The sequence below is a fragment of the Lissotriton helveticus genome, chromosome 8 (assembly GCF_964261635.1).
Source record: "Lissotriton helveticus chromosome 8, aLisHel1.1, whole genome shotgun sequence".
NCBI classification, from domain to species: domain Eukaryota; kingdom Metazoa; phylum Chordata; class Amphibia; order Caudata; family Salamandridae; genus Lissotriton; species Lissotriton helveticus.
The window spans coordinates 1,518,287,924-1,518,360,012 of NC_136069.1; positions in this window are offsets into that span (position 1 = coordinate 1,518,287,924).

The window sequence follows — 72,089 nt, forward strand, 5'->3', positions numbered from 1 at the left end:
GTCCAGTGACACCTGTGCTGGATGGGTGTTTGGCTGTGTAAGCCACCCTCAGGGGATGGTTGGTGCTGGCAACTACCATAACAGTGAGCAGACAATCAGCAGTACCAGTATCAAATAGCAAGGGTCCATGACTTGAGCTGCACAGAGTTAGTCGCCCTGGATGCACTGGGGCCGGCACAGGCACACCGCCACGGGACGGTGTCTTGCACTGCACTGAGGTAGGGCCACACGAGCTGAGCGGGTCCTCATTGATGTCCAAGGTGAATGTCACGGAGGGTTGCGGGCGACAGTGGAAGGTGTCCTGCCAGGGCATGATGCAGAGGGCACGAGCAAGCAGAAACAGGCAAATGGCGTAGTTGAATGCTACAGACTCCTCTTTACCACCATGTCAGTATCAGCTACATGAGGATGAAGACAACCCCCAGCTCATGGACTCAGATGCCACCAGAGTTCAACCAGAGTGCCCATGAATTTCGGGCCACATACTTAGTGGCACCAGAGCTGAAATGGAATGCAGTCTGAGATGAGCCCTGTACAATGACATGTACTCTGCCATGAAGGGACCAATTGTGTGCACTACTCCACCGCAATGTAGGCCAGAGGCAGCAGTCAGCACGGGTCCACCGATGTCCAGCCATCTCCTCCTGAATCTCTAACACATGACATTGGAATTGCATCTGGAGGAGATTTGTGGCTGACGGAGGTAGTGGCACCAGAGCTGAGCGGGTGTGCAGCCTGCGACGATGCAGTGTCCTGCCTGATACGGACTGCATTGGATTGGTGTGAGGCCTGCCGGACCACAGGGTAGGCCGAAGGCCGAAGTCAGCAAGAACCCACAGACACGTGTGGTTGGACTGCTATGCACAGAGTTGGTGGTACCACATTGAAGGGAGTGTCTTGATATAAAATCTACCATATACTATGTACTCTGCCATTGTGTAATCAAGACTCAGTTCCAAATGTGTGACCTACTAGTCCGCTGTGGCAGCTTGTAGAGTACATCAATGAGAAATCAGCACTGTGGGCAGGTGTCGCGGAGACCATGTTGGTCGGAGGAGGCTGCCAAGGTCAGGGGCCTAGGGCTTGGACCTTGCAGCAGCACATGGTGGGCCCTCTGTGACACACGTCGGTGTTGGCAGGCGGCCAGTGATGCCTGGATGCGCCGGGGGCGCCAAGACGGCTTCGGGGATCAGCGGCCCAGGGTACAGCAGGTGCACAGGATCGCAGGCACCACCGCCCACGCCCTTGTGGCGGGGTGAGAGGTGCCGCCCTGGCAGGGATGTTGGCCATTCCTGAAGAGAACCAGGGCTACGTGCTTTTTATTCACACCCCTACGCTAGCCTGGCGTACGCAGGGTCAGCCCACTCCGCACACACTTACGGGGGGACGTAACAAGCTACATTTCTGCAATCTTACCCACTGTCTGGGGTGGCATGGTTGCGTCCACTGTGCACTACTTTACCACCACCAACAGTTTATGTCGACATGGATCTGTCTGTGGTCTGCATACTGCAGTCTGTCCAGCACATCCCCGTCACACCTGGCATTGTGTACATTCTCATTTGTCGGTCACTTGCCTCCTTTGCACATGCCTGGTTCCCACCTCTCCCCACATTCTGATAATGTGTGGCTGAGGTGCCATGCCATTGTTGGCTCATGTACATGGCTAGCCCAGATTACCACAGTGAGTTGTGCTGTCATGTCTGGTGGGTGGGCATGTTGTTTGGCAGGTTGTATGTGAGTTTGTGATGTGTGCATTTCCAGAGTTGTGCATTGCATGATTGTGGAGTTGAGGTGTGTAGTGTGTTCATTTGGTACCAACGAGCAGTGCATTTCCGTAGGTGCCATCCTGGAAGCGCTGGTTGATGTTGGACTGTCGGAAGATGTAGGTATCATGCACACTGCCTGGGTAGTTGTTGACGACATTGGTGAAGAGTCCCCGGTGGTCCACTGTTGCCTTGCACATTGATGGAATACGTGTGCTTTCTGTTGCGGTAATTGTGTGCTGTGTTGGCAGGTGGCACAAGTAGGACATGTGTGCAGTCACTTGCCCCAACACGTGCAGGGAGGTCAGCTATTATGTGGAAGCCTTGCTTGGCCTCCAGCTGTTCCTGCGGACTGTGGGGAAGTATAGGTACTGATGTACCAGGCTGATGATGGTATCCAGGACCGGTTTGAGGAACTTTGATAGGGCTGGCTGTGAGACTCCTCCAACTCTGGCAGTTGTTGATTGGAAGGTCCCAGAGGCCAACAGGTGCAGCACAGCCAGCAGTTTTGTCTGAGGTGGGATGTTGGTTTTGTGCTGTGTTGGGTCCGTCAACCTGTGGGCAATGATGGTTAGGATGCAGAGGATGGTTGTCCTTTTGAGCCTATAGTGTGCAATGACATTCTCTGGTGTTAAGTCTGTGAGGCTGGTGTGTTTTCTGAATGTCCGCTGTCTTTGTCTGCGCTGCCTCTGTGTGTGGTCTGGGGAGGATGCGTTGGGGTCCGGGGGGTGGCGTGCCTGGGTGTGGTGGCTGTGGGTGCTGTGGCCTTGTTGGGTCTCCGAGCTGCATGATCAGTAGCTCCATGGCATCTGTTGTTCTTCTGGTGTGGCTCTGGGCTGGGCTTCCTTTTATGGTGCAGGCTGTCATCCGACTTTACACCAGGTCAGAGCAGGTGATAATTCCCTGCTGCTAACGCACCTTATTGCCTGTTTTGTGATCTTATTGCTGCTCTGTCTGGTCGTTGAGAATGTTGCGGAGTGGTGTTGTTGCAGCTTTTTGCACTGGAATACTTACTCTACATCTCCTTAGCGATAGTTGCCAGTGTCGTCTGCGGCGCTGTTTTTTGCAGCTGATATTGCAGGTAAACTGGTGATGTGGGCTATTATCACCAGCTTGCAAATGGGGCAATAGTTTTATAGCCATTTTGGCGGTGATAAAGTGCAGATAACTCGGCAATAAGTCCTTGAGAATATGCCCCATAGAAAGAAAGAGGGAACCCTTCCTGCACATAAACAATCATCCCTGTGACGCAAGCATCCTTGCACCATGATGCAAGGGTGCATGCGTCAGCGCATGGTAACATTTTGTGCGCCACAGCAGGGGGAAGCACATCGATGCAACATATTGTTGTATATATGTTGCATCACTGTGCTTCCTAATGAACGCAGCATGGCACAGCATAATGTCTTGCTGTACCGCGCTGCGTTAGTCTATTGTAAATCTGCCCTTAAATGTCTTTAGATACCAATAGGCAGTTTGAAGGTGCAATGGAAATCAATAGACATGTTTATGTTAGCATACAGCCCATCTCTCACAAATCCAGATGCTGACAAGGGGATCCAGTTAAAACAATGTGCAACATCTTAACCAGAAATTGTTCACTATACTATATGGTTCGAAGACACTTTTTGTCATGGTTTGTTGCGTAGTATTACGTGGCTGTCGCAGAAGCAATAGACTCCCTCTATCTTGTGTTTTGAATTTATCTGTGCTTGTTCATGTCGAACATTTAAATATCCAATATATAATTGTTAAAAAAAAGAATGCAATTCTGGTCATTCTGTCACTATTGCAATTTTTACTAGAGTAACTATTTAAATTCCTTAGATGGCCGCCAACTTATTTAACAGCTTTAATGTATATTAGTGGCTCTCTAGGTAAAGAGCGAATGGAATTGTTGTAATACTTTATTCGATAGCAAGGTATCATAAAAGTAAGTACAATTTCATCATAAAAAAGTAGAATTAGATAAGAGCAAATTTCAAAATACCAAGGCGAAGGAACACGTTAAAAAACAATTTAAAATACACATCAGTAGTAAAAACAAGTCCACTCTGGTTTGTTCCAGGGCTAGAAGGTGCTAATTAATAAGGTGCTAGTTAATATAAGGACACAGTTATACAGCTTGGTATCCTACCCCATTATCAGTTGAGTAAGCTTTGTTCATATTTGCCATGCTTTCCCCAGGAATTTTGCAACTCCGCAAATTACCAACATGGATGTAGTATCTATTGTCAGGATGCGGAGAGCCACTGAATATTGCCTCGTTCCCAGTTCTCTACAAACTGGTCTTAACTATCTTCTCCTGGGCCCCCTGTACGCCCTACAGGCAAACAAGAAGTGAGTTAGGGTCTCAATGGGGTTTGCACACCCCGGGCAGGTAGCTTGATGGTAAGAGGGGTCTCTCCAGCTTCTAGTAAAGACATTCATGGGTAGGGTTCCATACCTCAGTTACAAAAACAGTGTTCTGCCTTTGGGGTTTCTAATGAAATCAAGAAAGGTTTCTAGCTTCCTCTCTGGCTTGTGGTCCAAGAACTGGTCGGTTAAAACACCCCCCTTTAGATTTCTCAAGTCTCTTGCTTGAATCCACTCCCAATAGAGTTTCTTGATGGTTTCTTTCGGGGTGGGGGGTGGTGACTGTGAGAGCCACTCTTCACTTAGCCCCACATTGATCACCAGATCCCTCAATTTTTTCAGACAGCCAATCTTCATTGGATAATTCAGGGTAATGAGATCATCAAGGACAGCAGCATAGTTGGCAAGCTCCGGTGTCCTTCTAAGGCGCACCCAATAAAGTAAAGGCCGAAGGCCAACTATGTCTTTAAGAGAGCGACGACCCATGTAATTGAGTAATGGTTTTAAGGGAGTGGAGATCGGGAGGCCCACTAGCTCTCTCAGAAACTTATTCTCTGCTTTAACTAGATCTGGGACTCTATCGAAACCCCACTGTTCTGACCCATAAGTTGCAGCAGCCAAGGCCTTGCCATCGTAGACTGCTAAAGCAGGGCTTATGGGTCTCCTAGAGGTCGCCCGATGATCTCTAGAGAGAGCTCCCGCCACTCTTTTGAGGCTTAAAAGCATTTTAGCTATGTGGGAGTCCCACTTCATTTTATGGTTTATCCTGACTCCCAGGTAGTCAAAGGCATCCACTTCTTCTAGCAAGATGCCATTGAGAGAAACATTGATCCTCCTAACTTTCTTGCTGCTAGACAGCACCATCAGTTTGGTTTTGGTGGTGTTGATTGTGAGCCCACGCTCCTCACAAAAGGCACTGAACCTATTTAGGAGTTTCTGGAGACCAGAGGGGGTTTTGGACATTAGGAGGGTGTCATCTGCGGAGAGGAGGGTCGGTATCTTTTCACCCGCCAGGGTGGGGGCATCCACTGGGTCCTCCCTCAAATGGTCTGCCACCCCATTTATAAAGAGGGAGAACAGGGTGGGAGCCATCACACATCCCTGGCGGACCCCCCTCTGCACTGGTATTCTCTCAGTCAATTGTCCTGCATTCCCCCATCTGATTCTCGCATAAGTGCCATCGTGCAATCTTTTAATTAACTCTAGGAGATATCGCGGTAGGCCCATGTCATGCAACACCTGCCACAATTTGGCACAGGGAACGAGGTCGAAGGCGGTTTTAAGGTCAATGAAGGCCAAATACAACGACCCCTTACCCATGGACACAGTCTTCCAATATGTAGCTGTAAATCTGAATACTTGGTCCATTGTGCCTATTTTCTGCCTGAATCCCGCTTGTAGGTGTGTTAATATATCTCCCTCCTCTAGCCAAGTCACCATTCTGGAGATAAGAACCCTGCCACCACCTTTTGGATTACATCAATTAAACTTATTGGTCTGTAGTTGGCAGAGTCCTCTCTCGTCCCCTTCTTATGTATTGCGACCACCTCCGCTCCTTTCCAGGAATCTGGGACTGAATGGCCCTGTAGCAGGAGATTCATCAAATGTAAAATAAGATTGGCCCAGGCAATGGGGTCATGGAGAATTAAATCGCCAAGCAAGCCATCCGGGCCAGCAGCCTTTCCAGGAGCTATGCTTTTGATGGCTGCCTGAACCTCAGGGAGTGTAATAGGGTCAACTGGTTCAGGATTCGTGCTCACTGGCTCGGGGTCTAGTTGGACAGGCGGTGTTTGCTCCGAACCATCCTCACAACTGTAAAGATTTGAAAAGTGGGAGAACCATTGTTGTTCGGTTACATTATTTGGGACGGAGTCTGTTCCCCTTCTAGTTAGTGTGTTTATTAAATCCCAGAAGAGAGCTGAATCTTTTAAAAAGGCCGCCTTCCTGAGTTCCTGCCAGTGATCCTTCTCCCATGCCCGTTTTGCAGATACTGAATGTCAAATTGTTATTTCCAAATCTCCCATTTTTTTTGTTCTCTACAATTTACGCAAAAAATGTGTCCATCCACTTGAAATATAAAGGTTCAGGTGCTGAGTACAGGATCATCGCTTCTGGTAAATTAGAAGAAAGTGGTTCAATCATTTTCAGACATAGAAAATAGCTAAATGTTATTTTCTTCATTTAAAGTAGAAAAGTTATTTTCAGTGAGCAAAACTAAATATAGCCGAACTAATCAGCATCGAATTGGCAAACACACATGGTGTGCATTTTGAGATCCCCAGGTTTTTCTGGATTTAAATAGAACGTTTCTTGATGTCTATGTTTAGACATACATTTATAAAGTCAGTTTAAGTGTTCTCGAAAAAAAATTTTTACTGCCATCTCAGCACATACTTGCAAAGAAGGATGCCTGCCAGCGCCCCTAGAATTGTGTTTATAATCCTCAAAATATTATCAATATGGGGATGAAGGTTTGGGTTTCTACTTCCTGTTATATACAGTAGTGTTGGTATTATCTGGCAAAGGTGGACCAAATTATGTAGCAAGGCAGACCACATTTTATGACAATACCAAATTATATAGCATGATGCATCACATTCTGTGGCAGTATAATGTAGCGTTTTTGTCATTTTAGCTTACAACCTTTCTGTATGAGCACTCGTTTCACCTCATTAGCATCAACCTAACAACTGAATACAGCAATCTGTAACTGAAAGTTGCCTACCTCTGCCCAGCGTCCTGCTGCGCATTTTTTTTGTAACATTCGATCCATTTGAGCTAGGACATTTTTGGTTGAAATGACCAAATTATGAAGCAGAAAGTGGATTACCTGACTTGTGTGTGGATCTAAAAATATGTGAAAAATTATGTGGTTGTAGAATCATATAATTTCAGTGGACCTGAATATGTTCTACGTGTTCAAAGTAAAAACCACTTAGATTGCCTATTCAAAAAGCTTCAATAACCTTAAAACAACATTAACATTCAATTGTATGCAGTATATTATTCTACTGGCTGTTAACCCCTATAAAGCTTAGCGGCTCACATAAACCAGCTAACCTTTCTCCAGTAGTGTGACTTAGGGCCACATGCATGACAATTTAATTTTGCTAGTCACAAATTGCGAGTCACAAAATGAAATGTGCCAATCTGTCTCAGACACACTGAGTGATTCCCAATGGGGTCACAAATGACCTACCTGATTAATATTCATGATGTAGGTTGTGGTTTGTGGCTAATTGGGAATGACCTATATTCACAGGGATGGTGGCCTGCTGGGGTCTGCACACCAACATGTCTGTGATTGCTTTTAAATAAAGCAATATTTTTAAAGTAAAATAGAATGTTTTCAAAAAAGAAAAATGAAAAGTTTTCTTTTCATTTCTTAAGTGTAGGCAGTTGTCCGTGGGACCACTGCTTGCTCTTAAAAACGTTTTTGCTACTATTCACAAAGGAGATGGGGTCCCAAGGGAACCCTTTCCTGCTTGCAACTGGATTACCACATACTTGAAGTAAGCAGTAAACTGCGATAGTTTTGCGACTACATAGCAGAAAACAATTGTATATCCCCCTGCAAATCGCTATTAGGAAGGGACGCCATTGGCACACCCCTTCCTATTAGCGACTCACAAACCCTATTACAAGTCGGTTGGTACCTGGTAAAACCATTTTAGCTGTCACAAACAACCCAAATCTCCATAAATCTCTTCAATGCGTCGGACGCGCAGGGGCGTCCGACGCATAAGTGGTCATGTGCGTCAGACGGCTCCTGCACGTCCGACACCATGGCACAGGGAATCCCTCTGGTGCGGGCACCACAGAAATTCCCTTTACCCCCCCAAAAGCCGTGGGAGCTGGGGAAGCTCCCGAGGCCACCCTCCCCTGCTTTCCCTGAAATGACAATCAGCTCACACGTTGCGTTGACGTCATTTCAGTGAAACCGAAACTGAAATGAGCCAAGAGGCTTAGGCAAGGGCCTTTGTTCCCCCCCCAAAAAATGGCCAAATTTAGTCTTTCTGCCCCCCCCCCCCACGGGGGCGGAAAGCGCACTAGACACCAGGAATGCAATTTTAGTTAGGGTGGGGGCTGCCTAATACGGGCATGCCAATGGCCCCACCCCCGCCAAAATTACAGCCTTTTTGCAACCCCGCCCCCGAGAGGCAAAAGGCCCATCAGAAGCCAGGGAGTTTTTGGGGGACATTTCGAATTAGGGTGGGGGATGCCCAAAATGGGCATGCCAATGCCCCCACCCCCGCATCAATTCCAGGGGGCAGAAAACCCACTAGAAACCAGTTTTTGTTTGGCAAGTACAGTTAGTGGTGGGGGCTGCCCAAAATGGGCATGTCAACGCCCACACCTCCCACAAAAATGTCAGTCTTTCTGCCCCCCCGGCAGAAAGCCCACTAGAAACCAGGGATTTTTCTTTCAATTCATGTAGGGGCTGCCAAAAATGGGCATGACAATACCCCCACCGCCAGAGAAATTCCAGTTGTTCTGGTCCCCCAGGGGGAATATGGGGGCAGTGGGCCCTAATCAGCCCCCCGGGGGGCAGAAAGCCCACTAGGCGCAAACGATTACGCTGGCTTTTATTATCCATGGGGGTGGGAGCTGCCCAGAATTGGAATACCAATGGCCCCACCCCCCACAAAATAGCCTCAGTCTTTCTGCCCCTCTTGGGGGCATATTGGGGCAAACCCCGCCCTTCCGAGTCCCCCCAGGGCAGCAGAAAGCCCACTAGGCACAGACTTTTTTTTAGCAATATGCCTACCTATGAATTTTGGGCACTAGCGCAGCTGGCACATAAGGAAACCCTGCAAACCTATACATTTTTTTATACTAGACACCAAGGGGAATACAGGATGGGGTGACTTGTCTGTCTCTCACCAGGTTATGTTACCCAGAATCCCTTGTAAACCTCAAACGTTGTAAAAAAACACACATTTTCCTCACATTTTTGTGATGGAAAGTTCTGGAATCTGCGTGGATCCACAAAATTCCACCCACCCCGCATTCCCCAAAGTCTTCTAAGACAAATGGTACCTCAATTGTGTGAGGACTAGTGCCCATGACAGGAAACGGCCCAAAACGGAACCTGAACACACCCTTTTTTTGCAGAGTGCCTAGCTGTAGATTCTGAACCCTTGCTCAGCCGGCGCCTAGGGAAAGCCAGCAAGCCTATACATTTTTTTAAACTAGACAGCCAGGAAAATCCAGGATGCGGTGACTTGTCTGGCTCTCACCAGGTTCTGTTACCCAGAATCCCTTGCAAGACTCAAACATTATTAAAAAAACATTTCCTCACATTTATGTGGTGGAAAGTTCTGGAATCTGCTTGGATACACAAAATTCCACCCACCCTGCATTCCCCAAAGTCTTCCGAGAAAAATTGCACCTCACTTGTATGGGTAGGCCTAGGGCCCGTGCCAGGAAATGGCCCAAAACGCAACGTGGGCACATCACATTTTCAAAGTGAAAACAGACCCTTTTTTTGTCAAGTGTCTAGCTGTAAATTTTGCACCCTAGCTCTGCCGGCACCTAGGGACAATTAGCAGACCTATATATTTCTGAAAACTAGACACCCAAGGGAATCGAGGATGGGGTGACTTGTCTGGCTTTCAACAGGTCCCGTTTCCCAGAAACCTCAAAAATTGTCAAAAAAACACATTTTCCTCACATTTCTGTGGTGGAAAGTTCTGGAATTGCGTGGATCCACGAACTTCCACACCACATTTTCACAGTGAAAACTGATCGTATTTTTTTGCAAAGTGCCTAGCTGTAGATTTTGAACCCTAGCTCTGCCGGCACATAGGGAAACCTAGCAAACCTTTACATTTTTGAGAACTAGACATATAGGGGAATCCAGGATGGCTTGACTTGTCTGGCTCTCACCGGGTTCTGTAACCCAGAATCTCTTGCAGACCTCAAAATTTGTAAAGAAAAAAAAAACATTTTCCTCACATTTTCAGTGGTGGAAAGTTCTGGAATCTGTGTGGATCCACAAAATACCACCACCCCGCATTTCCCAAAACCTTCCGAGAAAAATGGTACCTCACTTGTGTGGGTGGGTTAAGTACCCGCGACAGGCAATGCCCCAAAACCTATTGAGGTGACATCAAAATTACCTATCACAAAACAACCTGGTTTTGCAAGAGGGGGTCCTATGAGTTTTTGGACCCAGGCTCAGCGTCCATTTAGGGAAACCTACCAAACCTTCACATTTCTGAAAACTAGACACCCGGAGGAGTTCAGCAAGGTGTGGCTTGCGTGGGTTCCCCAACATTTCCCTACCTAGAATCCCCTGCAAACCTCAAATTCAGCTGAAAAAACTTTTTTCTTATATTTCTGTATGGGAAAGTTTTGGAATCTGCGTTGATCCACAAATTTCCTACCACCCAGTGTTTCCCCAGGTCTCCTGATAAAAATGTTACCTCACTTGCGTGGGTGGGTCAAGTACCCACGACAGGCAAGGGCCCAAAACCTTTTTAGGCGACATCAAAATTACCTATCACAAAACACCCTGGTTTTGTCAGGGGGTTTCCATGAGTTTTTGGCCCCGGGCAAGGCAGCCATCTAGGGAAACCTACCAAAGCCACACATTTCTGAAAACTAGATACCTGGGGGAGTCCAGCAAGGTGTGGCTTGCGTGAAACCCCCAACATTTCCCTACCCATAATCCCCTGAAAACTTTAAAGTTTGTCATCACGAGGCCCTACACTATTCAACCTAGATGTTGCCCCTCTGGCGAAATTGGTATGATCTTTTGGTTTGCAGGTGTCATACTATGCGGATGACACCCAGATCATCGTTCCCATCTCTGATGGCCAGGAAGAGGTAGCGGGCAGGCTTAGGTTGTGTATGCAGGAGACTAGAAGATGGATGAAGGACAATTGGCTAAAAATTAATGGGGAGGAAACCAAGATTGTGGGGTTTGGAGTGGATAGTTCTGTATGGAATGATCTCAGGTGGCCAGATACCATTGGTACCCTACCTATCTCAGTGGCAGCGACCAAAGACCTGGGTTTGCTGTGTGGTAATACATTGACCTTTGACTCCCAGGTTAATAGAATGGTGAATTCATGTTTTTGGATGAACAGGATCTTAATGAAGAGTCTGCCTTTGCTTCCCAAGGAGCTCATGACATCAGTGGTCCTTGCACTTATCATCTTGTGACTTGATTACCGTAATGCCCTGTAGTTAAACTTTAACCAACTTTCATTGAACAAGCTCCAATTCATTCAGAATGTGGTCACACACTTGGTCTTTGGAGTACACAAACACGCCTCAATCAGGGAAGGCTTGAGATCTCTTCATTGGCTGCCAATAAAGAAAACGGGTGTCTCTTGAAGCATTATGTTTAATGCACAGAGCCCTTTATTATAGGGGTTCAAGATATCTTAGGACAACCCTGAAGTATTATGTTCTCAGGAGATCTACAGAATGCCATATGGTAGAGGTTCCACGATGCAAGAAAGTCCTAAAATCATCAGGAGCCAGAGTTCGCTTTTCATATTCAGTAAGCATATCACAACCTGGCTGTCTGCAGACTTAGGGGCCTATTAGGATGGCGGACGGAAATGTGTTCTGTCCGCCATGGTCGCGGCAAAAACACTCCTGACCGCACCGCGATTAGGATATTTATGTCAATAAACTCCGACCGCGGCGGACGGATCACATCAAACACCGTCCGCCGCGGACGGAGCACACCAAAGACCGCCGTAAGCGGACGGTACCAAAGAAACACCCTCCGCCACAGACGAACATGACCGCGGGAACAGGCCCAACCGCCGCAATACCTGCGGAGGGTCTGGCCGCGCGATTAGGATAACGCCGCCATTCCAACGGAACTCACCACCTTCCTCGACCGCAGCGGAAACAATGCATCGCCAAACGGACCATGACTGCGGAAGGACCACACAAACACCATCCCTGCCGTCAAACCGATTACAAAATGGCAGACGGAAGTAAATAGAAGACACACTAAACAGGACACCCACCCACCAGAAACACCCACCCCCAGCAACTACACGCCCCAATGACCCCCCAAGCACCGAAAAATGCACCAAAGTCACCACACCCACAGAACACCTGATTGGCAACAACCATTGGGACACCACCACCACACAGGGTATAAAATGAATCCCTCCCACTACCACAGTCCTTTGCATCACAGCATAGCTGCAAGCAAGAGGCAGAATACCACTAACAGCAGACACACACAAACACACATACAACCTGCACACAAACACACCCACCACACAAACCCCCACAACACCATCCCTACACACCACACACCTGCACATCCCACCCCACCCCACCAACACCATGCACATCACACACCATGGCACCAAAGAAAAATCCCAAGTTCACAGACAGTGAGTTGAAGGTCATGGTGGATGAAATCATCATTGTCGAACCACATCTGTTCGGTACCCTAGTCCAGCAGACCACCTTGGCAACCAAAAACAACCTGTGGGACAGGATAGTGACCAGAGTCAATGCGTCAGGGACCGTGCCACGCACCAAACACGAGATCCAGAGGCAGTGGCACAACCTCAAGGCAAGGGTGAAAGGCATCAGGGCCAAGAACCACCTGCGGGCACACCACACTGGCGGTGGCACTCCCCCGGAGCCCATACCATTTGCAGAATGGGAGGAGAAGGTGCTGGGCATACTGCACCCTGAGAGCCTGGAAGGAATCGAAGAGGAACTAGAGGCTGGTAAGTAGAAACTAATGACCACTATCACACTGCCATGGTCTGCCTTGCACAACTGCCAAGACACATCTCCCTGGCTCCAATCCATGCATGTGGGCCACATATTCACCCAAATGTGAAGTCCTGGCCTCAAATGCACCCACCATGACTAAACACAAATGTTGCCTCCTACGTTCCCAGCCTTGCATGTTGTCAAAGCAGCCAGCACCACATCTCCCAAGAGGCCCCCATGTCTACAGGGAGGGTGGGGATGGGTGGGGTGTGTGAGAGACCAGCACTACAACACCCAACAGGCCCCCATGTCTACAGGGAGGGTCGTGGGGGGTGGGGGGTGTTACAGACCAGCACTACAACTCTCCACAGGCCCCCATGTCGACAGGGAGGGTGGGGGTGGTTGGGGTGTGTGAGAGACCAGCACTACAACTCCCCACAGGACCCCATGTCTACAGGGAGGGTGGGGGTGGGTGGGGTGTGTAAGAGACCAGCACTACAACACCCAACAAGCCCCCATGTCTACAGGGAGGGTGGTGGGGGGTGTTACAGACCAGCACTACAACACCCAACAGGCCCCCATGTCTACAGGGAGGGGGGTGGGGGTGTTACAGTCCAGCACTACAACTCCCCACAGGCCCCCATGTCGACAGGGAGGGTGGGGGTGGTTGTAGTGTGTGAGAGACCAGCACTACAACTCCCAACAGGCCCCCATGTCTACAGGGAGGGTGGTGGGGGTGTTAGAGACCACCACTACAACACCCAACAGGCCCCCATGTCTACAGGGTGGGCGGTGGGGGGTGTGAGAGGTGGGTGACCAGCACTACAACTCTCCACAGGCCCCCATGTCTACAGGGAGGGTGGGGGTGGGGTGTGTGTGAGAGGTGGGTGGGGTGTGTGAGAGACCAGCACCCTGTCTCACCCCAGAGCAAGATTGAGTCCGCCCACCATTTGCTGACCAGTGCATCTCCTCCTGCAAACTGACAGGTAGATAGACATCTTCTCAGGGGGAACATCCAATAGCAGGACAGGACCACACATATCCAAGTATTGCCTTCCCACCTCCACGCCACCATATTGCCCTGTACTGTCAACCACAACAACATGATGACAACAACAACCATGTCCTGATTCCATAGTGATTTGTAATGTTGGTACCAAAAACATGTCATGTCCACAGCATTAATTATGAAAATCTTGTCCCTCAGGTGATCGCAATTTGACCGGCGAAAGCAGCAACCGCCAGCACCAGTTGTCCCCCTCACAGCCCGGACTCTCTGGGGACGATCCCATTGACAGCTCGGGTGCAGAGGACGATGTTGGCCCAAGCAGACTCCCAGGGCCATCAAGCTCCCAGGACATCCCGGCCTCCACCACCTTGGCCTGTGCCACTACACCAACACCTGCCATTGTGAGCTGTGCAGCTACCACCACCACCACCACCACCACTCCTGCCTGTGCCACCCTGCCTGACCCATCGCCCGATGATGGGCCATCGACATCCCAGGCTAGCAGGGAGAGTGGGCGGGAGAGGACACAGGTGAGGCCACAGCTCACAACCAGGAGTGCAGTTGCTAGGCGAGGTCGGGAACGAGACCCACCCCATCCTGGGGCCGAGACCCTGGAGGCCATCACCAGAGTCCATGCCTCCTATGAGCGGTCGCAGGCACAGGCCGATCGGGCCCACCAAGACTCGCTAGAGAGCAGGCAGCTGTTGCGGTCCATCGACACTCGCATTGGCCAAATTGTGGACCTCATGGGCCAGCAAACTGCTCTGTGGAGGGAGTGGTTATCCCGCGCCACACCACCACCCCCTCTGGCCAGGACCGTCGGGCTGCGGTGGATGCTGCAATGTGACTGTAAGGGGGGGTATCAACTGCCTTTTCGAATTGCATATTCAAATGTATGTGTTAGCCTGCTCCGCCCCCGCGGAATTCGTGCACCGCCGGTAGCACGCACATGCGGTTGCCGGTGTGTGACCGTGACGGTCCGTGCACATGTAGCCAATGGAAACAGGTTACGCGGGGCGCGTAAGCGCATTCAAAAATAGCGGAAGCCGTGCACCGCCACACCAGGGTGAGTCATTGGCTCTTTTGGAATGAGGCATCCAGGGAAAACCAATTGCTGCAGACGTGTGCCACAGATATGAGCTCAGGGCCCTATATATGTGTGAATTTCTTCAGCACACATTCACTGCTTCCAGCCACTGCTGCCTGCGACCGTCACATCGACCTGCTGCTGCTGAGCTATCCAACAACTGCTGCCTGCGACCGTCACCTCGACCTGCTGCTGCTGAGCTATCCAACAACTGCTGCCTGCGACCGTCACATCGACCTGCTGCTGCTGAGCTATCCAACAACGGCTGCCTGCGACCGTCACATCGACCTGCTGCTGCTGAGCTATCCAACAACTGCTGCTGTAGTGCCACAGTCCTGGACCTTGCCATGCAGAGAGTGCGAGAGATCCAGTCTTGTCCCTTCACCGCAGCGGAGCTGGATGTCCTTGTGGACGGTGTGCTCAGCCACTATGAACGGCTCTACGGTGCCCCCGGACAGGTGGTAAGTGCAGTGGGTAACATGTTTTTTTTTTAACGTACTTCGCATGCTCAAAAAAATCTTCCGTTGGATCCCCAGCGAAACAAGAAAGACTGTCACCCACGCACTCGTCACTAGCCGACTGGACTATGGAAACACCCTCTACGCCGGAACCACAGCCAAATTGCAGAAAAAACTCCAACGCATCCAAAATGCATCAGCCAGACTCATATTGGACATCCCTCGCCAAGCTCACATTACCGGCCACCTGAAAGACCTCCACTGGCTTCCTGTCAACAAGAGAATAACGTTCCGTCTCCTCACCCACGCACACAAGGCCCTCTACAAACTAGGACCCGAATGCCTCAACACACGACTGTCCTTCTACACACCCACCCGCCAACTAAGATCCTCCAATCAAGCTCTCGCCGCAGTTCCGCGCATCCACAGATCCACCATGGGAGGGAGATCCTTCTCCTACCTGGCGGCCAAGAACTGGAATTCTCTCCCCACTCACCTCCGCCTCACACAGAACCACATTTCCTTCAGAAAGGAACTTAAAACCTGGCTATTCGATAAATAATGCACCCCCTCCCACAAGCGCCTTGAGACCCTCTGGGTGAGTAGTGCGCTATACAAATTACTGAACTTGAACTTGAACATGTTGGTGGGCATGAGGTGGTCACTGACTCCTGGCTTCTGCAAGCTTGTTGGTGTGCTGTGGGACCTCACATGTGTTGTACTGAGCATGGCTGCATAAAGATACGTGTTTCTACGATGTTTGTGAATGTCAAACTGTCCACTGACGTTCCCCTCTTGTCTCCCATCATGGTCGGTCAAGCTGTACCTTCGCAAGGCCGTGTGGAGGACCATAGCACGTGATGTATGGGCAGTAGGTGTGTGTGCAATAGACGACACACACACTGCCACAAGCGCTGGGACGACATATCCAGGCTCAGCAAGAATGTTGCGGAGATGTCACTGGGGATGATTCCAAGATCAACCCGGCTTGCCCGACGCACCATGACCCCTCTAATGCACCGTACAATTGCTGTGACGCATCCCCGACCTGTCCGCCCGGCTGAGAGGGGATCAACAGCAAACTAGCGGTAAGCAGACTGTATGTGTCTGTGACTTGTGAGTTCATGCATGTATTGGTGCTCAGACACAGTAGTGACATCTGTGGTGCGTATGTTTTGCAGCAATTGCATGTTGGTGCCATTAGCGGAGTGAGCGTTAGCATCCACGTCCGCCAGGTGGACATACCAGTTGATTTGTAGTTGAGGGTTCCAGGACATGCCGCTGAGGTCTGTGGTCCCATGGCATGACATGTGTGGTGGTCTGCATGCACTTGCCCTGTTTGTATGATGTACATGTTTCACAGGCACCCCCGGTTCTGAGGATGTCTGGTAGGGGTGGTTCGTGTGCAGGATGGGTGCTACATGTTATTCGACTGTAAGGAAGTTGTGAATTTGTAACCTTCAGTACGTGAGTGTGGCACTTTGGTTAACATCTCTTCCCTTTCTTTCAGCTTTGGCCGAGGGCACTGACCCACAGACGACGGAGATGTGTGGTGGCAATGCATCCGGATCCGAGATCACACACACACGCAGACTGACACTGAAGAGGGCAGCCCCGGAGAGGGGGACAGAACCATCCCTGAGGACTCACATGTGGAGACACCATCGTCCTCATCTTCAGACAGTGTTGGTGAGTCAGCACTGTTGTCACAGACAGGGAGTGGGCAGTCAACACCTTCAGTCGATACACAGAACACAGGGCCCACACTGCCACCAACTGCAACAAGTACTGCTCGTGCTTGCCAGAGTAGGGGGAGCAGAGTTGCCTTCGGTGCAGGCACCGCTGTCCCTGCCCCTGTGACACAAAGTGCACTTTGTGCTGAGGCTGTTGATCTGCTGCGACAGCTGTGTGTAGGGCAGACCAACATGATCAATGCATTCCAAGACCAGGATAGGAAGTTGGGGCAGGTGGTAGCATTCATTGAGGGGATGCATGGTGATGTTGCTGGTCTCCACAGAACAGTTCAGTCATTAGCAAACACTGTGTCTTCAGCCATTCTACAGTCACATGGCAGGGTACTACTTCTGTTCCCCCATCCACACCATTAGATGTCTCAGGGGAAAGTGAAATTTCAGACCAGGCATCATTTTTGGGGTATTGTACTAGAAGCAGCCACAGGCAGCAAGGCAGGGCACGGAGGGCACAGACACCATCCCCTAGGACAGGGAAATCTTTCACCGAACACGACATGAGCTACACTGGAGTTGACACACAGGATCCTCAGGGGGTGTTGGGGGGGAAAGGGATTCACATGTAACACAGGCATCCCCCTCAAAAGGTACTCCCAAGGCAAGGGCACCTCCCAAGTCCAGGGACACTCCCAAGGACAAGGACGCTTCAAAGGAAAGGGCAACTCCCAAGAGCAGGGACACTCCCAAGGACAAGGACGCTACAAAGGAAAGGGCACCTCCCAAGAGCAGGAACACTCACAAGGACAAGGACGCTTCAAAGGAAAGGGCACCTCCCAAGAGCAGGGACACTCCCAAGGACAAGGACACTTCAAAGGACAGGTACACTACAATGGACAAGTCTGCTCCCAGGGACAGGGCACCGCCCAGGGATCAGGGACATTCCAGAGACAGGACACGCCCTACGGCCAAGGCACATCCCAGGGCCAAGGGTTCTCCCATGGACACAAGCTCCATCAAGGACAGGCATACATCACCCCTGGCTGCCCTGAGGCTAATGTTGTTGAAGGAACGTAAAACACGTGTCAGCGGTGGTGTCCCCACATACCTCAACTCCCATCCACATCCTGCAGAAGCAGAAGAAGGAGTACACTGTTGTTGCATCCCCCATTACACATGATGCAGAGGGCAGAAGGCAGGCCCACAGCAAACGTCAAGCAGGGTCCAGCACGTCCCCAGAGAGCAGACCACCATAAACACATGATCCACCTTTGATGTCTGATGAGGCCACACCACTTACCAGTCCAGTCATGTCCAGGGTGCCCCTACATTTCACAAAGAAACGGAGACACACACCAGTGAGACCTGAACACCCCAATGTCGCTCCAGTACAGCTGTCCCCAGCTACCAGAGCCACCCTGCCTCCTAGCCCATACAGCCCTATGGCTCATCATTTCAGTGGTCCTAGTGGGTCAGCTGCAGTTCACTCTCATGTGTCAGATAGTGGCACTGTGTCTGTTGTTCGCTGTCATGCATCATGTAGTAGCACTGTGTCAGTTGTGCCCTCTCCTGTTTCGAGTACTGGCACTGTGTGTGTCAGCCACTCATGTGTCAGATGCGGGCATGGTATTTGTTTATCACTGTACAGGGACATGTCCTAGCAGTGTGTCTGGGTCTATGGCTCATGTGTCAGTCACTAGAGCTGTGGCTGTGTCTCACACTCCTGTTTCTGGTGCTGGCAGTGTGTCTGGGTCTATGGCTCATGGGTCAGTCACTACATCTGTGGCTGTGTCTCACACTCCTGTTTCTGGTGCTGGCAGTGTGTCTGGGTCTATGGCTCATGTGTCAGTCACTAGAGCTGTGGTTGTGCCTCACACTCCTGTTTCTGGTGCTGGCAGTGTGTCTGGGTCTATGGCTCATGTGTCAGTCACTAGAGCTGTGGCTGTGTCCCACACTCCTGTTTCTGGTGCTGGCAGTGTGTCCGAGGCGACTAGTTCAAGCAGTCCACCAGATTCTGTGCTGTGAGGTGTAGCTCCCATCACTCACATGTAATTTGACTTGGTGTCTAGATTGTCCATTGTAACCACCCTTGCATTGTTAATGTCCTTGGGATGGGGCGCTTGACTCACGTACTTGTGTTGCCTCTGATGTACCTGTGCCTTGCCATGGACTGTTGATGCACATAGCCCCTCTCATGTGCTGCTTCAGATGTACCTGCTCTGTTCTACCCAGTGCCCATGCTCTTGGGTAGTGTAAGATTATACCCCTATTATGTTTAATAAAGCAAGTCAATCATGTGTCGTGGTTTGTCGTTGTCATTCCTGGTTGTGTACTTAAATTGTTGATATATTGGTGCGATCGTAAATGCAGTTTCTCAAACATGACACTCCCCCTCCCTACGTCACAGCCCTGGCAGGTACTCCCCTTCCGACAGTAATTGGTGTGTTGGCGTACCTGCGTCGTCGTCGGCGATGGGCCATGACTTGCTGGTGGTGGAGCACGAAGAGTATCGGAAATGTGTGTAGCGCTGGGTCCTTGACGGCGATCTGCCTGTGGTGGGTATCTCTGCAATGTGTTGTATCTCCGCTGTGGTGAATCCGCCGTGTTCAGGCAGGTTGTTTTTCCGCAGCGATTTGATGTGTGTTTTCCGCCATCGTGATTTGGAGGACGGTCGGAGACGTCATTCCGTACGGCGGTGTCTCTGGATTGGTTCCGTCCGCCCCTGGGTCCGGTGTAGTTCCGTGGCGGTGCGTGCTCTTCCGCCGTGTACGGACATTTGACAGTGTTTCCCATCCTAATATGGCGGACGGAGTGACCGCGGCAGGTGGACTGGAAAAAGGCATTTTCCGCCTACCCCAGGCCGGCGGTCGTCCTTCCGTCTGCCATCGTAATCGACCCCTAGGTTAGCTGAGGAATCTTTTCAGGCTGTCTGTTTGTTTGTTTTTTGAGGGTCCACATTAGAATCTGTCTTTCATATGGTGTTTAGCACTCTGACCTTTTTTGGTCTAATGCACTTTAGAAATACCACAACTAGGATGTCGGTATTCCTAATGTTTGTACTTCTGGTCCTCAGTCTTATCACAGGATGCAACACATGAATTACTGTATGTACATTTCAGTCAGCAATACTGCTGAAAAGGTGTGTAAAGCAGATCCAACTTTGTTAGAGACGCTGTAAAGATATTGTCTCATAGTTTTATAAACTATTTAATTCTTCTGTTCATTCATTGTGCATTCAAAGCCAAAGCAATGAGCATTGGCAAAGCCAATAGGTCTGATGTTGACTTCCACCCTTTTGCCGTTTTTATTGCATTTGTTTTGTAATGGTATTCATAAACCTTTATTGAGCTGCTAGGACCTTGACAATACAAAATAAGCAAAATATATGTTGGTCTCAAAAACCACACCTTGCCTTCCTTGGCACTGAAGGTAACAACTTTGTGTACGAGTGATTTCCCTGTGAAAGAGCAGAATGTCGGCACTCACAGTGAAGTTAGTCAGTGGCTAAAGTGAGCTGACCCATTTCATCATGCTGTGTGCTGTAATAGGTGCAAGAAGAATGTGAATGATAAAACAACAGATAATGAACAGAGATGGTTGAAAGGCCCTATGAGAAAGTATGTTATGTATAGAATTTAAAAAAAACAACTCTAAAGGTCTTGACTAACGCCAGACCAAATCATAGGGCTCTGTTCACAAAGGTAAATTTGCCCTCAGACTAGGCTGGAAACATCAGATCCTACAGGATGATCGTCATGAAAGACAGCAAATTATACCTGCTGCAAGAGTACTCCAAAACGTGGTATCGTTTCCTGGTGTACCAGGTAAAAACTGATAAACAGAAGGTCTAATTTTGAGTTTGACAGGGCACACATCAGGACATTGTAGAGTCCAGACGTCACCCCTTTGAAAATACACCATCTCGTGAGATGGCAGTGAATTGGAAATTCCAACAGTAAATAGGGTCCAGCTCCAAGGTTGCTGCATAGGTAGTGTTGCATTAGTTGATATTTCCAGTGCTGGGCCTCTGGAATAACAAACCCTGCGTTTAACATTTCAAACATTATCAGGTTTCATCTTCCACCATGTGTTCTAAGGTCTTAATTCCTTCATTTGACCATTCTCTTCCAAAGGTTGACCTGTCACCAATTTGGATCGCTGTGTTGTACCAAAGAGTAGCCAAGGTGTGAAGGGAACCATTGGCTTTCAGTAATTTATGGGTCTAGTTCTATATTCTCTTAGTCTCTTCTAGCATGGGATTATTTGGATCCTTGGATAGTTTCTGCACACCGTAAATAACTGCACGGTCACTGAATCCACCCATCTAATATTACTCCATTAACACACGTGTCTCGAGGGTCATTTAGAAAGAATGGGGAGATATTTGGTGTGCAGTACAATAGGATGCAATATGTGGAAGCTATAAACTGCGTGATGTGGCGGCATCATTTAATTTGGACATTTTCACCCTCTGTGCCACATATATTTTTTCACCTTCTTATCAATTTTCAACAGCAAAGTCTGAGATGCATATGGGCAGCACTCTCAACACATAATGAAACCTAAATGAGACCACCATCTAGTTTTTTTCAATCATGCCCCAAACTGCCAATTGCCCCATTTGTTAAAGTCCTTATTTGACCTCTACAATAGGCTTGTGACACTGTCACATACATCTGTATGTATGTATGTGTTTGTATTTATATAGCCCACTTCTACCCAGAGGTCTCGTAGCACTGTATTCATACCGCTGTGGAACCCATCCTGGCTTTCCTGTGAAATGTCCACTCCTGGGCACCCCCAAGGTGAAGCCAGGCATCCAAGCGCTGCTGGGGTCGTTGTGGATATTAAGCAAGCTATTGCCCAGAGTCACAGAGTGGGACCCATGATTAGACTAGGCACCGAGGCGAGCATTATCAGGTCCGGGGAAATTGAGACCAAGAGCCGCCGAGGCGGGAATTGAACCCTGGTCCCAGGCCAGACCTCTGCATCAGGGTCTGCCACTCTAACCTTTGAGCCACGCTTCTCCACAAGTTCAGATTCAAGAAGATACCTTCATCTTCTGTGGAGTCACATAAATGTGCATCCTCAGAGAGAGTGTTCCTTGGTGGTGGCTGTCATGGACATCATCTAACTCTTGTACAAATTGTATTTTGCATCTGGAAAACTGAAATGTTTGGGTACCATGGGCCAGATGTAGGTAATTTTTATTTACCGACCTCTTAAATACCGAGTCACACCGACTCGGTATTTAAGAGGTCGGAAAATAAAAATACCGAGATGTAGGTAATTGCAGATGTGCAATTACCGAATCGGAAACAGTCGGTAATTTCCGATGTGGTAAATACCGACCAGTTAATGCCCATGCATTCCTATGGGCTTTGAAGCCCATAGGATTGATTGGGCATATACCGGTCGGTATTTACCACATCGGAAAATACCGACTGTCACAAGGGTGCAGGGGGTGTCACTTTGACACCCTCTGGCACCCCCAAAAGAGGCTCGGGTGCCATGTGGCAGGCATACCTGCCCTAAGGGCAGGTCTGCCTGTCATATGGCATAGGTGTGCATGCACACATGTGCATGCACACCAGAAACGGTATTTTACCATCAAGTAGTATTTGATGGTAAAATACCGATGTGGTACTGCTTGTGGGACTCAGAAGAGTCCCACCTACATACCAATTGTCCGGAATCAGTAATGATACCGACTCGGTATTTTACATACTCGGTAAATTTACCTACCGGTAAATTTACCGAGTCTGTAAATTACAGGGACCTACATGTCAAATTGCTTTTACCGGGTGGTAACGGCCGAATTCGGCCGTTACCACCCGGTAAAAGCCTACCTACATCTGGCCCCAAATCTCATAGCACTGGAATTGAGATCGAGGTTTCAGACTGTGTAGGCAGAATGTCATCTGCAAAGAACATCAGTTTTGAGACTCCCACATGAGTGACTATGCCTTTTGCCTCTTTAGTACCCTTCGTGGTCACACTAAAGCTTCCAGCGCTGACAAAAGCAGCAGGGGGCACATTACAGACAGGTGCCTTTACCAAGTTAAAATGTGACCGATGTTATGCCATTGCAGTGTATGGAAACCATGAGAAATTGGTACAGTCAAAGGTTTTTATAAATAAAACGCAGACCTACTCTACTATATCAAATGCTATTTCAGTGTACAAGGAAATATATACCTTTCTCATTTTAATCATTTCACACGTGCTAATATGATGTCTTGATGTTTCTCCAAGGATCAAGTCCACTTAATTTCCATGCACAAGCGAGCGTGGGGATAGCTCTTTGTAATCATAAGGCCAGGACTTTGGCTAATTTTATAATGTCCGAATTAGTAAATCAGATGTGTTATGCCATAGGCTTGTTTTAATCTGTAATGTTGTTGTTTGTGGGTATTAATCATATCATAAACACAACAGGAGCTGTAGAGGGAACTACAGGACAGCCCGCCCTCCACTCAATGCATTCTAAACCAAACAGAGGACTGTCCCTGAATCAAAACACCAAGACATATACTTTCAAGATACGAGGGGTATCACAACTTTGTCCACAAACTCCCTCTAAGACAATCTGGTCATAATGCTGTGTGCTATAGAGCCATAATCATTTGCCAACATGTTTCGTTGCCATACAGATTTTTTGCGCAACTTCTTCAGGGCTAGTGGGGTTCCAAATTTGAAACTTCTCGGGAGGTTCACATCAAACCTATGATGGAAGTGAAAAGACACACAAGAAAGAAAGCGCCATCTGTGAAACACAACTCACTCCAGAAATACAAATAATCTTCACGTACGTTTTGACAAACACCCGTACCATTTGGTTGCATGTAACCTGCATACCTGCAACCATAAAAACGAGCAGAACGCATCCAATGATCGTGGGCTCGCTTAGTGACCCCCGAAAGATCCTGTCACCTATAGAGATTAAAAGAGACAATAAAGTTTCGTTAACCAATGTCGTCCCATATGCCTCACATCGGAAACTCCACATTCTCTCTCCACATCACGCAACTGCACATTGTGGGCCCTCACTTAGTAATAAAACACATCGCATTCAGGTGCATCTTGCCACGTTGTGCTGCAGCGGCCAACTCAATGTTTTATATTTACCCCGGAACTCGGCTTTATATATTATCACACGCCAAGCATCCCAGCCATGTACATCTTAATGCGGGTGTAACTCGCCCAGCACTAGTGGTTCGAAAATTTACACTGCAATGCCTCCCAAGCTCCCTCACTGCACATGCCAGCTTACCGCTACTGTGTCTCTTCAGCGCCAAAGATCACCAGCCACGGGGCCGCCAGTCGCAAATGCATATGAGGAATCCTCCGCGACCCCAATCACGTAGAACAAGTGAATCACGCGGGTCGCGTTCAACATGGGCGCCATCTTAGAATGGGAAGGAGAAGTAAGTTCTCCATCCGATAGCCCTGGGTGTTTCAACAACCTTGTTTGTAAAAAAAACCCTTGTTTTAAGAAAACGTGTAAAACGTGTATTCAGTGAGGGTGTTCAATGTTTAATCCTTATTTTAAATCGACCCACAAATTTTTTATTTTTCTATATTGTCCTTTAGCATAGAGTTTGGTGGCTTCAAAGTCTTTGAATGAATGAATGAATAAGGTATTTATTGAGCGCACTGTGGCCAAGCGGCTTCCTGGCGCTGGGAGCTCTAAACAACAGAGACAGACGGGGCCAAGGAAGTTTTAGCGCGTGTAGGCCTGGGCAAACAAGAAGGTTTTAAGCGCTTTACGGAAGTGTGAGAAGATGGGGATTGAACGCATAGATAGGGGGAGGGAGTTCCAGAACCGGGGGGCAATCACAGAAAATCTTGTACCACCGGTGCGGGATTTACGAAAACGAGGGACAGTGAGGAGGGTGGAAGTAGATGAGCGGAGGGTACAGGCAGGGGTGTGAGTGGAAATCAAGGTATTAATAAATGCCGGGCAGAGTGATCAACAGCCCGGAAAACTAGGCACCCTAGTTTAAATAGGGATCTCTGCAAGACAGGTAACCAATGAAGTGATTTAAGGACAGGAGTGATGTGGTGAGTTTTGGGAAAATGAAAAATAAGACGGGCAGCCTGATTCTGGATTGCTTGAAGGCGGCAGGTTTCGTAGGCGGGGATGCCCACGAACAAGCTGTTTCCATAATCAAGGCGGGAGGTGATGAGGGCCGAAATGATAATTTTAAGGGATTCCAGGGAAAAAAACGGGAAATTTTACGGATCAAACGAAGGGAAAGGAAGCAGGAGGACACTACAGAGCTAACCTGTGCATGCATCGACAGGTCCTGGCTGACCTTGATGCCCAGCATTTTAACAGAGGAAACAGGGGTAGGAGGGGGGCCAAGGATGGGGGGCCAGAAAGCAGAAGACCATGGACTGGACGAGCCACCAGTCAAGACGAGCTCAGTCTTGTCAGGATTAAGCTTGAGATGATTGGCGCTCATCCAGCCAGAAATAAAAACCAAGGTGGAACGAAAAAATGAAAGGGAGTGAGAAGAAGAAGAGAGGTCAAAAACGAGCTGGAGGTCATCTGCGTAATTATACACAGAGACCCCCAGATTAAGAAGAGAAATAATGAGAGGGCGAATATAGAGATTAAAAAGAAGAGGAGATAGAGAGGAACCTTGGGGAACCCCACAGGACACCAGAAAGGGGGAGCAGAGAAGCCAGAAAGGTGAACGGCTTGTGAGCGTCCTGTTAGAAAGGATGTGATCCAGGAAAGAGCAATGCCCCGAATGCCCGCTGCGTCAACACGGTCAAGTAAGATGGTATGATCAACCGTGTCGAACGCAGCGGACAAATCGAGGAGAACCAGAGCTTGAGGAGAGTTGGTATCGGCCTTAGCTTTCAGCTCATCAAGAACCGCAAGCACCACTGACTCCGTAGAGTGGCCCGAGCGGAAACCCGCTTGATGGGAGGCGAGGAGATGGTTCTGTTCAATATAAGAGGAAAGACAGGAGGTGACATGACTTTCAAGAATTTTTGCAAGATAGGGTAGAAGAGAAATAGGTCTGAAATTAGAAGGAAGAGAAGAATCAAGACCAGGTTTTTTAAGAATAGGAAAAACAATCGCAGATTTAAATGAAGAAGGAACCAAACCAGAGGAGAGGGAAGCATTAAGAAGAGAAAGAGGAGTAGTAGAGCAAGAGGTAAAGAGAGTTCTCAGCACGCGAGCAGGAGCGCAATCGGCTGGAGAGCCAGACTTAGTTTTAGTGAGCAAAGCAAGAAAAGAGTCTAAAGAAATAGGCGGGAAAGAATCAAAGGAGGAGTTAGGCACGGAAGGAGCCGGATGAGGGGAGGGAAAAGATGTGATGGGAATGTTAGATTTTATTTTAACGATCTTCTCGATAAAGAAGTCGTTCAAGGAAGAGCAGAGGGCCTGGGAAGGGATGAGCTTGGGACATACACGATCAGAAGTGGCCAAGTTGTTGACCAGAGAAAAGATCTCTTTGGATTTATTTGCAGACAGTGCGACCTGCTCAGAGAAGTACTTGGTCTTAGACGCAAGGATGGCTTTCTTATAGTCATTAAGCAGACGTTTATATTTAGTCCTGAGGTCGGGGCAGTAATTGCGGCGCCAGAGACGCTCAGAACGTCTGAGTTCCAATTTAAGAGCCTTGAGGTCAGAGTTAAACCATCTGTGGGCCTCATGTGGGCGAATAGCCTTGACTAACTTAAGAGGGGCAACTTGGTCACAAGAAGAAGATAGCCAGTTGCTGACTGCAGCAGCCTGGATATCAAGAGGAAGGCCATTAAGATCAGGGGGAAAAGATGCAAGGGAGAGAGAGAGAGAGTGCAAGTCCGCACGGTTCCTGCTGCGGCAAGAATATTCCTGGGGCGAGGGAGTTTGTGGGGGGAACCAAGATTAATAGAGAAGAAAATAGGAGAGTGGTCGGACCATGTGCAGGGAAGAATGCAGGGGGGAAAAACTATGTCCTGAGATGACCAGACTTGGTCCAATATGTGGCCAAGATTATGGGTAGGAACAGAAACATGGGACTGAAGGTTGAGACACAGGAGGGTAGCCGTGAAGTCCTTGGAGGCCAGATCCTCCCTGGGGTCGCCCGGCCAATAATTTAAGTCCCCCAGCAGGAGAACCGAGGAGTTATTGACTACAAGTGTAGCAAGGAGTTCCTGCAGGGAGGCCACAAATAAGGGCATACTCAGAGGGGGGCGGTACACAAGGACAACTGTCAGAGGGACGGGAAGATTAGTGGAACGGGCAACCAAAAAATCCACCCCAACTATAGAAGGTTGGGAAAGAAGCTGGAATTGAAGACTGGCCCGAACAATCATGGCTACACCCCCTCCGATCCTGCCGTCAGGGCGGGCAGCCCGAAGGGCATAGTAGGATTCAGGGAGGATGGCCAGGATATCAGGGAGTGAGGCCTCAGAGAACCAAGTTTCTGTTAAAAGCAGAATGTCAGGAGAATCTGAGGTAAGGAGATTGAAAAGTTGCAGTTGATGCTTGCCTGCCGACCGAGTGTTGAGGAGACAGGCAGAGGCAATATGGGAGGGGGAGGAAATACCAGTAGAAAGCAGGGGATCCTGGGAGAGCAGGGAGGAAATAGGCTGCTGAGAAGCGGCGCGACCAGGATGGGGAGCATAAATGCCTAAAGAAGTGAGGTGCTGCGTAAGAGAAAGGGGAAGGGGCACATCAGTCGAACAGGAAAAGAGTTGCACAGAGGAATATGTAAGCAAAGGGGCAGGGTGTGTGGCCCCTGGTCCCGGCCTGTCGCGGACGGGCGCAGACGGGCTTAACTTCGGCGCACCTTCGTCGCGCCCGCTGCGCCCGTCCGCTGCGCGGCCGGGATAGAAGTGCCATTAAATAGGCCACAGGAAACAGTAGGGGCATGGCAGGGGGGGGAGTGACAGAGGAGCTGCACCGCCAACCCCAGAGCAGCCCGAGATGGAAACCACGCCAGTCCCCGCCCCAGTGACCTGCCCGTCAGAGGGGGGGAGAACGCTCAGCGTGGGGCGCTCTGGCAGCGTGAGCAAAGGGGTGAAGTGGCGGCGAGGGGTGCACAGCGTCCAAAGCGCGGCCCCAACAGAAGCAGGTACAGTCTAAAAGAATTTTAAGAACAAAGTTACGCCACAGCAGGTAGCGTCGTTGCTCCCGGCGAAGCCTCGGGAGGTCTGAATGTCAAGAAGAGCTGAGGCGGGACTTGCAGGCCCGGAAGTATTAGCCAGGGAGGGAGGGACAGAGGAGCTGCACCGCCAACCCCAGAGCAGCCCGAGATGGAAACCACGCCCGTCCCCGCCCCAGTGACCTGTCCGTCAGAGGGGGGGAGAAAGCTCAGCGTGGGGCGCTCTGGCAGCGTGAGCAAAGGGGTGAAGTGGCGGCGAGGGGTGCGCGGCGTCCAAAGCGCGGCCCCAACAGAAGCAGGTACAGTCTAAAAGAATTTTAAGAACAAAGTTACGCCACAGCAGGTAGCGCCGTTGCTCCCGACGAAGCCTCGGGAGGTCTGAATGTCAAGAAGAGCTGAGGCGGGACTCGCAGGCCCGGAAGTATTAGCCAGGGGGGGAGGGACAGAGGAGCTGCACCGCCAACCCCAGAGCAGCCCGAGATGGAAACCACGCCCGTCCCCGCCCCAGTGACCTGCCCGTCAGAGGGGGGAGAACGCTCAGCGTGGGGCGCTCTGGCAGCGTGAGCAAAGGGGTGAAGTGGCGGCGAGGGGTGCGCGGCATCCAAAGCGCGGCCCCAACAGAAGCAAGTTTTTATATCTCTAAGCCAATACCACAACAGGATGCTACCTAACATTATTGAACACTCACTCCTCAGAAACATGGATTGTGGTGCAAAGCATCAGGAACTTGACAATTGGATTGGCTGTGAAAGGGGATCTAGCCTTTCATTAAGCCCATGATGGGGCATTGTATAGTGCTCAACACCAACATAAAAAGCCCAAAATAACTCAACCACGGAAATTAATTGAGTGTATCCCAAACATTTCATAGAGTAGCAGTAGTGCACAAAATTATTTAATGACAAAATTATATCGGCCAAAAAGTTCATGATAAAAGCAAACTAGGCATATTAAAACTTGGTGACCTTGTTCCACGCAATGGTGTCGTTCAGTCGCACTTTATCTGCTTTTTCAGAAAAAAATCCATTTGGCCTCCTTTCTTGCCAAAATTGATTCAATATTATGGGTATCACCCAGAATTCGTTCAAGCACAGTCCACCTCAGGTCCCTGGGGTCATGCTGTTTTTCTTGGAAGTGCTGAACTAACCGTGTAGTTAGTTTTTTTGCTTTCAGGGTACTAAGATGTTCCTGTATCCGGATTTTGACTTTTCTTGAGGTTAAACCAATATAGTGCAATCCACAATTACAGGTCAATCTGTAGATGACATTACTGGTATTACAGTTACTAAAGTTACTTAGAAACCATTCACGTCCCCCCTCCAGAATCACACTCTTGGTAGCCTTGGTCAGTCCACATACTGTGCACCCTCCACACGGGTAATGACCAGCGGGTAACTTCGTGGCAGCTGGTGTATCCAACATACGTGTATGCACCAACTTGTCTTTCAGACTGGGGGCTCTCCTGAACGCAAACCTAGGCGGTGGCATCTTATCAGTTGCAGTATCTAGAATAGACCAATGCTTCCTCACTATTTGCCTCACTCTTGTAGAGAGGGGGTCAAATATGGTGACCACTGGGAGGCAGTCTGATCTTAATTTAACATTCCTATGCAAAAGGGCATCACGGGGAGTGTTAAATGCCCGTTTACGCGCTTGTTTGATGGTTTTGCTAGGGTACCCTCTGGCCTGTAGCTTCACCACCAGTTCCTCGGATTGTTCCACAAATTCTCCGTCACGGAGCAATTGCGTCAATACCGCAAAAATTGCCCAACAGGGAGATTATCCCGGAGGGCTCTAGGATGAAAGGAATGGTAATGTAACAGAGAATTTCTGTCACTCGGTTTTTGATGTACATTAGTCACCAGACCTTAATTCCCGGCCATAATGTCTATATCCAGATATACCGCTGCAAGGACCAGGTGAAACGCAAACTGTCATCCGCCTGATTGAGCCACGTAAAAAAGGTGGTCAATCGGTCCTCTGATCCAGTCCAGATACAGAGGACGTTGTCAATATATCTCCTCCAAAGAGAAATAGTCTCTTTGAAGGAATTCGCAGAATGATGGATAACGTTTTCCTCGAACTGGCCCACATAGATGCAGGCCAGACTTGGAGCAAATGTGGCCCCCATCGAAGTACCGGACACCTGAAGATACAGCTGGTTCCGGTACTCGAAGAAGTTTTTGGTGAGGGCTAGCTCGAAGCATTTCAAGACAAACGACTGTGGGGTGTCATAAAACCAGTCCATAGCCGCAAGTGCCCGCACTGCTGCCACCAGCGTGGCATCTTGGGGTGTACTGGTATAAAGTGATTCAATATCTATCGTTACTAGATATTGATTATCAGGATCAAATTCTACTGTTTTTAGATGTTCAATATATCAGTCGTGTCTTGCATGAAAGAGGGCCGATTGATGACTGATTCCCTCAGAAAAAAAACTGAGAATTGGGACAGGGGTTCTAATACTGACTGTATCCCCGATACAATTGGGCAACCTGGAGGTGGGCGTTGGGGTTTGTGAATCTTCTGCAAGGTATTAATCATATACCTCTCCCAGGAAAGACTTGCAAAGTGTCATATGCTATCAAGGGAAGGCTTAACATTCCTCAAAAAAAGCCTATTTACTTATTAGGATATAGAACATTTAGCTTTGCAAGAGATTAGCCACAGCTCTCATAAAGACATTGATCTCTCTTTCTTTTACTTCTAATGTAACTATCCTACAGTCATGACGATCGTAAACAATCTCAGTACTTTTAAAAAACGTAATAACCCTGCAAAGTCAAATTCATCAATATTTGCCAAACAATATTAACCCTAATTATCATTAATCTGAATAGTGTTTTACTCTTCTCAGTCATAGTTCCTCATAAACTAAAGAATGCTATTGTAACCCTGATACAAAGAGGTCCTTCCAATCGACAAACTACACCATGTCGCTTTGATACCCCTGCAAGTCTGCCATCCTGTAATAGTCAATCTCTTCCATAGTTATAATGGTTTTGTGTTCTATGCTACCAGGTTGACTCCATAGTCTGAGGTAAAGTACTTTGGTAAACATCTGTCCAAAATGTAGTGTGATGTGCTAAGTCCTTCAAGGACCTTTAATTCTAGTCTTCCTTTTAATCGCATCAATTTACCTCTAAAACTCTACCAGTCTTTTGCTTAAAGAAGTGCACATTTTGCTTTTGCCAAAGCACAGTTACAAGTCTGCGCAAGCCACTTTGCGTAGCTTTTCATGATCTTGTAAATATGTGCCCCTTTTACGCAGAGCACTGCGTGAACGGGGCATTCCATAGGTGTTCTGTGGGTGTTCTCATGCAACACTCATGGATTCTGAAGCATTCCCAGATTTACAAGGAATCATAGACCTGGGAATGTGTCACATTCTAACGCCACCCCAGGTTGGAGTTAGGGAGGTGCAATGAGGAGGGAGGTGCAATGAGGTTCAATGAGGAGGAAGATCCTTAACCGGGCAGACGCGGTCATTTGATCCAGTGAATTTAGCAGGAGCACTACAGAGATACACCGAGGAATTCCAAGGTCCGCAGCGGAGGAGTGTTTTGTCGGAGCTCCTGTCGACATTCGACATGGGGCGGAAACTGCTAGCGAGCTCAGTGGTGGCTGGAGGTAACTATAGGGTGTTGCTGCTGAGAGAAGGCAGCTCTACCTGGAAGCTGGATCGTGAGCAGGATCGAGTGAATCAGCCCAACGCAGGCTGCACTCAAAGGCTTTGCTTAGCAGAGGGGACGGCACCGATCAAGTAAGGGTTAATTCTGGAGTTATTTGGGCAGAGGCCGCCTGCACCTGGAAACATTTACGTGAGGTTACATTTAAAAAATGCTTTAGGGGGCCTCCTCATAAAGTTTCTTATCTACCAGGGTGTCTGTATGGGATTTTAAGGTCTCTCTCACCACGTGTGCGGTCATTGGAAAACAGGCTGAACAATAATTACCAAAACTCACCAGACTACCAAATTAGTTTTCCTAACCTGCTTATAACATGCGATAATGTGGTAAAACCCGCTGCATGTATGAATTCAATAAAGAAGAAGGGTCGAGGTAAGAAAAGGTATCCTTCTATTTCTACTTCGAAGCTACCCTCGCTGCAGTTGGTGGGCAAAAACAGTAATCATAATCTTACACACCTCGACCACGAGGAGACTCCAAGTGCCGCTAAAAAGGTCTTTCAGAAGTTGGATCAAGTTACTGTCCTGCTAGGTAAAGCTGGCGAATTACAGGTACAAGAAGAAGAGGAACTGGGTACACCACAAGCTAACGGTATAGCTAGATACAGTAGCAGAAAACAGAGGGTGCAGAAAACCAAAGGAGCTATTGCAGCTGTTGTCTCTACTAGAGCCGCAAAAACAGCAAAAAAAGAGCAGCTGAAGAAGAGCTCAAATGTAAAAGTCACTCCCTCGCAATGCTCCTTTTTTTAAATCCAAGAGACGCCAGTTGTAGGAGCCGGTTTTCTCCAAGGGATGTCTTCGCCATCTCTGAAGACAATGGAGTCACCAAATAAATATCAAGTTCCTATGTCAAAAGAGTCTGGAGAGGAGGAAGAGATTATAGTAGGTGACGCAACATAAGAAACCCCACAATCTGAGGATCACCCACAACATAGTAAGTCCACCAGACAGCAAGGTATGGATCAAGATAAGGATACTCCCATGAAGGACGACAATAGTGAATTGGTGGCCTCACTCTTAAAAGAGAGGAAAATTGGATTTGCAAAGTCAGAGAAAAATCAGGAAAAAATACAGGCAACCTGCGAGGCATTAGAAACTAAGGTTAATGCACTTGTAGACAGAGTAGTGGTGGTTGAAATGGCTCTAGAACAAATCAGGGAGGAAGTTAGGCTTTGCCAGAGCGATATAGAGAAGGTATCACTATCATGAGAGTAAAACTTTATTGTATAGTTAATAAAAACCATTACAAATTTTAAAAGAAATGAAAAAAAATTAATACCATCGGTTTAGAACTGGTCAATATGCAATCATATCAGCGTTAAAAAACAACATTTTATCAAAGAATGTTCAGTGCCTAATCAATTTGATTCTATAATGTCCATTAACTGGTACTCGAGCGGCGAGTTTGACTCATCTTCCTTCACTGTATTCACTGACTGGCAAGGAAGAATGGCGGGTGCAATTTCTAGCATGTCAGTGAAATGTAGGGGTTATTTACTCTCAGATTAACCGCATGATCTCAATTTTCAGCTTTGTGCAGTGACACCCCTTTTGCTCTCAAACTTCATGACAAAATTAACTGATCTGCAAATAAATTGTGGATCTGCTGCGCACAGAACTTTCGTAACAGCGGAACGACAGGTACGTATTCCATGTTCAATAAATTTTGCCTTTAACCAGTGCCGTCGTTCCTGATCCAGTGCAGGACAGATGCAGAGTAGATGGATAAAGTCTTGTTTTGCGTTGCCACATAGATCACACTCCTTGGTGTCAGGTTTCATCCAGTCCGGTTTGTCTGCGTTTGTCTGCAGATTACCCATCCTTAGGCTGAGGTATTTCGATTTGACATATGCCGAAAAAGAAAACCCCAGATAGGCTGCGGGTTTGAGCACACTGTATGATTGAATTAACATCCAGGCATGTGCTCGGTGACTAAAAATCGACTTATCATTGACCAGAGAGTGCCTATTTGCAGCTTTTTTAACAACCAGCTTAAATGATGATACCGGTAGCTTGGTTTGCCACAAACATGCAAGTTCGGTGGTTTCGAGGGACAGTTTTAAATACTTGGCGTACTGAGAGTTGGGATTATTTAGCATGCTTCCCACGTGGCAAGGTTGATTTCTGTTTCTCTGTTCATCCATATGTCATACCAGAATTTGATGGTCTCATACTTTTTTTGCAGTTCTTGAAATTGTAGGCCAAACTCCAGTCGGACCTGTGCAGGTGAGGCATTGGGTGGTAAACTGAATACCCGCTTATAGACTCTAATTTGAATCTTGTCAAGAAGCTTTGCACTTCTGCCATGATGTAGCACACTGCCGTAGCCTATTGTAGGGAGTAACTTGGCCTTAATGGCTGTCAGAAGGGGATTGAAAAAAGGGCCTTTTAGCTGCTTGGTAATACTATGAAAGGCATGTAACAAGGCTATTCCCTTTTTTTCGATGACATCAAAGTGCAGAGAAAAGTTAAGGCGTCTGTCCAGCTGTACTCCCAAGTATTTATAATTGTCCACAACTTCCAGTTTCTTATTGTCTATAGTAAAGACTGGCTGTATGTTACGCCGACGAGTCATTATCATGATCTTTGTTTTCTGGCCATTTATTTCAAGAAGATTGCATTTTGTGTATTCTGCCAGTTCATGCAGGAGGCGTTGTAGACCTATTTTTGTCTGACTTAGGAGCACCACGTCATCGGCATAGGAGAGATGTGTCAGCCTTAATGTTCCTAGCCTCGGCGGGTGGGCATTAATCCCATCCAACCTTATGGTTAGGTCTGCCATGAACAGATTAAAAGGGTGGGGGGCCAGTACGCAGCCCTGCTTTAATCCGTCATATGTGTTGATCTTCCGTGTTAGACGATTCCCATTAGCAATTTTTACCTGCATCCAGGTGTCTGTGTATAATTCCATTATGGGATTTAAAATTGTGTCCGGCAGGCCCTGCAGTTTTAACTTGCGCCAGAGTAACTGACGGCTGACGCGGTCAAAAGCCGCCTTGAAGTCTACAAAGCAGGAATACAATGCTTGATGGTTTTGCATACTTTTTTCGGCGATTAAACTTAATGCCATGGCATTGGCCATGGTGCCTGTACCTCTACGAAACCCAGTCTGATGTACCGGAATTTTCCTATTATCCTCAGACCATTTTAGAAGGTCAATTAGCACCAAGGATGCATAGTATTTTGCTTCTGCATCGATAAGTGCTATCAGACGGTAATTAGATGGATTTTTACGGTCTCCTCCATTGTAGATCGGGTTTATGATCGCCCCTCGCCAGCTATCTGGGAGCCGACTCGTGTTATTTATTGACCTGAATAGGATGGTTAACTTGCATGCCCAAAATTGAGGGTCCTCCTTGTAAATAGCCTGGGGGACTCCATTTGGTCCCGGTGCACAGTCTTCTCTACTTTTTTTAATTATTTGCAATGTATCAAATTCCGCGTGTGGAATGAATGTTTGATCGCCACGTAGCTGATTGGCATTCCAGTTGTTAAATTTTAGAGGGACAGAGGTCTTCATTACCACTGTTTTTAGTATGTTGTGAGTTATGGTTGTGGATGGCGCCAATGAATTCACTGAAAAAGTATCAAGTAGATGTAGAGTTCATGCCTTTTCCGTGACACAAGTCATGCTTATTGTTTTAGCTGATCTACTAAATGAATTTACTTGTGACCAAAATGCTCTGGAGTCAGGTTTTTTTATGTTATATAATAACTTAGTCCAAAAGTCAGTCACTTGGGTTTTTTTTTCAATCCAAATCTGTTTTTTATATTGTTTCCTGATTAATCGAACTGTTTGCCAAACGAGTGAGTGTGAACTATGACCCTTTGCTTGCCACATAGATTTCCGCAGACGTCTCCTTAAGAATAGTATGGTCTTGCTGAGTTGACCATGTTTCTTTTGGTTGGATTTCTTGCTCAAACTGGCCCCAGTTTTTGGTAGTTTCTTCAAAAAGGCAGTCCATGTTTCTACACACAGGTCACTTTTGTTGGTTACGATTTGAAGTAAGTTTTTAGCGTCTTTGGCTATTTGTGGTAATGAACTAGTCGTCCATCTTAAACGCTTCAGATCGATTGTTGTTGTTTCTCCAGCTGTTGTTCGGGCTTTTAAATGTTTGGTCGGTGCCAGGTTAATCTCAATATGCTGCATTGAGTGGTCCCTATCCACTGAGTATTGAATATGGAAGTTTTTGATTAACCCCAATAGGGGAAGCGAGACGATTGTATAGTCCAGAATTGTACTTGTACTTGGGCCTATATGGGTGATTGAGGGGGGTTTATCCTGTTTGACTCTTCCATTTAATACACGCAACTCCTGATTTTCCAAAGCCCACAACAACTGTTTTCCGACATGGTCGGTCTTCTTGGCTGGCAGAATCTCCTGTGTTTGAACCGCCCAAAATTCGTTGGCTGCCATAATATTCTCTTCCTCTTCTGGGAGCTGCATAAGATTAACGTTGAAATCGCCCGTCAGGATTATCTCCCATTCTGGATGTTCAAGACGGAAACCTGATATTACATTGTTAATGGCATAAAATAATTCTTTTTTTACCTTCATTTTTGGATGGGCATATATATTTATTAGTATGATGGTTCCGATGCCAGCCTGAGATACCCTCTCAATTTTGATTATTTGCATGTCTGCCTTGGAGGCTGCCAGTTGGGAGGCCTCGATGTTTAGTGCAGTACTTATATAAACCGACAGACCTCCCTTTGCTCGACCATAGCGCTGAGTGCGAATTGCGCTGACATGAAAGCTGATTCTACCAGGTACGTCAATTGGCTCTGTTAGCCACGTTTCCTGCAGGGCAATGATATCATAAATATTCCAGGTATCCATTTTCCTTTCGTTGTTTAGAAATTCTTTGGCGCCGGCGATGTTCCAAGAAAGGATTTTTATTATGCTATCTCCGGTATTACACGCCCTACTTTGGATTCAGTCTTCAGTTAGGTGGTCTCGCGTTGGTCTGTTCTGTGGGCCAATTTTGGAAATATCTGCACCCCTTGCCCCTTGCAATACCGAATAAGTATATCGGTTTGCCCCAGTATTATCTTTCGATTTAAAGCGCTTCCTTAATAGGGGCGAGGGGTAACCTGTTGTTGCATCTTCCTTCAACGAGATCCCCCATTCCTCAAATTTCTTGATTTCGTTGAGTAGCTGACTGACAGTTTCCATGCTCCTCCAAGTTGTGAGGGTACCTTCCTTGGTTGTGTTGTTTCCAAAGTTGATGAATTCAATGGCCAATAGGTCTGCAGACGTTATGTGGTTGAGGCTCGGGATAGCCAATGTTAGATGTAAGATGTTTCCTCGGTTTAGATAATCTTGCATACCTTGCATTTTATAATTTGGTATAAAAAGAATCCTTCCAGTTATTGTTGGTTTTATACCATGCGTGATGTCATACGGCCGAGTTCTCCCTGTTTTATTGCTTCCATTTTTCTTTGCCTCATTCCTTGTGTTATTAACTTGTTGACTATAATTATCATTCCCAGGTTGTTCTGGTTTTATGCTTTCCGTAGTTTTTATTCTCTGAATTGTTCTTTGGTGTCCGCTTAGTTCTATATTTGGTGTACGACGATTAATGGTGTTCACTGAATTAGGACCTGTCCTTGTAACCTTTTCTGGTCCAATGCTCTGATGTGAGTCATATTGGTCAGTAATATTCTTTACTTGTAGTTTATCAGGCTTATTCTGATCAGCTGTTGCTATGATTTGTCCCCTTTTGGAGAAGACGTTATTACTCATAGTTGTTTCAAGGTTTAAAGTGACTTTATGTAAATTGCTTAGACCTTTGTATGTAGTGCCTGGATCTTTAATCACTACATTTTGGCCTCTGTGCTTGATAGACTCGTGTCTACTGTGCTCTTGTTTCCTTGCATAGTAATTGGTTCTTTCTTGCTTAGCCCAAATTTTTTGTTCTAGATTATGATCATTATCGATACTTTCCAGACTCCAGTCCGCCCCACAATGAGTGATACAGAGATGATCCCAATTTATAACCTTTCTAAACAACCTTTATCACCTATAGAGTTGAAAGTCCTTCAGAAAGGTTTATCCTTCGTCCCACTAGTTGTTCAAGACCCCGTTGATACAAAGACTGAAGTCCTACAGTTTTTAAGAAAGATCAGATTGAAAGTATACTTCTCAGAACAAGAGGAGAATGCTGAGTACAATGTAAGTGGTTTGAGAGTCAAATCGACCTTCTGCCCCGATAGTGCAAGTATGCCTGACGAAATTGTGTTGTTTGAGAATCAGGTTCTTAAGGAGATAGATAAATTGAATGCTAAGAAAATCTCCTTCAAATCTAATTTCAACAGAGAAGAACGGTTAGCATTACACAATCTAGCTAATAATCCCCTCACAGTAATAAAACCAGCTGATAAGGGTGGGGGGATTGTTGTGTGGGATTGTAATGAATATGACAAAGAAGTATTAAGACAGCTTGGTAACTGTGCACATTACCACCAAATATTAGATAGCCCAGCTGGCAACTTAAGGGCTAGGATTTTACATCTCACTACACAAGCTTTAGATGCCGGCTTTCTAAGCAAAAAGGAATACGAATACTTGAACACCTCCATGCTAAAGACACCCTATTTGTATGTAATACCTAAAATACATAAAGATGTTGCCAACCCCCCTGGTCGGCCGATTATTGCGGCCTGTGGATCAATGTTCGAGCCCCTAGCCAAATACATTGATACGTTTCTTAAACCTTTGTTTGTAAAACACAGGCCTATATCAGGGACACTATGGATTTCATTCATAAAGTGGAGGGCTCGGTGTTCGATGGAGACCAACAATTGTTGGTCTCCTTTGACATCGAGAGCCTCTACACTAACATCCCTCAGGATGAGGCACTCCTTGTGATGGAACTGGTACTGGATAAAAGGAATAGACCTCATCAGGTGCCAACCAAATTCATCATTGAACTGGCTAAGATCTGTTTAAAAAACAGCTTTTTCTCCTTTAAAGGGGTCCTCTACCTGCAATTAAAGGGAGTAGCAATGGGGTGCTGTTTTGCCCCCGAAATAGCCAACCTTGTGATGGGCCAATTTGAGAGTAGATATGTTCTTGGTGAGGCGAACCCATTTCTGCATTGTCTGTCGAGGTGGGTTCGCTTCATCGATGACATATTTATGATATGGAAGGGTAATAAAGAAGACCTAGACCGATTCCATGGATGGTTAAACGCTTGCACTCCAGACCTTAAATTCACAATTAACTGCAGTAATGAGAAAATTAACTTTCTGGATGTATGGATTTTTAATAATGGTGGTATACTAGAAGTTAGCCTTTTCACTAAGCCCACTGATAGAAATACCCTATTAGACTTCTCCAGTGGACACCCAAGGAGCGTCAAAGAGAATTTACCATACGGGCAATTTTTGCGTATCAGGCGCAATTGCTCCAACAAGAATGACTATTTTAACAATGCTGAAATTCTTGTGAATAAACTATGTTCCAGAGGGTACCCGAGGAAATTAGTGAAAGCCGCCCTCAAAAGGGCTTGGCATACTCCTCGGGAGACTTTATTGACCCCCAAAGTAGGAAAAAATTAGATAACTTCTATGACCTGTGTCTTAACGTTTAATGTTAAGGCGAATAAAGTCAAACAAATCATCTCAAGAAACTGGAGAATCATTGACCATCTGAATATCCCCTTACCACTGTTTTCCTTCTGTAAAGGAAAGAACATTAAACAGCATCTTGTCAGAGCCAGTAGAGAACCCATGATTAAAAAAGATACCAGGACCCTGTTAGGCCTGCCGGCCGTATAGGGCACTTTCGTTGTATGAATTGTGCTGTGTGCCCCAATTCTAAAGATTGAAAAAGCATTGAGGTTAATGGCCAGAACCACATCATGCGCTCATTTTCCAACTGTAACACAAAGAACGTTGTGTATGTGGTATTTTGTCCTTGTAATTTAGCTTACATAGGACAGACTACACAAGCCATCAAAATGCGAATAGGCCAACACAAATCTAGAATTAGATGTAAGACTAGTGGGGCTCCACTAGTGCAACATTACACAGAGTGTGGACACAATGAAGAGGATCTCACTTGGGCCGTACTCGTAGTGGTAACAGCTAAAAACAGAGGAGAGCTAGAACGGAAGTTAAATTGCACAAAAGCTAGGTTAATCGAGAGATACCACACCACGACCAGAGGCCTCAATGACCGTGATGAATTATGGGCATTAATTTAAGGTTTGTCACTGACATTGACTGGATCCGTAGATGAGTGCCCCTGATGATTCTCTTTTTGTCGGGAGTACTCTCTTTGGGTCCTGTCTGTGAGACGTAGCTGTAGAATGGAGCAGGGTGTGTATATGTAACGAGTAATTTTCGTATGGAATATAGATATTTTCCTCTATGTATATTGTAAATTCAGAACTTGCTCTTTTTTCGTGAGATCACGATGTCATTTGTACCGTGTATGATTTTCTTTCCTATGCATCGTGATTTTATTTTACATGTGGAGATTGTTAATCCGGATGTTTTGATGCAATGCCCCCTGTTTAAAATTGTGCACATTTTTGGGTGATGGTACTAATTTTATTTTGATTTCATTTCTTCCTTGATTTTGTTTATTTTCGAGTGGCTGGGTGTGTGCTTGTGTGGTTAAGAATAGATACACACTGATAGGACGTTTTTTTCAGTCCTTCGTCATCTCTAACGTGACGGCCCCCAGTCCTGTTTCTGTGTTGGTTACTCCCGCACGCAGAACGGAACTTTTTCTCACACGCCCATTTAATGACGCAGTGCGTCATTACCGTTAGTTTGTTGTTTGACTCTCTGACGGCGGATCGGTAGGACGAACGCTGTGTGCTTTTCTAGCCTTTTGGTGATCGGGGTAGCTGTAGTCTCAGAGGTAGGCACATTTGTTCTTTACCTCGCGTGTTGGATTAGTTGATAGTCCCGAGTGGTATATGTATAGGGATAGTCCTGAGTGGTATAGGTATGGACATGTGGGGAGTAATGCGGATTCCCGCTTGTTTGTTTTTTGCTCTATCCCCGACTACAGGTGCTTCCTGTTGACTTTACTGAGGTTGTGTGATACACCTAGGTGGTCGTCAAAAAATACACACCATTGAATTAATTTGCTCTGTACACCCAGAATTGATATTTTTGGAGGTAGGCAAGACTTTCGCATGTGGCATGGTTTCACTAATATTAGTCCAAGTAGGAGATTTTGTTAATGCATTAGTACCTATGTGTTCTGAGTTTTGCAGTCCATATGCGTGATAGATTTTAATTTTGTTCTCTCCTTATAGTATCTAGGAGAGATCGAACTGTTTGTCCCATAGGAGGAGGTTGGCTGTATCCTTCAGGGTGGTGTCCCCTCTTTATGGGGGGGGCCGCTTATACATCTTTTCTAAGGTACATAGACCTCGTGGTGACTTCCATATTTAAGTCCGATTGGGTTGATAACATCAGATTGCATGCACCCACAGATACCCGACTGGAGGCACGTGGTAGATAGAAGAGTGTGTTCTTGGTGATTGGGTTTATATATTTTGTGTATTCTTTTCACCCTTTGGATGATTTGTTTTTTCGTTTTGGTTTTTCTTTTTTAAGTGATGGAACGATTTTCTGGGCTTTGGAGTGATTTCTTAAGTTTCACATTCCTTGATTTCTGGTGGACATTGCATTATCCCAAACGGGTGAGGTGATTTTTGTGGCATAGTGTGTTTTTAGGAATTGTTTAAATTTTATTATGTGTATATATTTTTCCAGTACCCTTCTCCTGATGAAGCCACAAGATACTACTGGCGGAAACGCGACCGCGACTGCGTCGACAGATAATTAATTGTGTTTTTTTCCCCCGTTTTTTGTTTTGTTTAGGGTACACATTTGTATATATTCTGTATATATTGCAATTATAAGTTTTGATTACTGTATATATTTTGTTCACCTCTTTCTCTGTGATTCATTATATTGTCCTTCTTAAAAAATCATATCATTTATTGCTGATAAAAATATTGAAGAAAACAGGTTAATAAACTGTATCCTGTTTTGAAGTAGCATTTGCTTTATTTGTCCCTCAGTACCTTTCTTTCTACTTTTTCATCCATGTGATGTTCCTTGCCCAGGTATGGGAGGGTAATTTGGGCAGAACCCCTGTTCTTTACGTACCACTTAAGGATGTGGCTAGGATTTCCTGTTCATCCTTATTTGAGTCATCTGTGTCTGAGTTTGTTTCATGGATGATCTCCTCAAATATTGTTGATGCTCTTTTTCTTTTTGTTTGTATTGAGTCGTTGCAACATTTTTCTTTGACCATTAACTGCTGCTCTTTTACAGTAGTACTGTTTTTTCGAAGGCTGCATTGGGGTTTTGGTGTTATTGGCGACTGATGTGATCCCTCCGCATTTCCCTCTTTGGCTTTAACTGATGGTTTTCGACAGTCAAAAATCGGGACATTAATCAAGGCCTGGTTAGTAGCAGGCATGCGATTTAATAGTTGATTTCTATTTTTTCTCGCACGTTTTTTCTGCCTTTTGGTTAGCGGTTGTTTGGTGTGCAGAATTTTTTCGCTATCCTGTTCATGCTGGTCTTTTTCTAAAGTTTCATGGTTTGTACTATTCCGACTCCTGAACTGTTTCCCGTAATATTTTCCTCTTCCTGATTATCGTCGTTTTTTTTTTAATGGTTCTTTATCTATTATCTGTTGCATTAAAAATGTTATCGGGTCTACCATTCTCTTTTCCCGACTTGGTGTAGCTTCCTTATGTGCATCTTCTTGCCAAGCAATAAGATCTTTTTCATTTGATATGCTATTGGCACCCAGATTTGCATACTTGCATTCACGTAAGATGTCTCTGAGTATTGACGGTAAGTCTTTTAACTTTTCCAGTATTGGGCTGCAAGTGCAGTTTGGAACCTGGATCCAGGGGCGGGATTGGTCTCGAAGAACGTCAGACAGATTTCCCAGGGTATCCATTTTTTTGTTTATACTGGATATGTGTTCTGCTATTGTACCCATTAGATGGATTTGAATGTCAAGTTTGTCTGACTGCATGTTCAACGTTTTAATTGAGGTTTCCAAAGTATCACCCAGTGCACTATGTAGTGCAATTATGGATTCCAGGTTTTGGCTGAGACCGCTCATTCCTGCTTGGTTGCATGCATTTGATTTATCAGTGTTTGACGTAGGTCTACTATATGTGAGTTCATCATGAGTCGTTGGCATCCGATATTCCTCATGTTGTGTATACAAGGGACCTTTGTGTGGTGACCCTTTTGCAATTGATGGGTCGCATGGCACTGACATACTTGAAATTTCTATGATTGTTGGTTCCTGACGGCGCTCAGTGTCAGGGCAATTGGGAGAAGCTAAATATCCTTTGTTTTCTACATCCCGATTTGACCCACTGGATATCTCAATTAGATTATTATTTGCTGGTTCCTGGGTTGATAGATTTCTTTGAAGCTGTTTATTTGAAATTTTTCCTTGTACCTCCGTTGTTGCAGTTATTGACTTGGTTAACTTGGGGCCAATTTCACTTGTTTGCTTGCCTCGCTTTACATTACAAGATGATATACTTTGATGCTTATCCAAGAGGATTTGGGAGTTCGACCAAAGATCGCACCCCTCTCTCTCTTTGCTGATTTTTCGCTTTAATTGATTTAAGCGTGAGTCCAATCTTGGAGTCGAGTGGTTATTTGGTTGTACCTTGTGCGCCTCCTCTGTGGTGCTAGCATTGTAGCTTCCTTCATCATCACCAATGACCAGTAAAACACTTTCCCTTGGTGAGTGTATTTTTGTTTCTTTTGCTATTTGAGTTGACAATTTTGGTGTCATTGTGGTCCTTTGGAGCCGTGTGTTTAATGGACCCTCTTCCCTGGGTTTTTCACTGGGACTGTCCGTTATCCACTCTATAACACTTGAGGAAATCTGATGATTCATTTGTTCCTGAGCCGAGTCTTGGGCCGAGCCATGACTTCTATTTTCAGTGTGCCCCGTGTGTTCTTGGGCTAGTATTTGAAAATTATGCTTGTTGTTTCCCTGGGGTATTTGTGTACAACCGCCTAATTCGTCTGTTCCAGTGCCCCTTGCTGAAGTAATGTTTACGCTAGGTGGTGGCGATTGTTGGTCAGCTGACTGCGTAATTGCCTTGTTAGGACTCATTGGCTTTTGTAATCCATTTGCGGTTGCTGGCATTGTAAAAATTGCTGTTACAGGATCTTTCAAGAATGTAAATTTTCCATTTGACTTTATTGAACCAAAGATTGAGTAAGTTGGGGGTATTAGTGGGGGTATTAATGTGGTGGTGGGGGGGTTGGCTGCAGTGTCTTCAGAGGGGCTTGGGAGTCCTTTCGTTTTGGATTTACGTTTTATGGTCTGTGGGGGGTTCCTACGTGTCCTCCCTGACCTCATTATACCAGCAGACTTAATTCCAAGCTAACCCGAGCTTTTTGCTTCCCTTTGGAAACTTAACACTAGGTACTCTGGGTACTCGGGAGGTGGCTTTCTGTGTGGTGGGGTAGGCAGTGGTAAACGTATGGCGATTGTTAGTGAAGTAACTGACCTTGTCAAAACCCCCCTCTCCACGCTCCACTGCACTCCTCTACACTCCGCTCCAAAATCCTTTTCAACAGTAACTTCCTTTACTGTTGCTCACCACATCTATTGTCACTGCCACTCAGACCCCTCCACCACTCCTCATCGTGTTTCACTGCTCACTCGCAAGATGGTACAGCTCCTTTGCTCCTTTGCTCCTTGGCTGGTTAGCTGGTTAGCTGGACAAATTGCTGCCGGTGTTGCTATCTGTATTATTGCCCAGCCTCCGCTCTCAGCTCCTGGCTCTGATTCGTATGCTAGCTCCAAGCGCTTCCAATGCTTCAAGCGCTTCTATTTCAACTTCTGGCACTTTTCCACGGCCGGAGGAGTGTAGCACTGTGCCTCAGGGCTCTTCAGGGCACCTTCCAGCCCTTCAAATATTCTGTTTTCACAACCCACTCCCGGCCCGCACCTGACCCGCACCTGACCCGCTTCTGCTTTTTGGCAATGTGGTGCAATGTGCCTTGTGGCACTTTCAGGGCTTCAGGAGCTTTAGGGGTTCAGGGGGCTTTTTGTGGGGCTTAAGGGTTTCAGTGCTCGCGGTGCTTCTGGCGCTTCTGGCGCTTTTCTGGGGGCTTGAGGACCCTCTGCCCCCCTTCGGCTTTCTCCTGCACCCATTCCACACCCGGCTCTCGGCTCCCGGCTCCCGCTTCTCACCGTTTCTCTTGGCGTGATCTGGTGCGGTGCCGAAGCCTCAGGATGCAGGGAGCCTCAGGACACCAGAGCTCTGATGTTTAAAACGCCCGCTTGCAATTCTCTCGTTCCGGTGCCTTTGTTTCTTCGCGCCTTCTTTTGTGACGCCTGCTTCACCGGCTCACCGGCTCACCAACGCCGCGTTCAATTCTCTGCTCTCAGCTCGACTGCTCAATTGCTCTGCTCAGCTCGTGCTCGTGCTCCACAGCGACCTCTCCTGCGACCTCCACCAAACGTTCTCCAAGCCTGTAATTTAGATCAGTATCACTATCGGAGAGAGAACTTAGGGACAAAATTGAGGTCCTAGAAAATAACTCCAGGAGAAAGAACTTACGGTTATTAAATATTCCTGAAGGTCAAGAAGGTCAGAATATAAGGTCTTCTGTAGTAAATCTTCTGAAAGGCTTTGTCCCTGACATGGAAGAAAAAGATTTGGACGAAGACATATAAAGGGTTCACGAAGAGCCTTTCAGGCTCAATAGAGACAGGAAAAATCCTTGTAGAATCTTAGTCAACTTCAAATCGTATTCAATAAAAGAATGTATTTTGAATAAGCTCTGAACTCTGGTACTTTCACAAAAGATGGATACAATTACAAAATCTGCTCGGATATATCCAAAGCAACGGCTGACAGGCAATGGGCTTTAGGAAAATTCATGCAAGATCTCAGGGCCGAAGGAGCAACACCTACAATGTTAGAAACCCGAAAGAAGTAGAACTATTTTGGATCACATGAAAATAAATAGGGAAAAGTAGCACTATGAGCCTATCTGCGTTAATTAATCTCTTTACGATTGCGGATCTCAAACTGGGCAATTAAGATTGCTCAAACAGTAGTGGGGAGGGTTCTCCAGGGTGGGGTTCAGCACATGATTGTTTTTTTCTTTTTTAGTGCACATTGTAGATTTATTGGGTGGGGAGCATTGGGAAAAAATTATAAGAAATATATTTGTCAGATATGTAAACTGTACAGTAAACAGGGCTGGAGTAGAAAGCAGGAGAAAAGATGCCGAATTTAATGGGTGATTTTAAAATAGCATCATGGAATGTGAATGGGCTAAGAACGAGGGGCAGGCAACAACATTTTTTTGAGTACCTCAAGTTGCTGAATAGTGACATAATAATATTACAAGAAACTCACCTCCTCAGAGAGGAGTGGCTTGAAGCTATAAAACATGAGAAATGGATTGGAGACTGTACAAATCAAACTTGTAACATTAAGGGCTCTCTGTCATAATAAAAAAAATCTCCCTATCTTACGTTAGTAGGACAAATTGTAGATTTAAGGGGAAGATAGGCTATAGCAAATGTAAAAGTCATAGACATGGTACTGTCTGTGGTGGGATACTACGGTGCCAACACAGACGACCCTGCACCTTCAATTCCTATATGCGCAATTGCTTCTACTTTCCACACCAATCATACTAGGAGATGATTATAACATTTTGTTAGACCCCAAGAGAGACAGACACCCCCCAGGCAGAGTTTTAAACCTCCCTAGAATGCGAGAATGTCTGAATAGGCTTATAGATGACTTGGGCTTAGTTGATATTTGGAAAAAGAAAGGGGACCAAATCAACAAATTTACCTATAAGAATCATAAATAAGGCCACGCATCGAGAATAGATTTCTTTTTGGTTGAAAATCTTTTAAGTAACAAAGTTAGGGGAGTTTATCATCAGCCTGCACATCTCTCCGCTCACTCGATGGTTCAACTAAATATAGGGCTGGAGTTAGTGCAGAGAGACAAAAGGTGGACTCTAGACCGAACACTCCTATTGGACCAGCAAGTTATTGATAACATAAGGCTAACAACAGAAAATTACTTTAAAGAAAATGGTGAGGGCGAGACCCCCAAGACGGTAGTCTGGAATGCTTATTAAGCTGTTCTTAGAGGAACACTAATGGGTATAGCGATAGGAATAAACAAATTAAAAAGGCTTAAAGTATCACAATTAGAGGCTGGCTTATTTGAGAAACAAGCAAGGCTTGATGTTACAGCCTTGGAAAAAGATCAAAATACCTTGAAAGATGATATTCTGAAAAAGAAACAGGAGTTGGATTTAGATCTGAAGGAAAAGTTAAGGAAGAGATGGCAAGCCAGTTCTCTATCAAACTATGAATTTGGCGAGAATAGTGGTAAACTTGTATCTTGGAAACTTAAAACCGATTCTAATAGAAATAAAAAACCAGCTATCCACAAGGCAACAGTGGACAGATAGTAGATGACAGAGAAGGTATTAAAGAAGCTTTCATACTTTTTTCCAGTCAATGTACGAGAAAGATCTATCCCCTTCAGCCACAGTAGTGGATTTATATTTAAACAAATCACAACTCCTGAAGTTAGATGTAGACCCCTGTGAAATGTTAAATTCAGTTATCAACATAAAGGAGGTAATGGAGGCAATTAATAACCTGAAGAGAAGTAAGGCAGCGGGTCCTGATGCTTTAGCTAATGAGCTCTACTTCAAAAGATTACCTAGCCCCTATACAAACTAATCTTTTTAATACCATCTTTCTTGAGGGCCGTCCAATTCCTAAATAGTGGAATGAAGCGACCATTAGCTTGATTTTAAAACCGGGTAAAGACCCTTCTTATTGTGAATCATACAGGCGAATCTCACTTCTAAATACAGATTACAAGATCTTTTCTCAGGTTTTAGCAAAAAGACTTGCCTCCCTTTCTGGTAAGCTTATACATGAGGACCAGAAGGGCTTCATTAGAGGCAGACAGTTGCACCATCTCACCCATCAACTCATCGGAGCCATTGATATTGCAGCTCATGAGAAGGTTCCTCTTCTGATATTCACTTTTGACGCGGCCAAAGCTTTTAACCGTGTCAACTGGTCTTACTTACAGAAAGTTATTTTATATAATAATTTAGGTCAGAATTTCTATAGGGTAGTTGTAAACATTTATTCTGCTCCTATGGGGAAAATACTTATTAATGGAAGCACATCAAATAGTTTTCAAATCAAAAGAGATACCAGACAAGGGTGTCCACTCTCCCCTCACCTTTTTAATCTATATGTAGAGCCCCTGGGCAATGTGATTAAGACCACCAGAGAAATCATCCCCTTTAGCTTCAATAGCTGGAACTTAAAAGTGGCATTATATGCTGACGACTTGATGATTTATTCTAGCGATTTAGAGGAGTCTTTTAATATTATAGTCAGCTTACTAACAGAATGTGGGGACATCTCCGGGTATCAAATAAATCACCAAAAACAGAGGCTATGCATTGGAATATATCTTCCCCACAAATTGAATCCAAAAATAAAATTAGATATCTTGGGATCCAAGTCTCAAAGAACAGTGAGGATATTGCCTAGGTAAATTTGGAACTAAAAATCAAAGAGATGAGGAAACTATGAAAGTCATGGAACTGTTTATCCCTCACTTTTATGGGGAGAGTCAATGTGATAAAAATGGCTATCCTACAAAAGTTTAATTTTGTTTTTAACACAATACCTCTAGAGTTTAGCTCACACTGCATAACAACATATACGGAGTGAAATTAATACCTTTATTTTGTCGTCCAAAAGTGCTAGGATAGCTTGGAAGAAACTAAGCCAGAAGAAACCTCGAGGAGGGATAGCAAGTCCGGATCTTATGATGTATTACAAGGCTTTTCAGTTTATAATATATATAGAATATAAGGCATCTTTTTCGAGCTTATCCCGCCTATTGGAAAGCAGTAACTAATCAAGCCTGTATAAGTTTGGCCACCAAAAGTACTTAACAAAAATCAGGTTAAAGGTGCCAGGATCAGCAGTTAAACTATGGTCAGAGATAAGGAAAGTATGGAAGTTCCCGTACTATAGTCCTCAGGCACCGATATGGAATTCTCCCGGAACCCCTGAATGTCTGAAAGACTCATTAGCATTTCAGCTGAAAAGGGCTGGTATCATCAAATGGGAAGATCTTTTGGACAATGGTAACTTAAAATCATGGGATGAGATACTGGAAAGAACTGAGAATGAAGTATCAAGGTTCAAATTTTATCAGCTGGTCAAAAGGTCAAATGTTATGGCCACACTATATAGGGAACCTAGAAGGTGAATTTCAGAAAGACCCTGCGCGGAAGGAAGTCGCAAAGTGGTACTGGGACTTTGTGGAGAAGATGGAAGCCGACTATGATTTTCCAGATCGTATTTGGAAGAAGACATTTCCAGCGCAATACTTGCAACAACTTTGGCAAGTATCCTGCACTTATTTATGGCACATTATAATTTCTACACCTCTTAGGAAAAATCATTTGTTTACTTTGCACAGATCTTACTGGATCCCCGAAAAGTTGTCAAAAATGAACAAATAGATGACGAAAAAATGCCCTAAATGTGGTGAGAGGGAAGCAAACGATATCCATATGTTTTACTCATGTCATCACCTAGATACATTTTGATACGAAATTGGTGAGTTCATTGATAAAAGCTTAGAGACGACTATTAAGGTAAGCGCTTTTACTATTATCTTTGGCATTGTGGATATTGAAGAATTAAGCATAATCTTAACAAAAAATCAAAAATATCTTTTATTTACCTTGATACTGCTTGCTAGCCGCGAGATCTGTATAAATTGGATACTTCCCTCTGCCCCTAGAGTAGACGACTGGGTTCGATCAGTAGAAAAATTTAGAAATATGGACAGAGCTAGAGGGGAAAGTAAGCGCATGAAGCACTGGGATCTGTGGGATAAATAGAGGCGGTAGGGTAGGGAGGGATGTCCAATGATTTAACCAAATCGATTACAATCTGCATCAGTTTTATTTGGGGTGGAACAGTGTTACGCTAACTCATGGAAATTGTTGGATTAAGGCATGGGTGTCACCTATCTCCGAGGGCGTCTACTGTGAGGTGACCCTGTTGCGAAAACAACAAAGATCGCATAAATGAGGATAAAATAAGGCAGTGCAGCAAGATTCCTTGCAGCGTTCTACTGTTCAAACCCTCGTAAAGGAGTCCTCTAGTGCCTTTGGAAATACTCTTCCTACACTCAGTGGCACAAGCCTACAGGATTAGGCATACCTGGAGGATATACCTATAAAACCTAGACTTGGAGAGATCATGCAAAACAAAAATATGATGGACTGAATGTTAAACATTGTCAAACTTTCACCCCCAGTCACAGATCTGGGTTTAATCCATCGTTATTTTGCTCACCACGCCACCCCAGATCAGACATAGCCATATGCAAATCCGTCTTGACCCTGTGCCTCATGGAAACAGTCCAGACTGAACTGCCAGGCCATGTCTTCCCTGGACCAGAATCAAGCATCCTAGGACCGGTTTCGGGGTTTACCCCTCTTGAGCCAGGATAGCTTGACTGCAGTGGTGTAGTGAGTAGTGGACCCACGTCTGGGCATATCCTTCCCACTTAGGGTGAAAATGCAACACATAAAGATGATGGATGGAATATTGAACATTGTCAAACATTCACCCCCAGTCACGGATCTGGGTTTAATTCCAGTCTCTGTGAGTATTTTAATTTCAAGTGCATGTGTCCCAGTCCACTGGGGCTCAATCAACTGACTCCTCAGCTGCCCAACACTCACTCCTCAGAGCCGTGCAAGAAATCCATCTGCTTCTGCTCTTCCTGTCTGCCCACATTTGCTACTTGCTTCTAGTGCACTGTTGGCCTCCCTTCGATGCAACAAAGCACTAGAGCTTGGTGGGTGTGGGCAACAATGACAGCAAGATGGCACGAGCCAAAGCAAAGAGGTTACTTTCCAATAAAGCCTTCTCTCCAAGCCTCCCCTACACACCTAAGGCCCCTCCACCCCCCCCCCCAAGAAGAGAGAAAAGGAACATACAGACGTGGTTGCCCCCACAGAACCAGTCCTTCTGAACTCCAGAGGACACGCCATATCAGGTAATCGTAGAATGTGAAGTCAGACAATGGAGTTCAAGCCTGTTGCCTACTTTGACAGAGATTTATTTATTAAATGGATTGTCTTGTTACAATGTGTGGAAGTTGTCACATGCCTCCTGCCTTTAGGGCACCTTTAATGGTTTCAAAGGATCTTGCAGGTGCACCAACTGTTAATACAGATATCTGAGGCCCTGCTTTGCCAATTTCAGCAGGATTTTCAGCATTCAGTGTCTGGTGCCAGACCCCATTCACCTATACCAACAACTATTGGCCTTCTATTCCCCAGACTTATGTTGAGGATCTCTTAAGCATGATAAGAGCTTCTGGCAGTCATGCTACCTCCACCTGGCAACAGCAGCTGAGTTGCACATGCACTCATTCACAGCCTTAGTGATCTCCTCACCTGCGGTCATCGTCATTTGCACTCCACAAGTCCACCAAGGTAGACCACGCTCCATGCCTGCACTCCTCTTCAGTCTCCCAAAGATTGTGCTTTTTGGGTTCTCCTGAGCTACCACAGCAGGATGAGGCTCACAGAATTTAACAGGCCATGGTTCTTCAGGGTCCCATGCAAGTCTACTCTCCACTAGTCCTGGGAGAAAGCCAAGAAACCAGTGTCAATAGCCCAGGAGAGAGTCCACAAAATCCAAAGTATAAATCAGAATTTGGTGTACCAAATATTTCCCCTAGTGTGTTTCTTTAGCTGTACTTGTCCTTCCTCTGATCTTTTCAGGCCCCTTCTCAACTCTTTATCTATCCACCCTTTACTGCCACCATAGGAACTAGTTCAATGCCTGTCCAGGTCATATGTAGCATTCTGATAAGGATTTAAAATGTCAACTCAATCCAGAATAGTGGAATATCTTTCTCCGGCAGGGTCCCCGCCAAACTCAAGCCTACATCATCACTCAACATTTTTAAAGGAACCCACTACTAGAAAGCAGATTTAGAAATGTTTTAATTTCCATTGTCAACTCTTAGGATCATCTGCTGTCTAATTAAAAGGGTACTGTTTGACAGTTCTGTCCAATACCTCTAACATGAGATTCTTAATTTGAGTAGATTGAACCTCTTGTCTATTTGGGACTTTGATCTGTGAGTTGGTTCATTCACAGAAATTAAATGACACAGCCAGGCTGCTCAAAGTGTGAAATCCGGTAAGCGATGGCTATAAAGTATTTGAAGGTATCCAATTATGTCAATGAGGACTTCATATATGGATTCTGGACTTAGTAAGTTATGGACAACACAACTACTCTGAACCTTATGCTATGTTCTATCTTATGATACGTTTTAAATTCAATTTATACATAAAACTCATGAGGGAAGACATTGCCAATTAATACACATTAGCCAAGAGGAATGATGGTGTTACTCTCTATCTTCAATTAAATAATGTTTAAACTGGGTACCATCTTCCAGAATGTTATTTGTGTGCAGAAGGAGGGGTGAATCAGACAAGTTTTTCGTGTTCAGAGTGAATGCGGTCCCACATGTGCATACATATCCCACTTAACCTACCCATTGCCTCTTAAACGAGCTGTTCACAACAACTACAACAACTGCCCTTACTTTTTTTTTATGGGCACTGAAGATTGCAGCACAAATACACTTTGCAGAGATCAATAAAGTGGGAGACTTTAGGGCGCCCCACATCACAGAAGAGGTCCCGAAACTAGAGGTGAAAAAAAAACAAATACCCACTCTGATAAAGTTCTACAATAGCAACAGTCCTACTAGGGCATGCAAGAGACTTATTATTTTTTTTTTTTATAGAGATCCAACCTAATTCCAAATTCATCTATATAACACAATACAAAAATATTTGTCATTCACCAATGATCAATAAATATATCTTACATAATGAGAGGTATCAGTATACAGAGCAGACTTGGAACATGAGCGACACTACTTTAAGAATCAACAGGAGGGAAAGATATACAATATATCTGGGGCTCTTAAAGTGCATACAAGGTAAAAATGTGCAAACTACAATTTCTTAAACCTGTATACTATCATTCTAACAACCCCTTCAAATAAGCAGCGTACATTGCTTACAGTGCAAATTAGGATAAATGATGTCTGTAAAGGCAGAGTACCAGAAAGGACTTCTTTCTTACTTTAACCTCAATTTCTACTCAAAATATAATTCCAACAGCTTTTCAAAGTTCATGATCCCCCTATTTCGCATTGCATATAGCCCATCACTATTTCTGACTTGCTTCATTTTCCAAAACCATTCACTCATTGCGGGAACCTGCAGTGATCTCCATTTTTGAAGCAGAAGGAATCTGGCCAGCGCCATTGCAATATATACTGATTTTACCCACTTGTTGGAAAGATTAAGAGATGTATCATATCCAAGATCTTTCAACCAACTACTAGATTCCAGTTTGAATTGCCATTGGGTCTCCAAATACAGAAATATTTAATTCCAAAATCCCTGGACCGAAGGGCACTGATTGATTATATGCGTCCAATTGGCTGCCGGGCCTTTTACGCCCTGAAAACAGTGACAAGACTGGTTAGGATCAACCTGTGAAATGAACTGTGAAGTTCTAGACAGTAGCCATTTACTGAAGAATAACATTGGGTGCCAGTTAGCTCGACACAACACACTAAGGTTAAGTTTATTAGGGGTTAGTTCCTATCCTTAAAATTTTCCCCATTTTGCCACTTCTTTCTGGGTAAGGTCTGATAGGTCCGAACATTTTATAGAAGCCAGGAGTTTTCTCTATTGCCCGGGACTTCTATCTGTATCTGTTTCAAATTGTGCAAGCACTTAATATGTTTACTCCCATTTATCTAAACCAGATGCAAATTACTAAGAGCTTTATATAGCATTCTATAAGAGCCAAGAAGATGGAAATCGTTTTGAATTAACTCATGGATATTGGAGATTTTGAGCCATCTTTCCAACAGGATCAAATCAAATAAATTCCTAAACACTACTTTGGCCCATTTTTAACTATTTCAGATGAGACTTTAGTCCCTAATTCAGTCACAAGTTCAGAAAAAGGGGTTGTGATATTAAAAAAAGGAATTGCGTATCTTCTAAAAAAAAAACTGGCATTTTATAAAGAGCCTCTGCACGCTCTTATATCAGCCGTTTAATCCAGGAAGCTCCTATTCTGACAGGGAATATTCCATGCTTAGATCTTGGGCACCATACAGGGGCTTTTCATCTTCCCAAGCAGCACATGGGGTACTGCGATCTTTGTGAATAAAAAATTGGAAGCAGACGTGGTCAATTCCGAAGGTGATGGGTGACCTGCTGGATGGGGTTAAGATGTCTCGCGTTTGTGGGTATTTATGCCCCAGTTGAAGATAATTCTGGGCCTTATGAAGAACTATTTCAATCTCTAGTACAAATTCCAAGGGAAGTAATTATTGGCGTAGGTTATAATTTCTTGCAAAATCCAAAGATTGATTCCGCAGCTAAGTCCAAAATGCAATTATAGTCAACAGATCCTTCAAAATTATAGTAAAATCTTGGGATTACTTTATCCCTGGAGGGAGGCCTTCCCTACTAAAATCACGTACAGCTGTTTTTCAGGTAGATTCCGTATTTCCTCCCACACAGATTTCTTCCTAGTATCTAAGACTTTGATATATAACAACCAACGAATCCTACCAAATGGATTCTTGGATCACAAAATTATAATTCTCCCATTTGAAATGGGGAAGGTTACAGCTCAACCTAGGCGCTGGGCTTTAAATAGACAGCACTTACAGGATCAGTAGTGGGTGTGATTTTTGTAAAATCGAGATAAAGGAATTTTTGGCAATAAAACACGGGTCTCCACACATTGTATGGGACACTTTAATGTCCCCAAGGACTGGGGATAGGAAAAGAGGTAAAAAGAAAAAAGCACATACACGGATCCCTATCACGGCAGCAAGCTGAAGAGAATCATAAGAGCGATCGCGCTCTCTATCCTCGGGTATCGTCCCGGTTTGCTTAGACCGATTACTGTCACGGCAGCGAACTCGAGAAAATGACAAGCACGAGTACGCTTCTAATCCTCGGGTACCGTCCTGTTTTGCTATAAATTGATCCCTACCACGGCAGCAATCTCGAAGGAATTTTAGGAGAGATCGCGTCTTTAATCTCCAGATATGGTTCCAGTCTGCCATTGTGCATTGCTTTAAGCTACTAGGCGGATCCAGCTTTGATCCTCGATCGCACCACTACAGTGTACCTGGCTGGGTCAACTGTAAGTGCATTTATCCTATTACTCACGCATGGTGGTCACTCATTACTATCTAGTCCACGAGCCCGCACACGTCCAGAAGTCCCACACTCCCCAGTCCTGACGAGACCCATCATCCTGCTTGGGTCGAAACGCGGTCGACGCCCCCAGAAAACGAACCTTACAAACAGTGCCTATGATTTGAGATAGCTACTGTGACATGTATGGTTGTCATTATCATTTACTTGATGGTCGTTTTCTTCTCTTTGTACAATATTCCCTGAAGAAACCCTGTATGTCACACCCTTTTGTATAACTGATTGCATTTTTGGTTCTCACCTTTACACTGTGGGTCACCTCTGCACTTGTGATTATGAGCACTATATGTATGTAAATATTGATTGAATATTTAAACTATACAGAACAACAATGATGGTTGAAATCCAAGTGTGTAGAGTCCTTTCTTTTTCTGACATCCCTTTAAACCACTAAAGTGTTATTATTTAACATATGCTGTATCGATTATTAGTCGTACATTTGTTGCACCACTGAAACCTATTTTTCTGATATATAGTGTAAACCCTGGTTCCTAAGTGAGTAGGGTCTGCTCCTCCACACATTGTATGGGACACTTTAATGTCCGTAATCAACAGAAGATTTCTCAGAAGAGAAATCAAAAAGCCTAACAGATCACTACAATTCCATTCACAACACTCATTTGGGTTGGACTGGTAGGTATAGTGGATAGAAAAAGAGAATTGCTCTTTTTCTTGGTGTCCCCTCACTCACCAGGGTTGCCCCATGGTGACATGCTTCATCATAGGGGTTATCCCAGCCCTCTACGGACTGGGGCGTGCTGCGACTGGCGAATTACGTAGGAGCACTTATAGTTTGACTATGTGTGGTGCGGGTGTGATAGTGGAGTGGGCTAAGTGATTAGTTTAAAAATACCTGCCTAGTAAGCTTTCAATAAACTTTATTCCTGCTTCCAGGTGGTAACCTTAAAATACGGGGTGGTAGAACTAGGATAACCTAAACGCAATGTGTCAAGGTGTACCTATCAACTCCTGTCAACATGTTTCGTGCATACCCCAAGCACTTCTTCGGGACTACACAGGGACCAGCCCTGTGTTCGCCACTCCTTAAACGCTATAATGAGCCTTTTTAATGCAATCAATACATGCATATAATACCTACGTATTCTATTGAATCACGTGGTTCCTGTAAAAACAAAGAACAACTTGAAAAGTCATGGGGTGTTGCCCCCAACAAAAGCACACATAGATATATACAATAGATTGCACAAGGGAAAAGTTAATTTCTATTCCGTGGTTTTCAACGTGGCGTTTTTTATGTAAAAAAACGTGAATGTTTTTCATGCCTCACCCGTGATAGTTCTCATGCATAAAAAACGTGATCGGCAGCTTTCTGTGAGGAAACCATGCATTCATCCAACATTCATACTCTTACATATTTCTACATACATGTAGTGGGACCTAACTGTGCCCCATGGACTCGAAGGGGATCAGTATCCCAGCGATCTAAAAGGAAAAAGGAAAACGGGCTGATAGTTCATCTGTTTGTCTTGCTTCTTATAACCTACAAAATTTGTCTACTGGTCGATCAGTCCATAAACAGGCACATCGTTTTGCCAAACACACTCGTTTATATCACTTACTCGCTAACAGGATACCTCCCTCTTTTAAACACCTACTCGCGCCGCTTCGGTCTGAATGTTGTTGGACCTGGGCGACCGGGTTTGTTTTAAGAGATCGGCTGGCCGGTTACTTCCGCATTGCCTTTAGCGCTTCTCATCAACTAGGGCGTGTTTGACAACGATCATTGTTGGCGGCCATCTTAGGTGTATTCGATACACTTTTGTGTCGTAAAGGAGTGAATATTTCTTTTTCAGGGTGACCTTTCTTATACTTAATGAATTTTGGGCATACTGCTATGGATCCTTATAATTGTCAAGCTGATTCCCATAGTTTCTCTAAAAAATATTTGAAACGGTTTTCTATATACGTATAACACGCTAGGTCAGGATTCACGAGGTTAAACCGTCAGGGCAAACCCAGATCCCTCTGTAAAGTCTGGATAATGTTTCACTGTGTATTGGGGCTTATTTAGGGAAATCAATGTGAATTACTAGTTATTTCCACTAGCTTCAGTACTGTCACTATGCAAATTGTCCCCAAGGAATATCATCATTCAAACCCACAATATGTGAACGGAGTCTGAACACCCAACGTTGTTCTTTCTCTAGTAGTTTTTTCTCCATGTCTGTGTGTGGTTGTTGTATTTCCAGAACCACCCACCGCATGTCATTGGGGGTATGTCCTTTCTCCAAAAAATGTGTGGTCATTTTAGTATTGGAATGTTTGCATCTGAAATTACTACGGTGTTCCACCATCCGTGTGTTGACCTTGCTGGTGGTCATGCCAATATAGTGTAGAAAGTAACGTGCAGCAGTGCTATGAAATTCTATTAAGAAGTCCATCAGGTCTTTACCAAAGTAAACTGGACATGGCTAAACAGGCACTAAGTGAGGCATATTATGCAAAATGTGAGACTCTAAATCACGCCTACACGCAAAAGGTGTATGAGGAAAGTAACTTCTCAGGGAGGTTTCTGGCATGGCAGCCCGGGAACAAGATGAAAATAATCGGATAGACATGCTAAAAATCCCTGACACCGGAATGCGGAGCTAGGACTCAGTAAGAGTGGGCGAAATTATATTAGAACATTACAGACAACTTTATGGAAAAAAACAACCAATGAGTAATGAATCCCTTGAGAAGTTCCTCTGGGAACTGAATATTCCTTCACCATATGAGATCAAAAGGGTAAATATTATGCGCCCTTTTTCTACAGAAGAACTGGTGGAGGTCATCAAGAGCCTCCCCGATGGCAAGGCATGTGGACCAGATGGTCTTCCGGACAAATTTTTTAAGGCCTTCGCAGGGGTTTTACTCGAATACTTTTTACTGGTCGCCAATACAGTGTTGGAGGGGGTCCAGATACCGGCCTCCTTTCACAAGGGGAATGTAGTAAAAAAATAATTCAAGTGGAAGGACGGTGAGGATCCTAACTCATATCGCCCAATTACTTTATTGAATTCAGATTATATAAAATTAGACAAAATCCTAATTTAAGACAAAATCCTAATTTAGGACAAAATCCTAATTTAAGACAAAATCCTAATGTAAGACAGAATCCTAATTTAGGACAAAATCCTAACCTCAGACAAAATCCTAACTTGGGACAAAATCCTAATGTAAGACAAAATCCTAATTTAAGACTACTAAATACCTTCTGTGAATACCAAAAGTAGTAAGTTTAGGATTTTGTCTTAAGTTAGTTCTGTGAATCGGGCCCATAATCTTAATTATCTGGAAATGTGCAATAGAGAATCAGTAAAGATTCACAATCTACAATAGAGCCATCATAGAAGAAGAAGTACTTCATGAATTCAACAAGCCAGTTTCTTACTTTCTTATATTTTATATCATGATCATTGTAATCACTTAAGACATTACCACCCGCATATGCGCCCAACAACAGAAACCAACTTAACTACAGGAGTTTCGATCATCAGAAGAACTTCAAAAATAGCTTATCACTCTCACCACTGAATAGTATGTAAAGGAGAGAAAATGAGCAAAGATTTAAAGACTTAAAGACAGGCAAAAGCTGGAAACAGTACTATACAAACATGCACTTGAAAAGTATTGAGGTCAAATTACAAAAGAAAGTCTAGAGGCCCAAACGTTTCCAGATATTCAAAATAGACCAATATTACAAAATAAAAAAGATTTTGAAAAACATTTTAATAGAAAAATACTTTTCCGCATATCAAAGAAATAGACACATCAAGGAAATGGTATACAAAAAGAATAAAAATATAAATTATTTGTTTAATATATTGGTAAACCCGAAAAGGAGAATACATCACTGTTACAATGGCAGTAATTGTAATCCTATTGCACAAGGATGAGATAACACACCCACACAATGGCAAAAAAATCACTTTTTACGAGAATACAAAACTTACGCCACCAACGACTGCATATACGACTTGAAATTCCCAATGAGGAAGAAGGAAGAAAAGATGAAATACAAATTAATTAACATAAAAACAATGCTCTCACCAATATGAGAAATATTCAGTAGCATTGCACTTCAAATAAAATGGTCACAACATAAGCCAATTGAAGTTTCAGGTGCAGGAAAAAGTGCCTAGAGGATCAAACAAAAATAACAATGAAGTAGTGCTTTAAAACTAAATTTATTAGATGAAAAAGTCAAGTCTAAAATTATCTTAATGACCTTATTGAAATAGGTTGCATTAAATAGGATGGTAACATTTTCAATGCATCATAAATAATAATGCATACATGTAAATATTTTTAAAGTATTTAACATTGATGTTTGAGAGTCTCACACCCATCATAGAAATACCTTGAATTCTGTTATACTTTCACGAGGGAACTATGATTCTGACAGTAGGGCACCATCCTGCATCAAACATTTGTAGCATTGTCACAATTTATCAAACGATATAGAATCTGTGGATGGATAAAAAAATCAAGCTCTGCATGTGCACTACTACTACTAATTTAAAATAAATGCTTGCAGAAGGCCGGAGAGACCAGCTTGACCATTGAAGTAGGACAACACCCTCCTACATCATGGCAACCCAGAACAGATTTCATCAGTGTCAATAGACTCCATCACAACCCAGAACAGACTACACTGGAGTCAAGATTCAAATAGAGGTCAGTTGGTCCCGAGACCGCAGTGATGTTGGGTGGACGTGAGTTTGTCCGACCTCATAATCAGGCCCTAACTTGTTGTTTTTGTATAAAACTGTTATTCGAAGAAATCACCCTTTTTTTCTTATCTGCTCAATTGACAAGGTAAGTGAGTTGCTCATTAAATTTGTCCTGGATTGGACTAAAGTAAATGAGTCACACTTGATGAGTGGGGACACTTGATACAAAGTCAGTCTCTATATCAGAGCATGGAAGAATCTGGAAAACAGATGATCTTTCTCTTACTGTGTCATTCAAGTGCAATGCATTCCTGACCTCATCAAATTAAAGATGTCTTACTATTAGGCTCAAGATATCTTACTATGATCCATTATGATTTTGTTTGATTGACGCTGTCCCAAGGGTACCTGCTTCAACTTTTATCTCAGTTTGTTATCTGGGGACCACCTTCAAATATGAGTAGTTATTTATCCCACAAATTAGCAAATTGATCATAAACATGTTTTAGCAATTTGTTCACTTCATTCAAATCCTTCAGTCATTGTCGTCACAACATAGAAACGAAGTTGCTTTTTCATACATCAACGACTTAAATATTCATCTATCATCTATCTGTGCGAGCAGTGAACAAGCTTCAGCCAGCTTAAGACTATGGTGCTTTTCTAATCTTTTGCATTGAAAGGTCCAGTTACAGCTCTCCTGCAATGATGTCTCCCCAGTGACTGACAGTTCAGTAGAGGGTTGTATTCAAATCAGCTTGCCTTGTGCATAAAGACTTTGAAACCGGCATTGTGACGTACCGTTCTAAGTTACTACTTCCGTTTCATCCTCCCAGAACCATTTCTTCCTGCACTGAAAGAGATCAAAGGAACATGCACACGACTTGTCCTTTAAAATTTCTACCTCTTTGTGTCAAAGAGGACCTCTAAGCATTTAAGCTTGACTCAGTGCAAATTGTCTGCCTGTTTGTCCTATGCCAGAAAGTGGGTTATTAGTTTGGGAAGGATAGACCCTTACCATATTAATGAACACTCCCTTGTTAGGTCTCAGCACAAGTCTCAGAGAAACTTTTCTTAAACACTGGAAGCTATGGTACAAGCAGCAGGCAATTCCCCAAAGAAATTCCAAGAGTACCAACTTATTTGAGTATAGCACACAATATAGTACAACTGAATGAGCAAAAAGGCCGCACAAACATTCAAATTCATTATGTGAAACCAGATGTTTTATAACTTTTTAATGCAACAGCACCAAGAAAAAGTAATGTGCCATTGAAAAGTTACGTGACCAAAATCTAGCCTGGATATGAGGCCAAATGTGATGAAGTGGAGGTCAAACACACAAAACGGGTTGCCACCGGTCAAACGTTTTATCTTACGACTTAGGTTCTGATCACAATGTCGGTCGGAGTTGACTGACCGACCGAAGGTCAGCGGTTCCGACTGCCTAATTTGGATGCGACCACACATAGGGGCTGATTACCATGTTGCGTGGATATCCTACGACCGACAGTCGGATTCTCCTAGACCGTGTCGGAACCTATCAACCCAACTTGGTAGAAAAACAATTTTGACCGACCGATTACGATGCTCGTGGTCAAAAGGGAAACTGTTCGGTCATTCCGAATCGGTTCTGACCGGCACTCGGAGAATCTGAGTCAGTCGGAGCCGATTCCTACGGCTCTACGGACAGCGTTTCCGACCAACCGATTATGATGTAGGATTCTGACAGCCTTTCCGAGTTGGACTGTCTGACACGAAAAGGCAGTCAGAAAGTGCATTTTGGGACCCCTAGCGGGCCCCCCTTCATCCTGAGGCCTCTGGTTGAGGCCCATGGGGGTACCCAAAGGGCTCCCCTGTAAAATCATGCAAAGTGTCGCAGGCACCATTGGGTGCCTGCGACAGGGTGCAGGGTTTTCTGCAGACACCCATTTTCTCCTGTGTTTTCGGTTTGAACACATGCTCCCATAGGTGTCACTGAGAGTCTTTCCGAACTGTGATTGGAAGAAACATAATCGGTCGTGCGGAACCGCCAATCGTGATTCAGTCGGTCAGTCAGAACCAAATCCGAAAAGGAGTTGGGCGGAATGTTTCTGCACGACATCATAATCGGCCCCATCGTGAGGTCGGAAATGTCACTTTTTCAATGGGATGTTATGCGGCAGGAGGAAACAGCCCACAGCACAGCCTCCCATTGAAAAATTGAAGTTTCTTAACATTGCTGCACTGTGTGGCAGGCACCTGACACATGTTAGGTGCCTGCCACGCGGTGCAAGGATGTTGAGGTGGCTCCATATGTGCCCCCCAGGTCCACAACCCTAGGCTGAAGAGGGACGGGGCCCTGCTAGGGACCCTAAACTCGCTTTCCGACAACCTTTCCATGTTGGAAAGGCCGATATAGAAAGCCTGTCAGAAACTGACATCATAATCTGGATGTTGGTAACGATATATCGGTAAGGGATTATGAGGCCTTTCCGCCCGACGATGAACCGTGTCGGATTGACCGGCCAGCCGGTTTACATTCCGTGGTTGGAATCTAAACCTACCCTCTTGGTCGGTAAGCCTCTGACGAGCGGTCGGAGGCTTACTGACTGACATCATATTCAGGGCCATAGTCTCCATAATGGAAGTCAGAATTTTTCAATTGGGCAAGGATCAAGGCTGAGACAGGTCAGGTTCCTTCAAAGTTGCATACAACATAGTTTGCACTATGAGTGAGACATAGCTGGTTTCAAAGATGTCAAGGTTAGTTTGATGCTGGGAGGAAATTGCTGTCTTGCCCATTTCAGGGTTTTACCCATGGAAGTAGTCGCTTTTTTTGGTTCCCAAAACTGTAAAGCAGGGCAAGGCTGAAAGCTGTAGCTTGGTAGGGTTCCACAAAGCCATTTACCTTCACTGCAAGATTCTGCTGAACCCTTTTCAGCATTGCAAACAGCTCAGAGGAGGATAAACCTGTTTTTCTAATCTGGCTGGGATGCAATCTCCTCAGTGGTCAAGCCTCTGCACCTTGTCCTGGTCCTCCAGAGGCGGAAAAACTGCCTGAGTCCCACTTTTATTCAACTTATTGGAAAGTGCTCAATGGTTAGTTATAGGTACTAGATCACATTCCAACCAGGCCTCCTGCAGGGTCTAGTCCTCTGTGATCATCACAGTCCTCTTGGAGTCAGGATTGCTTCTGCTTTTGTTTGTAGCAGGAAGACAGTTGGCCAACCATAGGGCCCTTGGAGCACAATTCGAGTCGCTGCAGAAGTCAGGAGTTCTTGAGTCTCCTTTATTCCTATTTCTTCATATCTAGTCTTTCCAGGTTGCGGAATTTTCTGAAGAAGTGGTGGTAAGATGCCAGTCTTATCTTGTGCACTAGTCAGAATTGTTCCTACCCAGTCCTTTCTACTTTCCTCTCCTATGACCACCTCCTATTGCAATACTTCCTCTTCACTTAACTCTAACCATTTCCAGGGTCCCTAAATTAGAGTTGACTAAGACCTTTTTCCCTTTAGAAGAGCTTCAGGTAGGCTACACACACGGCTAGTTATATGAGCTTTCTTTCTGTCATGAGCAACACTGATTCTCACTCCTGTTGGGTTGGCTCCAAATGATCTAGAAGGGATCTGTGAAATTAATAAGAGGAGCACCATTTGGCATCTCTAAGTCAAAACCAGTAGAATGATGTCTATTATTTGTTCTGGCAATGGTTCTGAATCCTCCAAGAGGACAACTGCCAGAATATCAGAAACAAAATTATATGGACTGAATATTGTGTCAAAAATATTGGGGACCAAAATATCAAATGGTAAGTGCAAATAGGTAAGTATAAATCTACTACTCTTAACTCCACGTCTACATACCTTGAAGGAATGTGAAGTAATACATAGTCAAACTATATTTTTGTCCTAGATATTCTTGACACAATATTTTGTCCCACAATATTTTTGTCTTCGTTTTTCTGTCTAAATACCCCTCTAAGATAACTAATTCTTGCTGAGTGGCCATGTTTTGACAACTCTTCAGGCCGTTGTCCTCTGGCCGCAGCATCATCAACTCCAGCCAGGAAGGTAGATTGGCTTCTAGAGATGTGATGATTTGCAGAAATTATTTTAAGCCACCTCAATTTTAGGAATCATAGAGAACATATTTATAAAGTTACTTTTCCTCCAAAGTTATTAAACATGATTTCACAATTAAATCAGATTTACAAAAAACTAAGTGGAAAATAATTTTGAATCAATTTGTCAATAATAATTTTAATCATACCAGGCCAGTTCTTGGAGAATTCAGTCTAAACCTATATAGTGAAAACAGCTTTTAGACCTTCATTCAGTGTGAGGACATCTATTTCACATATATAGTGGGCCACTCGTTTGTATATTAGGCACCTTTCTTATGGGGCTTACAAGGCACACTGTGGGGGTGACTTATTACTATAGAAAAAAATTGGTTATCTTAAATAGTTAAGGTACTTTTTCCTTCCATGTGTCAACACAGTGCTTTCCAACTTAAACCCAGATAGAACACAACAGTGCTTCTGGCATCCTCATCTTTTGTAATATTCGTGGGTGGTGTAAATACTAACTGCAGCCCACATAACATTTAAGTTCCAAACAATTTGTACAAATTCGGTGCCCTCTGCCATGGCCTTACTGGACTTAAGTAGATCAAATAAGCAAAACAAATATTACCATTATCTCTATAGGGTCAGAGCATATGCACTGCAGCAATGACTAGTAATGTCACAGGCACAGAGTCATATCAGTCACAAACAGGCTTTAGAAAAAGTTGACAAGTCATAGGTAATGAAGCAGAAAAGCAAATTTCTTCCACATTACTACACCGTACTTGCATCAACCGTGATGTTTCTGTAGAAAGTATCTGGCTGCACAAGCCATATACCAAAACCAAAAAAATAAAAAATAAAATAAGCACAAAAACAGCCTAAAACTGAGAAATAGGACTTAATAAAATGTTGTGAGATAAGGACTGCATCTGGTCAAATAAGGACATTGTATTTCTATTTTGTTACTTTACTCTGTTTCCAAACTCTGATTTCCCCATAACATGATCTTTTTTTGTGTTTAGCTATTGTTTTTGTTTCCAACACCTTCAGCCGAAAAGTAAAGTATAACTGTCTAATCTTGTAAGAACTGCTTTAGGGAAAATGTAGTTCATACGTATTTTATTTACTTCATTTAAAAAAAGCAATCACTGGCACAGATTCATGCTTGGATCATGAATTCTAGAGTCAGACGTGAGTCTGTCACTCCAGTTTGCCTGACAGTCATCCAAAGCTATTTCATTCAAGGGAAGAGCATGTGTCGGAGTTTAACCCTGCAGCTTTCGCTACCAAAAACAAACTGAACTGTAGTTCTGCAGCTCCATATATTATTTATATTAATAGCCTCAATGCACTACCCCTGCTGGCACACCACAGCCCAGGTGGCATGCCCACTTCCTGGTCCTGAAAGAGTGACCACGCGCTCAACGCTAATTCCCTGTAGCAGCTCTGAATTCTCTGGAAAATACCAGCTGTGCCTTCGGGACTTATTGCAGTCAGTTTACAAAATGAAAAAAATACACTAAGGGGTCAATTCCGATCTTGGTCGGAAGGTCTCTGAACGCGATCCAGACAGAAAAAGGTACGAGTTGAACGTGTGTTTCCCGACCGACTCAGGCACTTGTACGAGCGAGCAAGTACGATGCGACTGTACGCGTGTGTTCCGTCCGCACTGTTTCTGGATCTGAACCGCTCCAACCGACTTGTACGGACACGATTCGCACCGCGCAATGGAGACATTTTACGACCGAGCGAGTACGATGTACTCATCGGACAGCTGGATCGAGCTGAAGTTTCCGGCTCGCAAAACGTCTGGGAAGCTGCCTTTGGCAGGCTGTACAAGGACCCCCGTCACCCGCAGCCTTATGACTCAGACACAGGGGGAGACCCAATGGTCTCTCCTACATAGGCATGTACGGTGCAGATGGCACCGATACGTACCCACTCCAGGGGGCACCCTTTTGTGAGACGTACCCATTCAGTCAATGGGAGCCCATGTATACGCTGTTCGACCGGCTCCCATTGACTTCAATGGGAGTCCGACCGAACCGAGTCCGACAGCATGCAGCCGCATCGTACTCACTCGGTCGGACTGCAGGAGTCCGGCCCGCTCGGTAAACACTCCAGATCCACCTCGATCGGAGAGCTTTCTGACACAGATCGGAATCTGCCCCTCTGTGGCTGAAACTAAGGACCATATTACAAGTTTAGTGGTCTGGCAGTGGGCCGCCATGCAAGCACCCCACTGTCACACTGCCAAAATCGTTTGCACTCCGCCCGCCAGATTATGAGTTCATTCGTGGTCTGGTGGGCAGTGATTTGGTAGTCCCAAAGCAGTGTCTTTCAAAAGCTCACATCTAAGCCTTAGAAAGGCACCGCAATGGGAGCACCAAAGCATGTTCCTGCATGGCATGGACTGTGCAGTACATGCCTTGCAGGAACAGGGGTGTATACTGACAGGGGGGTACAACATGTGCCCTCCTGCATTCACCTCTTGCCCGAGGCAACAGGGGTGCCTTTAGGGCCCCTTTAGTTTCCTCACCGCCATACTTTTCATGGCAGGGTCACTGCTATGAAAACTGGTGTAGTGAGGAAACTCTTAATATGCTTGGAGATGCCGCTGTGGCACCACCAGCATATTGAGGCCTCACACCGCTGCAGCACAGCTGAGAGATCCTGGATCCCCAGCGGTTGCAGCTGTCATTTGGCGGCCTGACTGCAAACTTGTAATATGGAGGTCAGACCGCCGGTGCGGTGGTGTCCATTGGACCGCCATAGGCGCAATAAGCCCCTCAGTAATAAACTCCAGGGTGTCTGGAAAATTAAACTGAAACAGGAGAGTTAGAGGGGTCTTTATGGCTTTTATGATTTGAGCTGTGTCTGTGAGGGGCGGCGACCTCATATCGTAATTAATTATGGTGAGAAAATACAAGGAGGTAATGAAAAGCATTAGCCTCCAGCGCTGGCACTGACGTAACATAACACTGTGACATGCTAATAGAATATTTGGACTGTTTCAAAGACACTTAGGTTGACCTCCTGCATCAATCAGGCCAGCGTCAACCCAAATTTCACACCCCACTGTGAAAACTTTACAACAGCACCATCTCTCAAGAAGCAACAACTAATAATGCAGTGAAAAGATATCACAATTCGTTCCAGTGACCTCTTTGAAGAAGAAGACCAAACACTCTACCAATTTCTAAAAATACAAAAAATAAGCTACCAAGGATTCAAACAGACAATCCCTAAGAGAATTAAAACCAAAAATCCCAAATAAACTTAACAAATGTACCAAATGCTATCAAGCAAACTGTGACTATGAGCATGATTTCAGACTGCTAAGAAAGGCCTGTAATAATTGTAAAAAGACTTCCTTCGAATTGAATATCTAAACTACATTAAGAATAAAGCAGAGATTACAAACTAGCATAACACAATAGCTTTACACATAGGGCCTGATTCTGATGTGGGTTGGAAAGCTGTCTCACCTAGGGCCTGGTTCTGATGCGGTTAGGAAGGCCTCCTAATGGCATTTGCTCCATCCAAATCGGATCGGGAACAACCCAGGGCCAAATTATGATGCTGTTAGGAACATATGCTCCCATTGAAGTCAATGGGAGTCCAACCAAATCGTATCGGGAAGCATCCAGGTGCATTGTAGCCCGTCGGTCGGACTTTCCTGATCCGAGTGAGTTGGAAACCATTTCCAACCCGATTCAGTCGGGAAGCATTTCCAACCCGCATCAAAATCAGCCCCTTAATTGAAAAATAGCAGAAATATAGTAACCACAGTGTATCTAAAAATTCCCACCTAACAAATACAAAAAAAAAAACATTACTTATGATTTTCTGGATTATCTCCTCCGTAGACAATAAGATCTCCATAAGAGAAAATGTTAAACACAGTCGGAAAATATTCACCTACCAGCTCTTTGCACTCTGATGATACTGGGCTAGCTCCCAGGGAACAGATCTTTTTCAGAAAGGACAGGATTTTTGTCTCAGTGTTATTATCCTTCAAAGAGGAATCAACCACTGATCACAGGGCATATTTTTCACAGTAGGTTTGTTCCATACATTCTTATGACAATACTTTACAGCCCCACACTGTGATGCTGTATGGACAGTTTGACACCATATCTTTGGAACACTGACACACTTCTCACTCCTTGCCCAGCAAGGTTATTGCCCCAGGTGCTGCGGACACCAACGAGAACACAACCAGCAACTTCATAGCTGCATGTGAAAGGATTGCTCTTCTCCACCTGACAGACTCAAACTATACGCAACCCCCCTGTCTACTTCATTACCAGTGCTCTGGGCAACAGTTCAGAAAGTCAAATCATGAGAAATTATAATTCCTCAAAAATTCTTGAGAGATGAAGCCCAAACAAAAGCAAAATTATAAATAAAAAATATAATCCATTATATATGACAAAATCCAGGGAAGGCGTACAAAACTCAAAAAAGCTTCAAAAAACACAATCGGAAAACTGCGGAAATCAAGGAAAAAGAAAATAAACATCCATTCGCAGTCAAAAATCTGAATCTCAAATTCTAAAAAAAACCTTGTCAATTGAAAAACATTAAACCTACCTTCAAGACAAACATACCTTATATAAACACTAACATATAAATCAACATAACTAAAAATTGTTTAATTATAATATACTACCTAACTCTAAAATGCATATACAATAAATCATATGTAGGTCTAGTGCATGCATGGCAAACAAATAAGAGAAAAAGCCCACAGTACCAATAGCCTAAAAACCACATAGACATTCAAATACTAAATAAAAATTCAACTCACCTTTATTGGAGAGCAGCCAGGAGAAACCATTACCCTTCAGGGACTTGAGCATCCAAAACCAGCAAAACTAGACTACAAAATAAAGGAGGAGATAATGAAATGGTGGAATAATGGAAATACCAAATACGTATTTACTATGCAACTCAATCGAATAAATATATGCAAATAATAATTTTTTTTAATAACAAAATGTATGAATAATTTAAATATAAGTAAAAACTATTTTAAAACGTCTTCTAAAATGTAAACATATATTACAAAAACATATATTACAAAATCTATACTAATATAATAAAGAGAGAGCCCAAACCTTTGAGGTGGGTAATCTCAGGAACAACAGCACCAATCACAACACCCAATACAGCGTTGGAAAGGGCAGTTGCAACAGAAGGACATAGGCTATGCAGACGCCCACCATATACATTTAAAAGGTAAAAGAACCGTGCCAGCAAAGTAGTCCCTTGGGGGCGTGTCTGCGTTGTGCTGTGGGCGTGTGCTGGGGGCATGACAAACGCTGGGGGTATGTGGTACGTTCCGCCCTTCATGCCATGTCTCATATCGTGTGCTGTGGGCGTGTGCTGGGGGCATGGGCTTGTGCGGGGCGCGGGATTACGGAAAAGAAAAGCGAGCGTTGTGCCCAATATTTCATTGTTTTTTCTTCCCAGGTTCTGTACATTCCAGCTCCGGGTGTCCACCCTGCTCCCTTTAAATACCCCTGTACCCCATAATCATAACCCACCCTTACTCCTTAAAATACCCCAACACCCTTAAACACTAACCCATCTTAACCCTATAAACCTACCCTGTACCCCAAAACCCAAACCTATCCCTAAACCTTAAAAATACCCCTGTACCCCAAAACCCAAACCTAGCCCTGAACCCTATAAATACCCCTGTACCTCAAAACCCAAACCTACCCCTGAACCCTAAAAATACCCCTTTACCCCAAAACCCAAACCTACCCCTGAACCCTAAAACACCCCTGTACCTCAAAACCCAAACCTACCCCTGAACCCTAAAGATACCCCTGTACCCCAAAACCCAAACCTACCCCTGAACCCTAAAAATACCCCTGTACCCCAAAACCAAAACCTAGCCCTGAACCCTAAAAATACCCCTGTACCCCAAAACCCAAACCTAGCCCTGAACGCTAAAAATACCCCTGTACCCCAAAACCCAAACCTGCCCCTGAACCCTAAAAATACCCCTTTACCCCAAAACCCAAACCTAGCCCTGAACCCTAAAAATACCCATGTACCCCAAAATCCATACCTATCCCTAAACCCTAAAACTACTCCTGTACCACATAACCCAAAACTGTATCTGAACCCTTAAAATACCCAAACATCCCAAAACAAATACCCCTATACCCATACTTACCTTATCCAAACATAAACACATCCTGTGATTCCAGGCAAATCACTTTGTCTCCCCGTGCCTACCACAAACAAATGTGTTCTTCTGTAATGTAAATTGTGCTCATGCCATGTTGTCGAGTTCGCGCTATATAATATTGCAAGGAAAAATAAAGTAGGGAAACTCGAGTTCACACACTACTGAACGCGCACTCTTAAGTGCATCAGCAGTGCACTGTGAATCGGAGCGTTTCACAGGCCTTTCACAGGTAAGAAATGCTATCAAAACGAAATCCCTACAAAACAATATACTACTGGCCGGCAGCAATTCATACCCGGACAACGTCGGGACGGGCTGCTAGTACTTTATAAAATGCAAAATAGTTCATTCACAGTATTTATTAATAGAAACAACATTTTAAAATGTAAATATAAATGGAAACATTTAAATGCTTTCTCTTCGGAAATGTTAACAACAATATGTATGTAAATGTCTAAAAAATACTGATAAAAATGTATATGAAAAAATATAGCGTTTTATGATTACCAACTTAAAACAAGTACTTAAACATAAAACATCCATTGACTTCAACAAAAGTTGTTAAAATAAACTGTCATTTATTTAGAAATATGAAATGTATGAAAAGAACTTAGGGTCCTATTCACAAACTGCATTTTATAGCATGTTTTGTAGTACTGCAAAATGTACTACGAAATGCTATTCACAAGTCTACATATGACGTTAATGCCACCACCTCTACTTTTTTTTCTGTGCTGAGATCTCCGCTGGAGGGGACTATTTACAAAGATTTTTTGCAGTATGTTTTTTAGTAATACAAAATGTTATTTACCGGCCTTCATATGGAGTTTATGCCAATGCCTCTCCTATATTGTTTTGTGTGCTGAGATCTCTACCCGGGCTAGTCACAACTTGCATTTTATGTTGGTAAAAACATTTTAATGTTTAATATTAATGTAAATTATTTTTATAGATTTATTTGAAATGCAGAACTAGAAGACAAAACGTTACGCCACTATTAACTATGTTTTAAAAAAAACCATTTCATTATTTAAAATATATTAAATTGCATTAGAGTTGTTTTTTTCTCAATTTTAGTTAATAATATAAATTCCCATCAGTAAAACAAATATTTTTTATTAAGCATCAATACTTCTTAAAAGTGATGTACAAAATTAGTTTAAAGATATTTAAATATATTTAATACAAATTTGCTGGCACATGAATTTGGAAATGCAAAACAGGTTATTAAATATTTTAGAACAAAATAAAAAATATGTATTAATGCTATATGTGTTTAACATATCATCAATTGTATTTATAATTTTAAGTATTTAAATTAATCTAATTTAATATCATCTTCTATGGGGCATTTTTTCAAGTCTCTCGCTCCATCATTTTTGCATGGGAGTCTTTTGCACTACCAGAGGTTGGCCATGTGTGGTGCTAGACATACAACTGTTTTTTAGTAGTTACTTACACTTGTAAATAAGGTTCTGCCCCCTTTTTCGGGAGATGAGACATGGAAATCTACAATTTATCATAAATTTGGACTCAGATTTTGTGAATAGATAAAAGTAATAAACCACATCTTATTATTTTTTTGATGAGCTATTCATTCCTCTAAAAGTTGATCATTTCATAAATTGTTGTCCCATGGTCACAACCTTATATCCCATTAGCTGAAGGTTAACAGTATATTCATTTTCCACGAAACTGGAGAGTAAGATTGTCTACTCTTCCTTCTTTTTACCCATCTTCCTGCTTGAGTTGTACACACTATAACCTTTTTGACTGTGTCCACGTCCCGCTGCCCCCCCCCAACCCACCCGATCTCATAACCTGACTTATATGGTCTATTTTTATCCTCAGTTCAACAAAAA